Here is a 72089-nt window from a genome sequence, read left to right as displayed (position 1 = left end):
CCCTTTATTAAAATCAATATAACATGTCTCGTAGAGGAGCTCACCGTTCAATTATTATGTAATTTAATAGGCCTATTAATGAAGGTTATCATACCAAAGAATAAGAATGTTCTACCTAGTGTAATGCCAAATATTTAAGTTTTATATATTCGTAATGCCAAATATTTAAGTTTTATATATTCACAATCAATGAGTTTAACTAAGTATATATTCCCCAGTTATATTATTTCTAGCTTAGAAATGCAGTAGTTCTTATGAAACATTTGTTTCCTATTTTCGGTTTTTTTACAAACCATCAATCGTCATGTGTGGACGCTGGTCGCCCCCATGACGGTTGACAGGTTTACAATCAGCGCTCTGCTCGCTCGCCTCAAGGCGTGTTGGCAGGGTCGCCTTTAAATTGGTTTAGATGGAGCCCGATTTTTCTGAGGTCACGTGCCGGAAAAGGGTTAATTCTTCTTAAGAAAACCGTCAATGGGAAAGCTCTCAGTATTCGAATCTAGGGTACGAGTTTAAATTATCTTTGCTACGAGCCAGTCTATGAACTAGCTTCAACAAGGAGGGGAGAGGAAAATCATGCGGTCCGGGCCCAAGCGAGGGCCTTCAACTCACGAGGCCCTGTGCTGCAGCACACCTAGCACATACGTAAATCTGGCACTGATGACGCAGAAATCCACCATCCACTACCACTTGTTCATGAACCATCTCCTTGGTTATTAAAATACTAACTCAAGAGTATGAGATAGGGTTGCTATGTTTGTCTTTCGCAATGAGACCTCATCAAACCGAGGGAGCGACCGGAGAAAGCTCATACGAGTGGCGTCAGTTTTCCAGATAGAGTTACTTATATGTAATTTGTTTTGCCAAAAAAACGGGTAAGTCATGTTTAAAGGAAACGTATGTTTCAAAAACCATTGCATATAGTTCTAAAATTTTAATAGCAAGAAAATTAATTTCCGCCGAACCCTCTTCGAGGTTTTTTATCGTCGACTTACATAACTTCCCATTTTACATATAGTAGACCGTTGCCTACGTTAATCAAGGCCCGTGCACGATTGTCGAACGAGGGGATGTTTTTAATAAACGCGACTTCTTGTTTTTAACGCTTTTATGTCGTGAGATGGCGCTCCGAGCTGTCCCTATTTAAAATACAAAAAGCGGGAAGTTCAGGTGCAGGTTTAAAATTATAAATTTACAGATTGAATAAAACATGGGCACATAAGTAAAAACTGGTTTATTTCGGGTATTAAATACATTTCAGACCTTTAAAACCTTTCTAGACAATGGTTTAGCACTTTAAGTTTTTTTAATTTCTAGTCTATCAGATGCATCACGAGCATGATTATATATTAAAGGTCTTAAAAACTTTTCCAGTAATAATTTCACCAAATCTAAATATTCAGAGCATTGGCATTTCAACGCTTCTCTAAAATGGGGCAAAATTATTTGGCAAAATGTACTAAGTACCATGTACCGTGAAAAAATTGAAATAGTATTTTCTGCAAAGTCAGTTACACTAATCAAGAGGGAAATTAAAAGCCTGCTGGGATATTTCAAACCACCATTGTCCTGATTTTTAATTAATTTAAGCAATGGCGCATTTGAAGCTGGTTGTATTAGCTTCTGCAAGCAGTGGTCGCATTCCGAATGCTCTTCTGCAACCTTTAAGATGTATCCACCGACAAATGCAATGGTACAATTTCTGATAGTGGGATAACAATAGTCTGAAATTGGGAAATTTTTTAAATTTTAGTGAATGATTCTGAATAAACCATATCCAAGATAATACCATTTTCAGTGACTTTTTCCATAGAATCCAAAAGTTTCCAATGGTATGGTGTAAGGAGGGTTTCATTTCTTCTGCTTGCGTGGAAATAGTTAGCTGTTTATTTTCCCTGGTCTCTTCTATTTTTTCCCGAGAAGTCTTTTGAATAGTTTCCGAGATTTCGACATTATTTCCGCGGCTTGCATTAGAATATTTTGAAGCCTTCAGAATTCCAATTTTTAGGGCATGTTCAAGACCTAAGGTGCATGATCTCACATCCATGCAGTCGTTAAATTCTCCGCTGTTCCTAAGACTGCTAAAACTTTCTTCGATGGAATCGCTAGACAACTTTCTCGTTAGAACAAAATGGAAACCATTTCCAAGCAAGTGCTTTGTTAACGCCACGGTAGATTTTGTTGTCATTACAAGCGGTTCATACGTTTCATCGGTGAATCGTTCATGTTTTAATGTGGCATGCATTTGCATGCCTTCAATGAATATCAGAAAATCATTTTCTAGCCATTCCAAACGATCATCATCAATACTCGAGAAGAGAAGTTTATTTGCGTTTCTTGAGCGGTGCCCATAACTTGTATTGCTTACATCATGAAGTTCTTTTTCATCTGTAATTTTTGCATATTCGCAAGCAAGTCTTTCTTTAACCAAGGAGGTGATTCCATCTTCACCAGTTGAATGGCCAATAAATCGCTTTAGCGTTGTCCTGTGAGGTAAGTGAAGAACTTCCAATTCCCTCATATAAGTATATGCTACTGTTGATTTTTTGAATATCAGGCAACAAACTCTCAAAGTGGATTCTTGATACACTATATTTTTTTTTCCGTAAGCACGAATTTGTTCAAACAGAAATTTAGCTTTCACATTTTCAGAATTACTAGCGTCTTCCAAAAGTTTATTAATTTGAACAACTTCTTTACGTTTGCTATCTTCTTTAAGCCTTTTCGCTGTAGTCGTAAGAGTTGAGATTTGTTTACGCATCTTTTCAATTTTCTTTTTTAATTTAAAAACATTTTGACTGAGTTTTCTTGTAGAAAACTTGGGAAGTCTCTTGCGAATTACCACTGATGCTTGAGTTGTAGCATCCCTAGTGTTCTTAATCGTTTTTTTAGTTTGAATTAGATCTTCAGGTGCAAAAACAGGATCGCTTATTTCGGTTTGAATCAGGTCATTTGGTGTAAAAGTAGAAACTTTTTCATTAACTGTAATCAAGTTATCACGTGTAAGTGTAGGAACATTTTTCTTTGTACAAACCAGGTCATCACACGCAACTTCAGGAACATTTTCTTGGGTGAAAATCATGTCATTATAATTAACTTTAGGAACATATTCTTTGGTAGAAATCAGGTCATCATGTGTAAGTATAGGAACATTTTCTTGGCCAGTGAAAATCAGATCAATTGTGTTGGTAGTATCATTATCTCTGATTTCTATAACATTATTTCTAATTTCGCTATCAACATTTGTATTTGAAATTTGATCAAAATTATCATTTTCAAAAAGACGTTTTTTGGGAAAACTGTTTGGCTTTATAGGTAAATCTTCGGGTTTCAATCTGTTTTCTTTAGGTGAGTCTCTCCATTGTTGTTCAATGACATTGAAAAGTCTTTTACATGAATGTGTAGTTCTGTCTTCTAAGGCTACTGGTGTCTCATGACGATAAAGTGCTCTTTTTAATCTATCTCTTGCCAATGTTGATTTCTCCAAACTGTGAAAATTTTTGTTTACTAGAGTTCTTTGTAAATCCTCAGGTACGTCTCTTTTTTTTGATAGTTGAATAGGGCTTGTATAAATACTACAATGGTTAACTGTTGTAGGTCTTTTTCTTTCAATAATACGAATTACTTTAGAGGTTTTCAATTCGTTAATTTTGTTGGTAACAGGAGAAAGAGTAATTCTAGACACTGATTTTGATGGATTTTCATTTTCACTTTCAGTAGGTATCAAAGTAGTATCACAGACTTTATTGGTTTGGTTCAAGCTAATATCACTCAAGTTATTAGGTATCAAAGTAGTATCACAGACTTTATTTGTTTGGTTCAAGCTAATATCACTCAAGTTATTAGGTATCGAAGTAGTATCACAGACTTTATTTGTTTGGTTCAAGCTAATATCACTCAAGTTATTGCCTACGCTGGAACTATTGTATTTAGTTATTACAGTTGGTACTGCATAAGGTTTTAACCTTTTCCTTGAGCAAGATTGGCTAAAATCAGTCTCTTGGAAATGACGGGAACACACCTTTGAATAACCATTGTTTTCAATTTGACTAACGTTCTCACTAATTTCATCACAGTCGGTTCTCTTAAAAATTGCACTTACCCACTGTTTTTTTAAAGTTTCTTCTCTAGGGAAAACATGAAAGCTGATGGGATTTATGTCATTTTCTGTTTTTGTTCTTTTCCTTTTCTTTTCACTTCCATTACAACCAGGTACAATACATACCACCATCTTTAAAACAATACAAATTAGTACTGAAATATCATGCATTACAATTAATTTCCAACAAAATAATAGCATACCTTTATTCACCGACCTGGGATTTTTTAAAAGGAACATTAAGCGTTGGCTCGTTTGAAGAGGGAAAACTGAGAATTTCAAATTAGCGTGACGTCACACGTCCACCTCAGAGCGCTCATGGCGAGATAATACGGAAAGTTAAATTCCCAGAAAAAAATTGAAAATCGGAAGCGCGCATGGGCCTTGATTAACGTAGGCAACGCTCCGGTAATTAGGCTGCGTCCGTGAAACTGTTGGGTATAGAAAACAAAAACGAATCTAGAAATCATCGCGCTTTAAAAATGCGACAACATCCTTCAGAATACTATTATAAGACAGTTGTAAAAGTGGGACAAAGCAAAGCCTTCAACTATCGGAGCCGTCTAAAGTGCAGATACAGTGAATAATTAATATAAATCTATTTAAGCTGTAAGTTAGTCAAAACCTTTTAGATAATATAAAATGTACGAACAGCATGATATTGATATATTAAGAATACTAAAATATAATCTAAGGAACTTAGTAAGCTAGATTTCAGCATAATTCTACATTATTAAATTTTGGGATAAAGCAGGATACGCAACAAGAGAAAAATAGTTTAGACAAAAGTAGACGAAATAATATTTTTACATAAAAGCTTTTCAACCGCAGATACACGTGGTAGGCCAATAATACTTGCCTTCACTGGGGTCCGGGGCCCCAAACTGATCGGGGGCCCTTGCCTGCTAGCCCATGCCCTAAGAAGGCCTTGACTTCCAGATAGAAGCAGGCGAATAATTTCTATTTATTGCAATTTTAGATCAGTCTCTATAATATATGTTGGATATTTGCAATATATTTTACGAATGTATTTACAATAACATAACGTAAATTTTTCTTGTGTTACAAGTATATTTGATAATATTGTATTACACGGTTTACACCGATATCTATCTATATTTTTGGCGTTCCCCCTACTTTTAAATTAGCGTTAAAAATGAGATTGACCCAGGAAAGTTCAAAGTCCACGGTTTTGTCCAGAACTTTCGAAGGCTCTAATTATACGGCGGTTAACAACAGTGACACACTTCTAGATAAGAAATTATATTATTTCTTTGACCAAAGTAGGGTTTTTTTTAGTAAATTGAGTATTAAACTAGGGTTTAAGCTGAATTTTTTTAAACTAAATTCAATCTAACGCCTTAAATCACTAAATGACTTAATAGTAACATAAATTAAATCAGTTGTGTTTTAAATATAAATATTTTACCATGTCTAAAAAAACTCCGAGTGTAATTGATTGGATAAATAAGTCTAAATTAAATTTAAGTCAGAGTTATTCTAAAGAAAATATCGAGACCCGCGATTCCGGCCCATCAAATGAAGCAATTGGAATTGAACTATCACAGGCTCCAGAAGCCATCCAACTATGGACTGACGATTTTGATTAGGGCACTTTGGAAAATACAAGTACAACGCCGGCATTAGATGACACTTTGTCTCAACCTTCGACCAGCTTAGTACATCAAAGTCTCACCGTAAAGTGTATTCCCGATGAAAGATTTTCATTTCCTAAGAATAGTTCTAATAGGTCATGCCATAGTAGTTATTTTAAAACTTTTGAATGGCTTCATTATGACAACAGTCGCGATGCAGTGCTCTGTTTCCTTTGTGCCCAAGACTTAAAAAAAAGAGGTAAACGCGCAAAAGAAAGCGTAGAACTATCTTTACTCGACACCGGGTTTAAAAATTGGAAAAAAGCCACAGCGAAATTAAAAAAGCATGAGAAAAGTTCGTGCCATTTAAATGGCGTGAAAGCGTCTACGACGGTATCTGTGGCTCAACTTATTAGTCAGCACTCGAAAGAAAAACATCACTCAAACAGGAAAATTCTTAAAACCATAGTTGTTAGTTCATAGCGTTACTTAGCTAGAACTGCTCAAGCTTTAAGGGGACACTTAAATGAATCTGGAAACTTGCACGAACTTCTACTTGAAAGAGCTGATGATGTTACCGGTTTTAAACATTCGTTAGAAAAACGAGACAAATAGCTAAGTGCAGACATACAAAACGAAGTGTTGGAATGTATAGCATTACGCACCCAGAGGAGCGTCCTTGCAAAAATCAATTAGAGTCCCTTTTATTCCATAATTGCGGACGGAACAACTGATATTTCTGGAGAGTAACAGTTTACCTTGTGCATTCGTTATACCGATCCGGAAACTCTACAATCGTACGAAGATTTCATTGGAATGTACAATTCCCCCGACTCTACAGCCGCCACTTTGTTTACTGTAGTAAATGATATGTTACTTCGAATTGGTTTAAGTTTTTATAATTTAAGGGGACTCTGTTTTGATGGTGCGGCGAATATGTCTGGTTTTATCAATGGTCTGAAAGTGAAATTGGAACAACGGCAGCCAAAATCTATGTATGTGCACTGTTCTAACCACGCGCTAGATTTGGTCTTACCAGAATGCGGGAGAAAGTGTGAAATGGTTAATGATACGCTAACTGCCGTTAAGGATGTGTCCAATATTATTTTGGAATCTTCAAAACGAAAAACGGTATACGCCAACATAGAAACAGCACCAACAACAACAGAACATGAAAAACAAAGTGCTCAAAGTCTTCTTCCATTGTGCCCGACACGTTGGACCGTACGGTCATCGTCAATGAGAAGGTTTCTTCAAAACTACGAGAGAGTTCGTACAACCGTTTCGGAGATTTTGAGCGAGAAAAGCGCAATAAGTGCTGATAGAAGACCAGTTTTAAAAGGATACGAAAGAAAGCTAAACCAGTTTGAAACTGTTATCACTCCTTACGAAATTTTAGCTAAGACACTGCAAATTGTTGCCATCACCGTTTCTGGTGCTAAACAAGCTTCTTACGTTATAAACAAGACTATCACCGAGTTTCGTTCGCATAAAATTTTTGAAGAAATATGGAAAGAAACTGAAATTACGGCGGAAAAATTGCAGCTCATGAGCCCGAAAGAGCCTAGAAAGAAAAAGATACCGAGGCGTTACGAACAAACAGCCAATCCATCCGCCGATGCGTCTCTGAGTGCAAAAGACAATATGATAAAATAATATTTCGGTATGTTAGATTTCGTCATTTCAGAATTAAAAAGGCGTTTTTCTCAACCCGGAATATTATTGGAAGCTTGTAAAGGAAATCGTCCCTCTAAAGAAAATGTTGATGAGATACTGGGCCTCTGTAATTCAGATTTTCATGAAGATCTTTTACACGCTCAATTGATGATGTTGTCAGCGATAACGAAAGATTTAAATCTTACGAGTGTGGATCAACTAATGTAGTTGAGACGTTGAGAAACTATGATAAAGTGGTTTTCTCCTTACTTGGTGAAGTTGTTAAACTAATGTTTTGTAAAAACCATACCGGCCTCAGCTGCTGGCGGTGAAAGATCTTTTAGCGCTCTTAGGCGTGTTAAAACGTGTCTGCGGTCAACAATGACCCAGAAACGATTAACACATTTAATGATTATCCATGTGCATAAGTTCGTAGAACTAAATCTAGATGAATTTGTCGAAAAAACACCGGAAAGAAAAGGAGTATTTGTAGAAAACGCCTAACGCTGAATGTTTTAATATATATGATATTTGTTTGTATTGTAGATAAGTACCACTCTAAGTAAAAAGTAAAAAAAAAACGCAATAAACTTATGTTTGTATGTTTTTCGCATTTTTTTGCACCCCTCTCAGCTTCGAGATACTTCTGACGCCACTGTGGACCGAGTTGAAATTCATTGGAGGGGTGCTGATGGTGCTCTTTCTAGTTTTCGGAAATTATTGTTGAATTTTGGATTTCGAAATCTTTGCTAAGTTTCGTCAGCCTTGGTTTCGTGATCTTTGGAAAACGTTGGGGCTACTCCTCCCGTCCCCCATGGCGACATATTTCTACGTCCTTCCCTCCCAGCTCCAGAAATGTTCCGACGCCTTTCCCATACTAGTGGCTAGATTATCGATGAAATCGCTGACCGACAGTACGTTTTCTTGTAATTTGGTGTTGCCTTCTTGATGGATCCATTGCTTTAAAGAAATTTTGTCCTCTAGATCAATTTCACTTTCATCAAACGCTGACTCTACAAAAAATTTCAAACTCTCAGAGCCTAGACAGTTTTCACATAAATGGAGCATGCGTTGACAGTTACTATCATCGCAAACAAATTTTGCCATTAGGTCTTTGTAGTCGTCATGTCCAGGAAGTGCTATATCCTGAGATATAGTCTCGCATTTCCTCTTCTCTATTTCAGGTAGAAGTTCCTTTTCTTTTTTAAGAGAACGTGACTTTTTAGCCTAATATCTTGATCCCTTAAATTCAGGGCATATTTTCCTAATTGACCATGTGAAAGGAATTAGCGTAAGAAGTTTACACTTTTCTTCTCTTGTTGATTGGTCTACTTTAAGGAGAACTATAAGATCATCAAAATCGCCTTTCGTCGACGAACTTTCTTCATATTGTTCTTCGGATATGTTTAGGACTTTGACTATTTTTGCTTTCACTCCTTCGGAAACTTCTTTAACTTTTCTTTTCGCATATGCTTATCGTTTTTTAGCTGACAAACTGTGAAATGTAAAGGGCGAAGTGTTGAAGTTCAAGAGGGTCCCACTAATGCTTAATCTATTAAAATCACACTATTATAATAAGTACATGGATTCAGTGATTTCAAACTTTATTATTTTATAAAAAATGGTATTTTTAGAGACGTTAAGCATTAGACTTCGAAGCTTGGAGAAGAAATTCCCCGGTCATTGGTTTTATATCCATACCAAAAATTATCCGAATTAAAGGGTATTTTTTGCATATTAAATCAATTTAAAGTCGCGAATAATATCCATAAATTTACAGTTAACCGAAATTGTTTTGAATAATCGAAATACTTGCGGTTAATTTATCTGTTGTACCGAGCTCTTATAAGCAGTTACTTTTTTCTCGCATTGATTGAAGTTAACAGGCAAAGAAAGACATTTTCAAGGATCTTGCTAAGCAGCGAAAAACAGAGGCAGCAAATGTACGCGACAAAAATTGGTTGAACGCTTTCCAACTTGACAGGGTTCCAATCGCTGACGTCCTGATCATCTCTGTACAGATAAGGAGTGCAGCCTCGATTAAAGAACATCTTTTTATAAGGAACGACGTGGCCTGTTTCAGGAAAAGCCAGAATTCTACAGAAAATAATATTTAGCAAAATTATACACGGTTTTCTGCGTATGCTATTTCTCGAGCGACAAGAAGTCTACCACTAGGATGGAAAACTTGTAGTCCGAGTGTCTGATACTGTTTATTTGATTTAAGATAAGGATGAGCTGTCACATACTGCATCGGTCAAAATACTTTGCTTTAAAAATTGCGAAAGCTTGTTTTTGAAAAAGATCGTTATTTAATTCGCTCGACTTTAAATGTCATTTTTGCGTAGTTCGAGTAAGGCTTATAGATTTAACGCGATACAGTGCGAGAAATGAAGCACGTTGAAAATTTGAACTTAAAAATTATGTAACACAGTGTACAAATAAAGGGAGTTGTGGAATTTCTGATGTGCGGTGGGAAAATGCGCGAACGGAGAGCTCAAAACTCAAGGAAGCCGGCTGAAAACTACTTAATATTTGTGTTCGAGTAATTGAAATAAACTGGGCGTTTACTGATTAATGACGAAAAAATAAAGAACATTCACCGTCGCGCGAAATTAATTTGAATAAAGTGAAGATAGATAGCGTATTAATCCTTTGACGGTTTCAAAGACAATTGACCATTTCTTAAATGTTTCTCGACCGACCAAAATTCATACCATATTGTTTTTTTTTAAACCTACCAACTATAAATTAAAGACGTGAAAAAATAATGAATTGATTTTTATTTCAAATTCATTTCTAAAATTGTCTTATCAATATTTCGTTATATGTCAGATAAAATATACCTATTCAGAATTCATTTATTAAAGCTGTTACTTCTGTAAAATATCAAGAAATTTGGGGCACCAAATTCAGTGTTTCACAAGATCGCGTTCATTATGATACACTATGTACATAGTACACGTTCTTCGTAATGGGTGAATGATTATACGATATTTAACGCAAACAAGTATTTTTAGTAATTTAAATACTAATTATACGAAAAATTAAATTTTTTAAATAAACGTTTTCTCAAAAGTATTGAAAATAGTATAAACTTAATAAGATATTTAGCTACCTAACACCGCCTCTGCTGACAGTGTTTTTCACGGCCATCTCAAAGAAATTAGGATTAAGCTTAACTATACAACGTAAATCAAAAGAGAGATATAAAAGAAAACAACGATCCCATTGCAATGGCCGTACAACCATGGATAACTCTGTTCATACATGGTCAAAATAATAAATTCTGATAATCAGCTAGGCTAATACCCATGGCGCCGACACCGCTTTAGTCCTATATCAGCTAGCGAAATGTATTCCCTTTAAATCAGATGACCGGGCTATGCTGCTTAGGAGGGTCGTCACAAGCACTTTACAGTTATTTTTATTGTAAGGCTTACTCTCTAATTTTTGTGGACGCTTCGTTGGGGATTAAAGAACGTTTCTTAAGAAATAACTTGTTATTCCACAATAGGACTTCGGTTATCATACTTTTTTTTAAAGCATTAATAAACTTTTTACATAATTCAATGAATAAATACTCGCTTCTAAAGGAGACAATTCGGGTTATGGACTTCAATTTGACGGTAATTTGGATGTTAATATCTCAAAACCAAAGCACCCTCTAGGGCCCATTTATTTCGATATTTCAACGTTTATTCAAAGATAGCATCACGGTTCCCTTTTATCTGTACACCGATTTTCGGCAAATTAAAAAGAGGACAGCTTCCCGTTGTGCTTCATTTAAAAAGAGGACAGCTTCCCGTTATGCTTCATTTAAAAAGAGGACAGCTTCCCGTTGTGCTTCATTTAAAAAGAGGACAGCTTCCCGTTGTGCTTCATTTAAAAAGAGGACAGCTTCCCGTTGTGCTTCATTTAAAAAGAGGACAGCTTCCCGTTGTGCTTCATTTAAAAAGAGGACAGCTTCCCGTTGTGCTTCATTTAAAAAGAGGACAGCTTCCCGTTGTGCTTCATTTAAAAAGAGGACAGCTTCCCGTTGTGCTTCATTTAAAAAGAGGACAGCTTCCCGTTGTGCTTCATTTAAAAAGAGGACGGCTTCCCGTTGTGCTTCATTTAAAAAGAGGACGGCTTCCCGTTATGCTTCATTTAAAAAGAGGACGGCTTCCCGTTGTGCTTCATTTAAAAAGAGGACGGCTTCCCGTTATGCTTCATTTAAAAAGAGGACGGCTTCCCGTTGTGCTTCATTTAAAAAGAGGACAGCTTCCCGTTGTGCTTCATTTAAAAAGAGGACAGCTTCCCGTTGTGCTTCATTTAAAAAGAGGACAGCTTCCCGTTGTGCTTCATTTAAAAAGAGGACGGCTTCCCGTTATGCTTCATTTAAAAAGAGGACGGCTTCCCGTTGTGCTTCATTTAAAAAGAGGACAGCTTCCCGTTGTGCTTCATTTAAAAAGAGGACAGCTTCCCGTTGTGCTTCATTTAAAAAGAGGACAGCTTCCCGTTGTGCTTCATTTAAAAAGAGGACAGCTTCCCGTTGTGCTTCATTTAAAAAGAGGACAGCTTCCCGTTGTGCTTCATTTAAAAAGAGGACAGCTTCCCGTTGTGCTTCATTTAAAAAGAGGACGGCTTCCCGTTGTGCTTCATTTAAAAATAGGACGGCTTCCCGTTATGCTTCATTTAAAAAGAGGACGGCTTCCCGTTATGCTTCATTTAAAAAGAGGACGGCTTCCCGTTGTGCTTCATTTAAAAAGAGGACGGCTTCCCGTTATGCTTCATTTAAAAAGAGGACGGCTTCCCGTTATGCTTCATTTAAAAAGAGGACAGCTTCCCGTTATGCTTCATTTAAAAAGAGGACAGCTTCCCGTTATGCTTCATTTAAAAAGAGGACAGCTTCCCGTTGTGCTTCATTTAAAAAGAGGACAGCTTCCCGTTATGCTTCATTTAAAAAGAGGACAGCTCCCCGTTGTGCTTCATTTAAAAGAGGACAGCTTCCCGTTGTGCTTCATTTAAAAAGAGGACAGCTTCCCGTTATGCTTCATTTGAAAAGAGGACAGCTTCCCGTTGTGCTTCATTTAAAAAGAGGACAGCTTCCCGTTATGCTTCATTTAAAAGAGGACAGCTGCCCGTTATGCTTCATTTAAAAGAGGACAGCTGCCCGTTATGCTTCATTTAAAAAGAGGACAGCTTCCCGTTGTGCTTCATTTAAAAAGAGGACAGCTTCCCGTTATGCTTCATTTAAAAAGAGGACAGCTTCCCGTTATGCTTCATTTAAAAAGAGGACAGCTTCCCGTTATGCTTCATTTCAAAAGAGGACAGCTCCCCGTTGTGCTTCATTTAAAAAGAGGACAGCTCCCCGTTGTGCTTCATTTAAAAAGAGGACAGCTTCCCGTTGTGCTTCATTTAAAAAGAGGACAGCTTCCCGTTGTGCTTCATTTAAAAAGAGGACAGCTTCCCGTTGTGCTTCATTTAAAAAGAGGACAGCTTCCCGTTGTGCTTCATTTAAAAAGAGGACGGCTTCCCGAATTCTTGACGTGACTCGTATTTTGGACGTGTATAAAAGTTTCGACTAGTCGAAAACTGTTGTATTGAGACACTTTTGGCGAGCTAAGCGACAGAAATTTACATCACTAGCGAAAAACTTACATCACTCGCGATTGGGTAGTTTGAATTTCCAATATCGTGATTGGTTGAAAGGCGTCGCAGATTTAGTCGCGACATTTCGAGACTAGTCAAAAACGTTTTTAAGCGACACATTTCCGAACTAGTGCCGAATTCTTGACGTGATTCGTATTTTGGACGTGTATAAAAGTTTCGACTAGTCGAAAACTGTTGTATTGAGTCACTTTTGGCGAGCTAAGCGACAGAAATTTACATCACCAGCGAAAAACTTACATCACTCGCGATTGGGTAGTTTGAATTTCCACCATTTTGATTGGTTGAAAGGCATCGCAGATTTAGTCGCGACATTTCGAGACTAGTCAAAAACGTTTTTAAGCGACACATTTCCGAACTAGTGCCGAATTCTTGACGTGATTCGTATTTTGGACGTGTATAAAAGTTTCGACTAGTCGAAAACTGTTGTATTGAGTCACTTTTGGCGAGCTAAGCGACAGAAATTTACATCACCAGCGAAAAACTTACATCACTCGCGATTGGGTAGTTTGAATTTCCACCATTTTGATTGGTTGAAAGGCATCGCAGATTTAGTCGCGACATTTCGAGACTAGTCAAAAACGTTTTTAAGCGACACATTTCCGAACTAGTGCAGAATTCTTGACGTGATTCGTATTTTGGACGTGTATAAAAGTTTCGACTAGTCGAAAACTGTTGTATTGAGACACTTTTGGCGAGCTAAGCGACATAAATTTACATCACTAGCGAAAAACTTACATCACTCGCGATTGGGTAGTTTGAATTTCCAATATCGTGATTGGTTGAAAGGCGTCGCAGATTTAGTCGCGACATTTCGAGACTAGTCAAAAACGTTTTTAAGCGACACATTTCCGAACTAGTGCCGAATTCTTGACGTGACTCGTATTTTGGACGTGTATAAAAGTTTCGACTAGTCGAAAACTGTTGTATTGAGACACTTTTGGCGAGCTAAGCGACAGAAATTTACATCACTAGCGAAAAACTTACATCACTCGCGATTGGGTAGTTTGAATTTCCAATATCGTGATTGGTTGAAAGGCGTCGCAGATTTAGTCGCGACATTTCGAGACTAGTCAAAAACGTTTTTAAGCGACACATTTCCGAACTAGTGCCGAATTCTTGACGTGATTCGTATTTTGGACGTGTATAAAAGTTTCGACTAGTCGAAAACTGTTGTATTGAGTCACTTTTGGCGAGCTAAGCGACAGAAATTTACATCACCAGCGAAAAACATACATCACTCGCGATTGGGTAGTTTGAATTTCCACCATTTTGATTGGTTGAAAGGCATCGCAGATTTAGTCGCGACATTTCGAGACTAGTCAAAAACGTTTTTAAGCGACACATTTCCGAACTAGTGCCGAATTCTTGACGTGATTCGTATTTTGGACGTGTATAAAAGTTTCGACTAGTCGAAAACTGTTGTATTGAGACACTTTTGGCGAGCTAAGCGACATAAATTTACATCACTAGCGAAAAACTTACATCACTCGCGATTGGGTAGTTTGAATTTCCAATATCGTGATTGGTTGAAAGGCGTCGCAGATTTAGTCGCGACATTTCGAGACTAGTCAAAAACGTTTTTAAGCGACACATTTCCGAACTAGTGCCGAATTCTTGACGTGACTCGTATTTTGGACGTGTATAAAAGTTTCGACTAGTCGAAAACTGTTGTATTGAGACACTTTTGGCGAGCTAAGCGACAGAAATTTACATCACTAGCGAAAAACTTACATCACTCGCGATTGGGTAGTTTGAATTTCCAATATCGTGATTGGTTGAAAGGCGTCGCAGATTTAGTCGCGACATTTCGAGACTAGTCAAAAACGTTTTTAAGCGACACATTTCCGAACTAGTGCCGAATTCTTGACGTGACTAGTATTTTGGACGTGTATAAAAGTTTCGACTAGTCGAAAACTGTTGTATTGAGACACTTTTGGCGAGCTAAGCGACAGAAATTTACATCACTAGCAAAAAACTTACATCACTCGCGATTGGGTAGTTTGAATTTCCACCATTGTGATTGGTCGAAGGGCGTCGCAGATTTAGTCGCGACATTTCGAGACTAGTCAAAAACGTTTTTAAGCGACACATTTCCGAACTAGTGCCGAATTCTTGACGTGATTCGTATTTTGGACGTGTATAAAAGTTTCGACTAGTCGAAAACTGTTGTATTGAGACACTTTTGGCGAGCTAAGCGACAGAAATTTACATCACTAGCGAAAAACTTACATCACTCGCGATTGGGTAGTTTGAATTTCCAATATCGTGATTGGTTGAAAGGCGTCGCAGATTTAGTCGCGACATTTCGAGACTAGTCAAAAACGTTTTTAAGCAACACATTTCCGAACTAGTGCCGAATTCTTGACGTGACTCGTATTTTGGACGTGTATAAAAGTTTCGACTAGTCGAAAACTGTTGTATAGTGACACTTTCGGCTCGCGTTAGATTTCTATACGGGAATTGAGACACTTTTGGCGTACTCGACTACAGTTTTTAACTAGTCAGAAAGTTTTTGACATGTTCAATTTGTCGGAGGAGGGGATAAAGGCATGAAATGTTTTAAGGAGGTAACTAAATTATTTCACGTGACACGTATAGGCCAATAAAGGCTTTGTATAAATTTTGATAAACCAATAGAATGTCGTTTTTCAATAATTATGTTAATAATATTTCTGTCCAGTTACCGTTAAAGACCTCTAGTCCAATCACGATGCGTGAAGAAATTGTCTAGTCAAAACGAAAAGCACTAGTCGAAATGAAGTTTTGACATGTCAAAAATTGATTTTGACATGTATAAATTGTGTCGAGTCAAGTAAAACCGTGACTCCTCCCCAGCTACGCCCAAATGAAGCTGTCAATTTCTAATGGTTGAATTAATAATGAGCTTAAATTGTCACTGTTTTATTGGTGGAAACGTTGCAACTTCGATGGGATTCGGTAAATTAAAAGCCAATGCATGGTGAAGGAAAAGCACTAGTCAAAACCTTTTGACATGTCCAAAAGTGTTGCTTGTGACACTTTTGGCGTTCCATAGACGTTGAGAGGTTGCATAACACTCAGCACTCGGTCCGTCCCAAAGTCATTAGGGAGCTGTTGGCTCGCGTGGCATGCAGGGCTTGCCACCACCCTCCTACGCATTGTAACCTTTGACATGTCCAAAAGTGTTGCTTGTGACACTTTTGGCGTTCCATAAACGTCCAATGGCAGGGTTTCCACCAGTTGTACACGGTATTCGTCTTAGTATAAATTTGCGAATTATTGGCGCCGGCCGGGAATCGAACCCGGGTCTGCCTCGTGCAAGAGACGTACTCTAACCACTCAGCTACCAACGCTTGTTAATTTACGGTGTTTTTTTAAAAAACAGCTTTGGCGAATGTCCTTTACAAAGTTATAACGTTAGGTACTATAATTTATTCTACATCATTTTAAATATTTATAAATTAATCTTATATTTAATTAAATATTTATAAATTATATTAATCTTATATTTAATTAAATATTTATAAATTATATTAATCTTATATTTAATTAAATATTTATAGATTATATTAATCTTATATTTAATTAAATATTTTAGTATTTTAATGTAAAATTTGATCGTGATCAGGAATTGAACTCGGGTCGCATTGAAACAATGCGGATAGCCATTGACTTCCTTAGGGAAAATATTAAAGTAAAGGAACAATTATGATAAGTTGGGTTTTTTTACCAAACGGATTAATACAATATCTGTATATATTGTTTATTGAACTTTGTTTGTTTATTCTTTGGTACGGTTTTTTGTTTTGATTTAAATTTTTGTTAAATTCTTAAAAAAATTTCGTTAAAACACAAAATGTAGTACATTGTTACCTTTTAATATCGCTTAGAAAAAAGGATAATTATTCAAAACTCCCGCGGAAACTATATCAAAGTAATAATATAGCGCCACCGTGTGGAGAACTAGCAATCAAACCGGGTAAAAAATATAATCTCTTCAATTTTTCGAACTTTAGTCAAATCTCGACGGGTAAAAAAAAACACAAAATAACAGTATATAAGGCCGTTGCCGTCAATATAGAAGATTTAGTCTCTCTTAGTTCTTGGCTGTCAGACGAACTCCTGGTGTCGGTCAAAAGTTATGAGGTAACTTTGCGGTTTTAATTAGTATGTTTGGTCTTCGGTCAAGAAAAGAGATAGATTGTGTTTCGCGTTTGGAACGTGAGTGAATGGACTTCAGTGTATGAACAGTGCGTGTTTAAGACTGAAAGTGTTAAAGTAATTGTGAACTAACTCAAGTCAGCTGTAAGATAAAATTGATTGTTATTATTTTTTAAATTGGAATAACCTAATTATACCCTTGAAATTATCAACTCAACCTGTGAGGGTAATTAAGTAGATTGGAAGTAATTAGTAGAGAACAGCTCTCAGCTGTTAATTAAGACAGTTTATAGTTAGGTAGATTGAATTTAGTTAAAATTACTCAGTATAATTTAAGATATTTACTTAAGTGTAAGTGTGTTTTGGTTTATTTTTCAATCACGATGAACTAAGAGAAATCTAGTCTTAGACACTTGAGTACCAGTTCTGTACAATTACGTAGAAGGGATATATATTGTTGGGTTATTGATGAAAGTTAAATCTAGGACGTTCCATAGACTGTTTTGAATAAAAATAAACATTTATAATTTTGCATAATTCTGGTTGCCATTTTATTTTCTAATCACTCGCCCACAACATTACAGTTCTGGCAATCCCGAATCAAATAAATTTTCGATATAACGGCGACGGGAAATTATTCTCGTAAATTTATCGCGCGGCCATAGGGAATATTCTTTTAACAAAATTTCGATAACATTACAGTTCTGGCAATCCCGAATCAAATAAATTTTCGATATAACGTCGACGGGAAATTATTCTCGTTAATTTATCGCGCGGCCTTAGGGAATATTCTTTTAACAAAATTTCGATAAACTATCGTTTAATTAAAATCGGCCCTATTCCGTTAAAATTATAAACCAAAAAGCGAACGGTCGTTATAATACCCTCTGTAGATATTTCTTTCATTAAAATTTGCTTCGTATTATATTTAACTGATAAACTTGTTCTGTAAAAAGGGTTTAATTCAATTGTGCATTGTTATAGTACATCTAACTCACTGTTTTAACTACTTAACTTATGATATTCTGAATAAATTAAAATTGGTCGTTTCGTCTCAATTATTTTAAATGAAATAAAATTTTTATACCGGGCGGGATTGAACCGGGATTAAGTTTTTAGTAAATAACTTTGAAATGCGGAAATATCTTTAAGGGTCGTCTCGAGAAATTAATACCACTAGGGACAATTCTTCCGAGGAGAGGTATATTTTGGCTTGCCAACTTGTTAAATTTAATTTCAGATATTGTTTTGGAAACAATCTAGTTTAGGAAATAGTTAACGTCAGTCTAACGGATAACATTAATTTCCGAAGAACAAAGTTGGTACCAAAATACTTCTCGAACAAAATTTGGTATAAAGTTTTTTAAATAATATATGATCAGTCTAACTGACAAAGAAATTTAAACGATATATTATCTGTATAATCATTGATTAACCACAATTAACTGATTTGTCTTTAATTAATGATTAAAAATCACCGGTCCCTATTTTTGGTAGCTACTTATATTATCGAAAATTTTAAAATAATTTGATTAAAGGGTTTCGGCAACGTGTAAAAAGAAATAGAGATAATTACGTTTTTAACTATGAAACGAAATCAGGTAAAGTGCCTAAATTTAGAGCTGTTTAAGGTAACTAATAACGAACTATAGAATAAAATCAATAGAATGTTACTTTTATTACAACCGATGTTTGTAATTTTAATTTTTTTTAAATAGCCGTATAATTTTTAAAATTAAATTTTAATATAATTTTAATACAATTTAATATCAGCTTTTTAAAATAGGTATTACCTGGGATGAATGCCAATTGTGATGATGTTAAACACTGAGATATTAAAGCAAGTAGAAATTAAAGACTTCCACTCATTCAATAACCGTCAAATAAGCTGCTTAAAAAAATTATTTTTATCCAATAATGCGTGAAACCAAATTCTTTATCTAATTAAGAATCTGAAATCAAACGTTGATGAATATTCCAAAAACCTTATGAAAGCACAAGACGACAGATGGAAAGAGCAAAGAGCTATTCTAACACCGACATTCACGAGTCAAAAAATTAAACAGGTCTGAACATTGATCAAACGCTTCTTAAAAAAATTTCGCCCATAAATGTCAATAAAAGCGTAGCCGTTGCTTGCAGTATCGCGTGCTATATTTTTTAGCAAGCTTCCTTTTAAGAAGCGTTTGATTAATGTTCAATGTCCACGCATATAAATATGGATATTAAAAGCTTTATTTGACACTACAAAATGCCTCGACTCAGTGAACAGCAACGCATTGACATAATCGCGAGACGACGTCGCGGACAAGCATTGGCTGATATAGCTTTGGCCGTTGGCTGTTCTGAAAGAAGCGCTTAATATAACTGGGCCAAGTTCCAGAGGAATGGAACAGTTCAGGTAATTTAAGTTGTAATCTACTTTTGATAAAACTATTTTGTGTTTAACAAATTTAAAATTTTAGGACATTCCACGAACTGGAAGACCTCGCGTCATTGGACCGATTGACGATGGGTGACTCGTTAGACGTAGTGTAGGACACCGAAAGTCTTCTCTTCGACAACTATGCACTTGGTGGAACAGCACACAAGCTTCTCGCGTCAGTCAAGTTACTGTTTGGTCATGTCTGAAAAAAGGTGGGATTCGAAGACGACGAACGCCACAAAGTAGCCAGGCGTGAATTTTGTCGGGAACCGCTCACGTGGCCAGAAGAACGTTTGCGACGACTTCTTTTGTTCTCAGATGAAAAGGTATGGTAATTAAGGAACACCTGATTAAAATCAAACTCTATACACGACTATTTACGTAGGTTTTTCAAAGTAGCGCATCGTCGCCGGTTTTGTGGGTTAGCAGACGAAGGAATACGAGGTTAGCAGATGTAAACCTAAGTTAAACTCAAAGAAGTGGACGCTTCTCAGTGAATGTATGGGCATGCATCGGCGATGTAGAGAAGGGGATCCTTAGAGTAATTGAAGGCAGATTGAATGGAGCTCGCTACGCTGAAATCTTAAACGATGACATGCAACCCTCATTGGCCGCTATTTATAACGAAGACGAACTGCCAGAGGATAGAATAATCACTTTATCACGGGCGTTTTTTTTTAAATATTTATTTATCCCACACTTTCTAGAGTTTATTTTATGCAAGACAACTGCAGTGGCCATATAGCTCGAGTAGCCACGGCGTTCTTAAGAGATCAAGACATCCTCGTTCTCGAATGGCCCGCCTACTCTGCTGACCTAAATCTGATAGAAAATCTATGGAGTTTGATGGTTCGCCAAATCGACAACCGAATTCCGTCCAATCGCGAAGAGTTAGTCAACATGGTTCAAGCTGCTTACGACTCCATTCCACTTCAAACCATACGTAATTTAACGAATTCGTTTCAAAATTGATTAAGAGCGTGCTTAGCGAATAATGGTGGCCACACTCGCTATTAAAAATAAATATTTACATAAGTTTCCATAAGTCATAATTTGAGAGGTAAAAAGGGCTGGTAAGGCCCAAATGTTATATTTCAAATAAAACACTATTTTGAGCTAAGTTGAATTTTTTTTTAATTCCTAGGCACAAATTGTGTCTTTCACATTGAAGAGTTCCGATAATAGACTAAAAAACCCAATTTTACACCAATATGATAGCTTCCCCATAAATAAAATATTGGTAAGTACAACTATTCAATCATTTGGTCTCTTCGTGTAACCAGAAGTTTACAATAAATTCCATTAATGGGACTCTATAGACATCAATTAATAAATAAATCACTTTAAATAATTGGACTGAAGAATAAATGCGCCAGTCTATGCGACCTTGAAAAAAGGTCACCACCAGGCCGGGTGCGCAAGTTCCTGGAATTTTAAATCGGAACGCCCATTTTGATTCGCGACATATTTTGAACATTTTCTTGTTAGTAGAATTTGTTCACGTTCACGAACCGAAAATCGTTAGGATGATGACTTGTTTAAACGTGAGTTATTTATTCTCCCCTCAAAGGAGGATGTGATTGTCATAATGGTGCATAGTAGCTTCCTGCTATTCATAAATTATCGTATTTCCTCAGATAAAAACGTATGAGTGAAATCTAATATGCGTTGAGTAAATAAAGTAAGCGCTTTTAATTTCCCCTTTATGGACTATCCCTTAACGAGGTGGATTTTTGAAGCTCCGTAACTTCAGAATGGTTTGGTTTAGAAAGAAACCGTTTGCACTTTACAAAAATAAGTCGAGGCCGATCTTTCCAATGGTGCTGGTCCCATTCCCGTATCTTTTCAAATGTTGGCCCCATTGAAAAATGTTTTTGCCTATTTTCAGCTAGTGCACTTTCGGACTTTTTGCATTGCGATGCAAAAAGTTATGAGTTGCCCAGGAATATAATCGTATTTTACCCACGTCACTTCCTTGAAGAATAAATTTGGAAAAACCGAAACAAATCCCACGGGCAAAAACTTTTTTAACAGACTGTACCGTAAGTGTTATCGAAGCAGGAGAAGGGTTAAACCCGTAACTGCGCACACGAGAAGGTCGTATTACCGTAAGTGTTACCTGATTGGAAAAAAATTGGAGCTGTAACCGATTTTGAGCCGTAACGACAAGAAGAAAGAGGAGAAAAGAAAGAAGGACAGAGAGAGGATCGCGCCTAAAAGAAAAGATCCTCAATACAGAGAAAGAGAAAAGGAAAAGGTCCAAAGAAAGAAAAGGCGTTCTGAAGATGTTGAGCCCGATTTAAACCTTCCCTCTACAAGCGCTGATATATCAGGGCATAGTGTTAGCTCTGAGAATAAGAGCATGCGTGACTTGGGTGTGCAGCACCTTGTACCTAGTCTAGATAGTCGGGCGTATCCGCATTTGTTACCCAATACTGCCTAAAGCCGTTATGAAAAAAATATGGACAGTAGCGAAAGGAAGCGAGCCGCTATGGCCCAGAAGCGGTTCGATTCTCAATTCAGAGAAAGAGAATGGGAAGCTGAAGTGGCTAGACAGCAAGATGTTGCCTGCCTTCAGAGAGATAGAGACTAATAACGGGAGGCGAGGGAAGACAGGTGATTGAATCTCGAGTTTCGAGAAAGAGAACGAGTGGCTGTCGCGATGGGGCGTCTCGCCCCGGAGTTCAGAGAAAGGGAAAGAGAAACTACCGCTTCCTATACAAATGACCCGAAATATCACGAAAAGTTATATTTGAAAATGATTAAGGACATACCCTCCCATGTATGTGAAAGCTGTTACCGTTTATGGTTTAAAACGAGCGTGAAAATCTTTTTCCAACATACGTTTGTATCACTTGCCAAAAAGACATAAGACAAGGTAAAATACCAAAGTGTTCCAAAGCAAACGGGTTTCTGTTCGTGAATCTCCCAGAGTGTCTTAGAAATTGATCCCCTTTGGAAGTGAGATGAGTTTCTCCTAGAATTTCATTTATGCAAATACGACCTGTGGGTGTTGATCGACCGAGTGGAATAGAGGAGCCGTCGTGAACCGTAGCGCCGCCAGCGGTAGGTACAAGTAGGCACGTGCCTACGTTGAAAAATTTTGGGCCTACTTAGGGGGCCTCCATTTGAAGAACTAATATATAGGCCTACTTGCCTACTTGGGGCCTCCAATTTAAGAAAAGGTGCCTACTTTAGGCCTCCAATTTACGAAAAAGGTGCCTTCTTTGGGCCTAAAATTTATTGAAAAGATGACTAGTTGACAACAAGTTTTTTTTTATTACTGAACGGCCGGTTATCTTTGCTTTCCACTTTAGAAAACAAGCACCCCCAGGGGCCCCCTGCAGCCCAAAAAGGGTAGGTTAAGCGGTGTTAACATTCCGAGTTTATATGTAAAGGGTGATCATTGTAATTCGGGGGTAAAACAGCTGCTTCCATAAGCCGCACACGTTATCGTAAAACGTAAAAATGACCTCAGACCTTAGCTCCCCTCCACCTCGTGGCAAGTTCAAAGAGCGAAATGTCTCCCCCCCACAAGATTCAAATCGAGAGAGGGGGCTACCGCAACTGACACCTGTTCGTCCGAGAGCTACCGTGTTGTCAAGAATGTCGTTTGTTGATCAGCGAAATATCGTCCTAGAAGGGGGGGGCTCCACCATGGGGGTAAAACTGGAAAGCTCCAGCTTATTTGAGGGTTTGTGATTCGCCCACTGGGTCACGTGTTCTAAAGGCCAGTACGTAAAGACATTATTTTTACCAGAGTTTCATATCATTTTGTGCGCTTTTTCAAAGCAGTTCTCTACATTTCGAGTCTTTCCCAGTCAGTTAATATAGTGTCCTTTTTGTTTAAATATTTTTGGCAAGTGCCGACTTCTACCTCCTAGGGGTTTAAAGAAGCCGTACTGCACTTGTTTTAAATAAAAACATTTTGAGCTAGTTTATATAGTTAGTTGGCTTTTTTCAAGCATTTAGTAGCTAGATATTTTGAACCAAACTATTGGTGGTGCCGAGGGTGGTACCATTCATAAAACTAGATTTTTTAAGACTATAGTGGTACCATTTTTAAAAGGCGTAATATCTGGAGTTTTTACTTAAAAAACTAAAACCAGAATGAGTTCCCGAAAGTTTATGTCGGGGGCCCAAAAACCCCAAAAATGTGAGAGAGAAGCGAGCATAGTTAGTAGTCAGAAAGACGCAATGGAACGATTTCTTCAACCGTCAGCTAAAATAAATAAACTGAATTCAGGGGAGACTCTAGGTTTTACAGAGACTGAAAACAGTAAACAAATGTTGTTTAAGTTTTACCCAATTTCGATGTCAGTCCGGCTAATGAGATAGTTCTGAATTCTGAGTTATCGGAAATTTTGGTTGAATCCTCTTATAGAGCCCCGAGTGCAAAGATAGACAATTCAAACGTAAGACGATTTATTGCTTTTGATATTAGTTTAGATAAGGATTGTCTGCCCGCTCAACCTAACCTCGCGTCTTTTCCCAAAACCCTAATGGGTGGTAAAAACCAAGGCTTCAATTCTTCTTGGTACACCAAATACCAAATGCTCGTATATTCTGTAGCAAACGATGAAGTTTGTTGTTTTTGTGGTCGAAAATTTTTAGGTGGCAGAAATACGGGATTTATTGAGGGGTTTTCGGACTGGAAAAATATGGCGAAAAAGTTCGAAGAACACTTTACTTCGACTAAATCTTTACACCAACAGTCTTATAAAAAATATTCAGACTATTTGGAATCGAAATCTCGATGCTCAATAGTATGTCAGGTTGATCAGCATCATAAAACAGACGTTGCTAGAAATACAGATGTCTTAGCTGCTCACGTGCATATAATAGTACTGTGCGCCCAACAAGATCTCGCTCTTCGGGGGCATATGTCGGACGATGAAAATGGGAACAGGGGCAATTTCGTAGAAATTTTAGATTTATTAAAGAGAAATTGTTCCAACTTAAAAGCCAAGTGCGAAAGTATGCCAAATAATGCTAAATACATACATAGCACTGTACAAAATGAGCTGATTAACCTTAGTGGAAATTTTGTTAGGTGAATGATGGTAAAGGAGGTTAATGAATCAAATGGTTTCTTTTCCGTAATTGCCGATGATACCAGAGATAATGCGGGAGTAGAATAGCTGAGTGTTTGCATTAGGTATACTAGAAGGAAATTGGCGTAGTAGAGTGATTTTTAACATACACAGATTTGCATAAGTTCGACTCGGAAAGCATCAGCTTGGCTATAATTACCCTTTTGACGGAGAATGGACTGAAAATTGAAAATTGCGTTGCTCAGACTTATGATGGGGCCAGTGTAATGAGTGGGGACGTAAAAGGGGTGAGGGTTCAAATAGAGAAGACAGTAGGTGGAAATTGTCCGTTCGTCCATTGCTATGCCCATCGTTTAAATTTAGTTTTGGTTGAATGCTGCTCCAATATAGTCGCGGTTAGGGAATTACTCGGAGTAGTTCAAGCGATCTATAATTTCCAAAGCAATTCAGTTATTAGGAGTGAATGTTTTGATAATCCTCAAAAAGAGCTGGGCTACGAAATAGTTCTTAAAATGCCGCAAAGCTACGACACTAGGTGGTAGAGCAAAAAAAAAAGGTCTTCATTACTTCAGAAGTAGATTTGATTCTGTTCTATTAGCATTGGAGAACTTGGTAGAAAATGGTAAGCCCGAAGAAGCTGCCGAGTATCGAGGGTACATATTGACATTACAAAACTTCACTAACTTGATTTTAATTACGGCTTTAGATGAAATATTAGGTATTACCAACTCCTTGTCGGAATATTTACAAAGTTCGAGAGTCGTTCTAACTGAAGCTATCGCTATATGCAAAGCTACCATAACTACCTTAGAGGAAGTAAGGAACCCGAAAAATTCAACTTAATTTGGGACGAAGCTTCTAAGTTAGCAGAATCCGTTTTTATCACGGTTCCCGATCGCAACACTACACCTTTAGCTTTAAGATAACGAAAAATAATCCCTAATCAAAGACTAAAGCATAGTATGGTAACGTGTACAACAGGAAAGACCTTAAATCAACTTACTACCAAATAATCGATAAATTTATATCAGAAATGAAAAACCAATTTTTTGAAAATAATAGCCTAATTAAAGGAATAACTGCGTCTGACCCCGCCTCGAAAAACTTTCTCGTAGAAAATGACGTCCGAGCCCACTGCCAAATATACACTTGCTTTAATTTCGATCTAGATTCATTGAAAGGTCAAATTCAAATAGTCAGAAATTTAATAAAATCGAAAAATTTGAAAAGCGTAACAGACTGTTATGACTATCTAATGACGATGGAAGGTGGTTTTCCCGACTTAGTTAAGTACTATAGAGCTGTTCTGTGTATTCCCGTGGCCAATACTATTTCTGAAAGGAGTTTCAGTTCCTTGAATAGAATTGAAACGCGTCTACGGACAACAATGAGAGAGGATAGACTTTCCAACCTGGCCACATTATCCATTAAACGAGATTTATCGAATCATTTAAAAGAACATCCGATGTTAGTGGTTGGTGAATTTGGGAAGAGCTATAATCGCAGAGTGTCATTCATTGAGTAAAACGACTTTAATATTAAAAATAAGCGATTATTGTAATTGGGGATATTGGATATCTAAATGTTTGTTAAACTGGGGACAAGTGAAAAAATTAATTTAATTTTAGCTTCACATAATTTTGCAATAAGAAACACGGTGAACTCTTTCAAAACGGAGAGTTTAGTTAAAAGAAAAAAAACGTGAAATTATCGATTGAAAATATTGCGTAGAGGGGGGCCTCTAAATTCATCGGTGCCTACTTGGGAAAAAATCCTGGCGGTGCTACTGGTCGTGAATGTACCGATAAAAGTTGACACAAGTACGTTATCCACGGTGATTCTGCGTGCCTTTAACGAGACTTACACCATTCAACTCAGGTTAAGCCGCCGGATGGTGTTTGAACACGCTTATATGCCCTAGTCCGTTCTCCCACATGTAATATGGTTAGCGGCACGCCTCTCTACGTGTAAAACGAAATAGATTTATCAGCAGGGGCGGCTTAAGGGCCGGGCAACCCGGGCAACTGCCCGGGGCGCCGTTTTGAGAGGGGCGCCAAAATTGAGTTGTGCGCCTTTTTAGTTTACACCAAGAATTGGATTTGTTTATAAAATTTTTAAAGAAAGCATAACATAATTTGAAAAATCTTGAGCTAATTAGAAATACAAACCGTTTTCCCAACCAAAATGTCCAACATCGTCGATGATCGTTTTTTTGCGACTATTTATTTTAAAATAGTAAATAAACCATAAAATTACGGTCCATAGTTCTGACGGATAAAGCATTTTCCTGGGATTTTCATTATAAACCAGGGTATATAATATGAAGAAGAAAAAGTGGTTGGGCGATACTACAAGAATAGAAGTGTGTCAGAATTTTTAGCCCGGTGTACCTAGCAACAGGGGGCATACCACCGGAGGCCTATCATCATAGTGCCCTACGCCAGCGTCCCCAAGCCCGGACAGGTGACAAATCCAGCATGGGTAGTAGCGTTGGGCTAGCCAGTAAGAATTTGCCTGTACACCGATTACGTAATCATTAATGAGTTCAGATGATTACGATGAGTACAGAATGATTACGACGAGTACAGAATGATTATGATGAGAAGATAATGATTACGATGAGTACACAGGCAACCCAAAACTTTAAAATTGTTACAGATGAGTAATTGAGTACAGGATAATTCCAATGAATAAGCGTGATTGCAGATTATTACGCACTTTACAGATGATTACACGTGATTACAGATGAGTACGCGTTATTTCATAATGATTACGGTGATTACAGATGAGTACGAAGATTACAAATGATAACGGGATTAAAAATAAGTACAAAAGATTACAGAAAAATACGTAATCATTACAGTTAGGGTGTACACCGATTACGGGAAGTCGATAGCCCCTAGGGTAGTAGTACCCTACTACTTATGGTCGGACCCTTGACGCAAGCCACTCAACCCAGCAGAAGGTGCAGCAATGGGTGGACCAACTCTCACTTCGCACACAGCCGTGCGAGTAAGAGTGGATGCTATAGCAACTCCTTCCGACACCCTACCTACGTAGGTAAAAAGTCATACCCTTTGGAGAGAGCTCTTAAAGGGGAACGACGGGACACAGCGGTCCACATAACCCGGCACAGCTTGCCACGGAGATCACGGTGTGGCTCCATAAGGCCGGGAAACAGGACCAACGTGCCCTCACACGGAGGCCCGCCACCCCACAGCAGGCTACCCAATCCGCCGAGGCGGCTAGTTTACACGGACCCTCTCCGTTAGCCTGAGTCGAAGCTCAGTTTCCAGCCAAACCTGGCCGAAGTCGGAGGTGGAGATAGAACCATTTGATCAGAGCTAACATCTCCCAGTGCGCCACCGCCCTTATGGGTTACAAGAGCCGGACCCCGACTCCCCGGTAAACCCACCAGTTATTGCACACTCTAACCAATTTAGGGCCACAAGAATAGAAGGAAGCCCAAAGTAATACAGTACTTCTATGTACTTGCTTGCTATTTCGTTGTCCATTTATCCAGCTTTATGATAAATAAACTAGCAGGCCATTTTCAAAAATTCTATTTGTTTCTTAGACTATTATGAACCTGCATTTAATATTCTAAAATGCATTTAAATCGTTTTCGATGGCTAGTTCTTTAATCTGTCGTGTGTCCGTGGTTACCTTTAGTCTCTTCTCTTTTACGCGCACGCGCAGAAAGCCATTTATTACTTTCAGTTAAATAGTTTTTGTTAGATAGATATTAATTAGAGTCACGTTGAATTGAATTAAGATGTCCGAGAAATAGAAGCATTCTGGTTCTTTTTATAAAAAAAAAGTAAATTAAGAGAAGCCGTTAAAGCAGAAAAGCAAGCGACAGCTTTTAAAAAGTTCATAAGTGTAGGCCTTAAAAAAACCCGTAAAAAGTTTCTTAATTAAGTTGTTAAAGCAATTAATGTAATGAATAAAAGAATTAAGTTTACTAAGAACAACCCGTGAGTTAAAAATAAAAATATCCAGGGATTATTTTTATCTTTAACTCACGGGTTCTTCGTAAACTTAATTCTTTTATTTCACATATTAACCGTGATACTATTCAGTATGGACATTATAATTAAAGTACTTAAGGTATACTAGTCTTGCCACCTTACCTAGTGTTTCAAGCTCCATGTAAAATGACCCTGTACCATAAAGAAGGTATTAAATACGTTTACACAAAGTATTTAGAAAGGGATTAAAGGGATTATTTATTGTTAGGAAAACGGTAAATTTATAATTTATTTAGTCTCAAAATAAGAGGGGCGCCAAAAATCCCCCTTGCCAATTTAGGGAGGGTTGATTTCATCGTAGATGAGAAAGATAGGGTTGCGCCTGAGAAACCTGGTACCCAACCAATAGGAGCTGGTCACCCTGCAACCCACGGGGTTCGGCTTACAACAGAAGTTATTGCGCCCATAGAAATCCCTGTTATTGAATTAGATTCTGATGAAGAATGGAACGTGGTAACTGACAGAGACTTGGTAAACAGCGGTTCAAACGATACTTTATTGTTATCGAGTGAGGATTATCTATCGCCGGCTGATTTGCCACCTCCGGGTGATGTCGCAGTAACGATAGATCCTGGAGAAGGTCGTAGACCAATTGCAGTTTTATTCGATGAGAATGAGAAATGCTTATCTTTTCCTCATATGGTGGCCACTAGATGAAATTTAGCGTGGAAGTTACATACGCTGATAGGGTGAAATGGGAAATGCTAAATGTCGATCGCCGATGTGTCAAAGACAATTCGAAATTGTTTTACTCATTCTTGAAATTAGAATTGCTGAAAATATGTTCAGCTTTAAAATTTGTATGCGCAAAACCAAATCTTCCGATGGACGGGTGATTACTGCTGGGGCTGTTAGGTCAGAGGGTGGCTTAGATTTATTCGTCAAGCAAGACGACGGCTATAGGATCTTAGAGACTATAAGATCCAGCCCTGCATACTGGCAACACCGCCAAAAAGAGTTATTAGCTATGTTTAGGCAATTTGGCATTCCTACTTTTTTTTTACATGCTCTGCGGCTGAATCAAGATGGCTAGAGTTAATTAACGCACTTTTAAAGACAACGGGAAGAAGCATGTTAAGTGCGGAAGAGATAAAACAAATGGATTTTATGGAAAAAGCCAAACTTATACAGAACGACCCAATTACTTGCGCTGGGTATTTTGACTATAGGTTTAGAGCTCTAATGAAGCTATTGAGTAGTAAAATGGCACCTTTAGGCATTTTAGTAGACTTTTACTATAGGGTCGAATTTAAACACAGAGGCAATCCGCATATTCATTCTTTGCTTTGGGTCTCGGGTGCGCCAAAACTAAAATCCGACGGCTCTAACGAGGAAGAAATCGGAAGGTTTATAAATAAATTTATTTCTTGCGCTAAGTTAGAAGGTGAAGAATGGGAAGAGTTGTTAAAACTCCAAACCCACGAACACTCTTGGACTTGCAAAGTAAAAACAAGTGGAGGTCAAAAGCCAACTTGTCGATTCGGGTTTCCTTTCCCATCGTCGATCCCGAAAATCGAGACTGGCCGGAATTATACGGCAAACAAATTCAGGAATTAGTTCCTAAGGTATTGAATGCAATTGCAGATATAAAACCGGAAAATGCACCCGAGACATTTGAAGCCTTTTTGCAGGCTTTAGATTTCGATATCTCGGAAGAAGAATACGTTGACACGGTGTCTTTCTCGTTGAAGAAAAAGGCAGTTTTGCTTAAACGTCAACCAAATGAAATTAGGTTAAATCCCTACAATACAGATATTTTGCGCCTTTGGAGGGCTAACATGGATCTCCAATACGTTATGGATCCTTACGCTTGCGTTGTCTATATTGTCTCCTCTATGGGGAAATCGCAACGCGGTATGTCTTTGCTTCTAGCCGAAGCTTGTAAAGAAGCTAACCGAAAAGGTTCCAATATCAAACACAAATTGATAATTATTGGCAATAAGTTTATGTATGACAAGGGGGTAACCACTAGGTTTTTTAGTGTACACCGGACTTCAGATTACTTGGTACTACAGAAATATTACTTGTACTACAAAAATTTACTGAATATTGATTGTATTACCAATTATAACACCGTACTGCCATATATTACACATTGTATTACACCGTACTGCCATATATTACACATTGTATTACACCGTACTGCCATATATTACACATTGTATTACACCGTACTGCCATATATTACACATTGTATTACACCGTACTGCCATATATTACACATTGTATTACACCGTACTGCCATATATTACACATTGTATTACACCGTACTGCCATATATTACACATTGTATTACACCGTACTGCCATATATTACACATTGTATTACACCGTACTGCCATATATTACACATTGTATTACACCGTACTGCCATATATTACACATTGTATTACACCGTACTGCCATATATTACACATTGTATTACACCGTACTGCCATATATTACACATTGTATTATACCGTACTGCCATATATTACACATTGTATTACACGGTACTACGCGGTATTACAGCTAATACACATTATTACAGCTGCTGCACAAAATTACACTATACTACAATTTTTAATGGTATTACATAATTATACCAAGAATGTATTTAATTAGAATTAGTATATAATTAGCGAAAAATTCCGCGTAAATATAACTAGAAATAGAGCCCGCAAGCGCACGGGGTCATGGATATAGCGAGGGATATAGTGAACTTTTTCGATTCATATGTTACAGGTTATTTAATCCATGTTACACCTAAGGCAAAATAAAATAAATAAATTGTAAAACAAGATGGCACAGCCAAAATAGTAGCCTCTTCCTCTTAAGACCTAATTTTCCCACTAGCGTTATTTAAAATAACATTTAATCGAAATAGCAATGATAGCAAGTCCAACCTATACGCCGGAACTCCCAATGGGGGAGAGAAATCGCCCTTTGCTCAGCACTGGAATAGATAGATAGAGATAACTAATACCTATCGAATGACGCCTGAAAAGGACCCCAGAGCGAATTGACCCGACGAAATAACATGAATTATAACTAACTGAGTTAACCAGTGGCGTAGACAAGGGTGGATTTCCGCGTCCAGACCCCCCCTTGGGCCTGCTTTTAACTGTACTAAATTTCCACCCTTTTCTCGACCCCCTCTTAACATTCACATACTTCGACCCCCCCCCCCCCCTTGAAGAATTTCTGGCTACGCCACTGGAGTTTACAGCTTCCATTGCTGCGATCGGACGATACGACGATACCTTCGCTCGACTTACGCTCTCAGTTTCTTTGAAGGAAAACAACGAGAAAAAGCCTCGGAAGCGCTAACCGAGGAACTAACGCGAGCGAACCGTCGGAGTGAACTATCATCGGGAACTAACCCATTTCTAATTTTTCCATAAAATAGGGGATGATGACCCTTGATGGGTTGTTGTCTCAGTTGTTGTCGGAACTTGTATTACGCATAAACCGAGGCTTAAACAACGTCATACCATCGGTGATTTACCCGCTCGGGCTATGCGAGTAAACGTCATCGTCCCTCCCGCACCGTTCCCTCTTCACTTTCGCCTGGAATGTCACCTTCGCCCTTGCATCAGAGTTCCACTCGTTCCCTCCTATGTTCCCTCTGTCGTTCCTAAATCGAATTTGAAAAGTATTTTAGCCTATATTTCCAATATTACTTAGGTATTACACAAAATCATTTGGTAATACATGAGTTTAAAATATTATGCAATAATGCACTGTACTATATTATACGACATCTTAATAGACAACGTACTTCACTTACTACGCGCAATATTACTTGATATTACGCGAAATTACACGGTATTACACAGTAATTCACCATATTACAAAGTAATTTGTAGTATTTATTCGTAATGCAAATAGAAGTGTACAGCTACTACATGAAGTGGTTACCCCCTCGCGTATAAAAAGCTTTACAAAAGATTACTTTTGAATTGTATTTAAATATTTAATAAAATTGAACACCTCCCACATTATTAAGTGCAAATGAAAATATTTGAATTAAATACATTAGAAGTTATTTATGTTTTCCGCTTTGAGCCACACTCCTTTTTTGGGCTGGATCACTGAAATTTTATCGACCACTGATAGTTTCTCCTGAGATTAAAAAACAAAAGACATGTTTTTAATACATTGCAACAACTTGAAAATTAAATTTTCAATTACGCTATTATGACTAATGGTTCAAATACGAACTCCTCAAAGCGTTTTTGAGAGAAATGCAAAATCGCATTTTTATGGTAAGATCATTTGAATCAGCCTACAGGAAAGATTCTTTGCTTAAAGCAAGTGTCGGCTCTATCGTTGCCCTCTGTATTTTTGATTGGGTCTATGTAACGAAGATGGCTATGATTGCTTAGATCGCCGGGAAGGTGCTTCCATCTATTATCGACTTTCAAAAACTTATTGTCATTTATTTGAAAGTCGAAGATTACGTGATTGAAACACGTGGTTGTGGAAAAGCCAATCCAAGCTAAGTTAACTGCGCACGTGATTACGCAAAGCCAATTAAAGGAAGAGGTACGTCGAGGCACCTACTTTTGAGAGAATAATTTGCTTGCTCAACTTGTTTCAATTTCCACTAAACTCTACGTTAGTGACATCTTTCGCTCGCCAATGATACTAACCTTAAAATAGGAGCCGACACTTGCTTTAAGGTCATAATTTCGAATCTTTTTGTCCGGTCACATGGAACGTTACACAATAGAAAAAATTTAACATTTCTGTTTATAGTGAAAACCAAACTATGGTCGCCCTGAAGAAGCGCACACAAAAGTCTGTCAATGTTTTTGGTCTTAGAAGCAGTACGGATTTCCCGCCAAAGCGACGATTTGCCCTCTATAGGTGGATCAGGGCGAGGTTGGACAATAACTAAGGCCCGAAACGAAATTAAATAATATCGAGGGCTTTGGTTGCATGATGTCAAGGGCCCGTCATGGTGTTACGTGAGCGAAGGTTGGAAATGTCTAAGGCACTAAGCGATGATGCGTGGTTCGAGGGACTTAAAAGATTATAGATGATATACATTTTACAGGACCCGTAGCGAAGGTAAATCATGTCTAGACCCGAGGCACTTTTAGAAAATGATGCCTTATCCTTTTTCTGGAACCCATTAAGCAATTTTAAAAAAACATTTATTCTTACATGTTATATAACATATTTTTCAGTATCAGTAAATTTTTTATGTATGCACCAATTTGTTTCTTACTCGTTTATGACTGATCTAATGATGATTCAAATAAAAGTTCAACAAGCTCCCACCCCTCGCTTCAAATTAACGAAAAGTTTCTACCTTTGATTCTGAAATCAGTTTAAAAAAACCTAAAAAAGTTTGTTTTTCTTACAATTTCAGAGTGCTCGCTCGGCTCCAGACGGTATCGACTGAGAAGGCTGGCCATGGTGAGCTTAATTTGCAATTGGGCAAACCTCATTCCAATGCAGTTTCTGGGGCCGGCGCCAAATGGCTGATAGGCCATTGGAACTATTTTCTTTTTGTTTTCAGGCGAGAACCTCATAAAAAAAACATTATTTGCTATTTCCTTTCACAATTAGAAATATTTGTTATAAATGTAAACTTTAAAAATATAAAATTAATTTACTTAAATATTCATGGAAATTAAACAGCCTTTATAATTAAAGTTTTAAACTGGTTTCATGTAGGTCTTTTGAGTTGAGATTACCTTTGAGGGTCGAATACTTCCGGGCTGTTCCACAGCTCTTCGTCAGAGTGTAAAAGGCAAATCGGGATATGAACTGACAGGTCTTTGGTAATTTTCAAATTTCCGTATTGTTCTTCTTTTGAAACAGCTCTTGTATGTCTTTATTTGAAAAACATTTCAAATGCAATATCAATAATTTACATAAAACAATCATTCTAAGAAAAAATTAAGTTTACGTTGTAGCTTTTGGACCGACAAAGTGGCTTTTTTTATATTTCAGAATAAAATCTAATGGTCTCACGGTAAAATGTTTTAATCAAATTCATAGTTTTGGTAACCCAATATTCGAGCGCCACAGTTTCGTTTAAATTTCACTGGTATCCAAAAATTGGGCAGGAAAACTCCAAATATTGATTGGTCATTAAAGATTTACATTATAATATATAAATTAATAAACAAAATGCTCAAGACGCTGAACTAAAAGTCACGTTTTCAAGTGGACTCTAGAGAAAAAGCAAGAGTGGGGTTGTTCGAATTCCTTTTATTCAAAAACTACTACCTCACATCATGTGACGAATTCACAAATGTTAGATGAATCTTGAGTTAGTTAACCCGCTTGAAAAGTCTAAAAATAAACACTCGCCCGAAAGCTAAATTCCAGTCTTGTAGCAAACATATTTCGCTTTAGCTAAATAACAATAAAAGGAACAGTAGAAATGAAAGTTTATAACTTAAAACTTTTTTCATAATATTTCTTAGTAGTTAAGTTATACGCTTAATCTTTTAGGAGTGTTATCTGTTACTATAGTTAAGGGAATAATCTAACACATTTCATGGATTTACTCAAAAAAAGGAATTTGCGTATGAGATTTTCAACTAGCCGAGATAAACAACTACGCCAAAGGAGAACTAGAAAACCAGGAAAGTGCAGCGGGCTTCCTGGTTACCCCACACGAATCTTATCTGTACATAAACGTTGTATCTAAACTAAACTAAATCGTATTAAGGTCAATGGAATGTCAGTGGGTTTTCTAAACCGTATAATGAAAATTCTACAGAGTTCGCTTTGTGTTTATTATGTGTTTTTTTGGGTTGTCGGTTCTAAAGAGGTTTCTATAGTTATTTATCAAAGATTATGTTGAGTAAATAGTTTGGCGTTTATATCTTTGATTATAGTTTTATTAAACTTCTTAACATGTCTTAAAAGTATTCATCCCGATAGATAAAGATATACTCCTAGCCTATGTTATATCTATACAAACTCTAGTATAATATCGACACAAACCGTAAGGTAATATTTATACACAATCCAGTTTAATTTATAAACCAGCCCCTGTAGAATTACCACATAACCTCCAATTTAGTTTCTACACAAGCACCAAAATAGAGACCCCAAACTTCAATAGTATTCTTACAAACAAATTATGAAGTGTCTTCACAAACAAATTATGAATTTCCCCACAAAATATACCGTTGTCACACAAACATTAAAGAATAAACGCACAAAATTTAATAAAGTTTCATCACAAACATTACAGAGTTTCATTACAAACAATAAAGATTTTCCACACAAACGTTAACAGATCTCCCACCCAAGATTTGATCAAATATCTTCGCAAAATTTGTAGAGGTTCTGCATAAATTGATTTAAAAAATGACCCAAGAAACACCTAAGACAAACACTGCTTTCTACTAAAACTGAGTGGTGCAATTAAGGGTAATTTTTGTAAAACATTTTCTAACGGGATACTGGCAACCAGCCTAATGAAGCCTATTTTTCCAAGTCCTAAAATTTCATAGCGTAAACTCAAAAGCAGTACTCAAGGTTCTATTATGGTATTGCAAATAGCTAGAGTTACGGACTTGTGTCCACTGTCCAATCATATTGACAAGAAAATTGTTACGTCACAATCACAGCTAAACTAATAACGAAATGCTCTTTCAGCGTAAGAGTCCGATAAATCTGGGACATAAGATATGCTTTCACCGTACGAGACAAAGCAAAGTATCATTTGAAGTTAGATATCAAACTTTTCCACGGCTGTTTCAAAATAAAAAGGATCATTGGATGATTGGATAATATATACTTGAATAAGGCTAACTTGAAACAAAATGATACTTGTATAAGGATCATTTGAGATCAAACGCTACGCCAAAGTCTCATTTCGAACAGAATTTCTTCGTCCAATAAATACTTACACATAAACAGTGTTATAGAACCTTAAGGTTTCTTTCATCACTTGTTCAAGGTATTTCAATTTTGCAATACTGGAATAGTTTAGTTCACCCTGAAAAATTAAAGTAAGAATAAGGTTTTCTATAGAACATTTCTGATATCAGGGATATTGGATCGTTTGTTAGTTTATCGTAGTAAACAAATCGTGCATTTTGAGCAGGGCAAATCACTTTTAAACCAAAAACTGCTCAGATAATAATTGAATCGTTTTTACAAACAGCGAACTAACTGTCACCAAAAGTATCATAAGACCCAAAATTGTGTCAGAACGGTATAGTAGCTAATGAAAGTTTGTCGCAAAGTAAAAAAGGGACACGAAAGGGGGTCGGAAATTACGTCAACAAAATCGAGGTACTCCAGCGCCGCCGAGTGAGGCGTTTTAGAACGTATGTCTACGGGCGAGTAAATCGAAGAGAGAAAATCGCGCCAGACTATAGACTAAATATAATGTTGCTAGTACTATTCCAACTAGTAGGTTATGTAGAGTTTGTAGACTATAGTGTGACTAGGTCTCACTAGAAACTTTAATAGGCGCGAAGGTACAGCTGACACACTTTTGGGTCTTATCCTACTTTTGCTGTCACCTAAACAGCTCAAATTGTTTTTCCACTAGCGTAAAAGCACTGAATTTTGTAGTTTACAACTGGCTGTTGTTTTTAAAGAAAACAAGGCTTTAACTGATAAAATTAAAATAGCACTGTTTTTTAAAGCAAAATTAAGAAAATATATTTACTTTTTCACTATAGATGTGCGTAGAGTTTACCTTCCGTTGCTGTTTTATACTAATCAGCATTTTAAGTGTCATTAACAGTGCCAAGAGATTGTAAATAGGAAAATTATTTACAACCATAATATGATGAGATAAAAGTGCCCTTTTCATGGATTTATTAAAGTTTGGAGAGCGTTAATTCCACAGTGCAACGGTTTAATCGCACCTCTCCTGGTACGTCACGCTAACCGCTGTCATTTAATCGACGACCACGAATTATCCAATGTTAAGAGCTAAGGGTATGCTAAATGACTACGAGAAATTACCATGCCAATGGTCATTTATTACACAAATTAAACGCTTAAACAAATACAATATTAAGCACCTACACAATTTCAATCAATATCGACTAATAACGTTGCAATTCCCCGACAATCCCAACCCACATGGATCATCATTCCAAAACCTCATTCAAATAAACCCCGACACTACTACTATACAAAACCATTAAACCGATACTAGTAAAATCTTACAAAAACTAGTTGCCAAGCAAGCCATTTATAACTTATAATTGTACTTATCACAATTGTCGGTACCGACCGCCGATGCGTCACCTTAGGAAACGGAATTTGAAGAGTTGAGTACAGTTGGAAACAGAGAAAGACTAGACGATTGAAGATAGCAGCGACGAACGAAGGCTCCGACAACGAGACAGGTGGTGTTCGCGCATAGCGCGACTTAAGAGCGAATAACTTATTTTTTTACTAATGGTTCAACTAAGAACTCTTTTAAACGCACATTTGACCCTAAGGTCCAAGCCCCATACTAGGGTTTTAATTTTACGGAACACTGTAAGTTGAGCTTGAGGATTAAGTTGAGATTCCGGATTGATAGAAAAGTAAAAATAATAATAATAATAATAATGATACTATTTTCTCCAGAGTTCCCTGGGTTTAATGTCAAGGTTCATCCGGGAATCTTTTGTCTCGTGTAGGTGACCCAATCGCTGACTATGGTTGGAGTTTATACTACCCAATCAAAAAATTACGAGTAGTTTCAATACAGTTCTAGAATTATTTGTGATTTACAACTGATACTAAGAAATTTTAAAAGTTATTCGGAAGATGGCTTTATGGCTTATTCATCCTGGCTTGGCAGTTACCCCAATTACAAACCCACTAAAATACACTAATAAATTATATAAAAAGTAAAATCCCCTGACAAGTAAAAATATTCCCCCAAAACCCAAGCATACACGTTCAAAACAAAGTCATAAATTCGTCACCCGCACGAAAGGTAAAACATTTTTCCCGAGAAACTCGGACGTTTGGCGATTTGACCATCGGCACGGTATTTGTTTGAAAAAAGGATTAAAAAGAAAGGTTGGGAGCTCCCTGACGACCAACAAAGGCGATTCTTATCATCGCCGACCGAGCGGGTTGCAAAAAATGGGCCCCACACAACTTTATCTCAATCGTATGGAGGGGTTATTCTACTACTTTTCCTCCCCGTATACAATTAGCACTCTTATTTCAATAACTCTATTTAATTCAAAAATTTCGTTCCAACAGAGGAAAGAGAGACGAGGGACATTGGATTCTAGGGGCGTTGAGCGCGAGGAACGGGATTCAGCGACTTTGCTTTCCGTCATTGAATCTTGGGTTTCGCCTGTCACGACCATCCTCACTGATTTCTAGAAAGCGTACGATGTTCTAGATCCGGAGAATTTCAGCCATTACATTTTATGGACCCGGACTGTGGCGTCCATACCAATCAGAAAGAAGGCGGCTAGTCCCACGCTAAAGCCGCAAAGCAGAGAGGTGGACCCAAAAATGTGTGGTATTCGGATACTTGGCCATGTAGATGTTCCGGACTCGGGCGTAAAGGGAGGGCAAGAACGTCTTCCTCGAGTTTTTGGATGAACGCGCCGCTCTGTATGTCCCCGCAAACACGGAGTTCCGGAAACGAGGGAGATGGGGTTCAAGCTGTACCAAGTATTGTCTAGTCGCCATTGACTAACCCGCACATTGTAAATTTCATTTCAATAAAAATTTCAAGATACGAATTTCCTAGGTACTATGTCTTCTAGGTGAGGCACTTTTGTTATACGTTTATAAATTGTCGCCACCCAAGGAGCCTGGGTCCCGAATGGATGTTGGGAGACTTTGAAAATGCGTTGAGATTGAAGAATAATGCAAAAAATACTTAATATTTAAGCTGCATCTGAACTACACAAACTAAAATAAAATTACCAGCTGAGAGAGTAGAATATAATTTTTCAATATACTGACCGATTGTACTTACGAAACTGTCGCTGAATTCGTTGACAATTTTTTGTCGTTAGTTCAGCGATAAGAGTAGAATAGAGCTAGTTGTTGAAGATGTAGCTTACACATTTTGATCGCCACGTTTGCATTACTTCACGGGCGTGGTTAAGAGGTACCGGGTGTCGTGCTAAGTCATGTATTTAAATTTTTATTTTTACTTCTTTGGTGTTCGCAATCGGGTTTTTCCATGTTCGATCTATTTGTGCGATGGTATTCGTCTGTCCGAGTTTGGTATCTCGTATGTCTGAGTCTAGCTATTGCTGGATACGCTACGGTTTCTTTTTTTTTGAATAATTATTCTAAACCATATTAAATGTCTTAAATTTATTGTTATATTTTTCCATATCGCTTATCAGTCTATTTAATCGGTTTTTTGCATAGAGGTAAACATTTTAAAAGTTAAAACAGTCACTATAAACGGTCCTCAACCGGTGTTAAACCGTCACTTAAACCAGGCCCCGATGATTTTGTTGACTCGCTTTCCAAATTTCATAACGATTCAATCGTGAGCCTACCTGCCATTTTAATATTATCTCGGTCTGCTGTGCTTCGTATTCGAAATGGTTCCCGAAATTTAGCCGCCAGTTGCCTTTCTAATATCATCAATTCGGTTACCAGTGAGAATTCGGTTTCCTCTTTGGCCATTTTGTTTTGGTTCCCGTTGCTGCCGAAGGGAAGCCCGCCTCCTCGCTACGCGTGTTAAAGAAAACATCAACCCGTTCCGTGATGGGCTCGTAATTCTTCAAAGTCATGTTATCCGACTGCGATATTAGTCTGTTCCTATGTTACAGGAGCGGTTCGTCTGCTCCGATGTTTCTTTCGCTCCCAACGATGCCGCCACCTTCTCGCCCCACAGAAGTAGTCAACCTTCGGGGTTTGTCCACACGGATTTTTCCTTTGAGTCCGAAGACAATCGCTAATGAACCAGGCTACTTGGTTACAATTGTCGTTTCCCGCTTATCAAGGGGGCCTGGGTCTCGGCTTTGCTTCTTAGCATGCCTCTCCTCTTTACTCTCGTCGGTTTCCACTTGGAGACCTTAGTTCTCGATATTTTCCCTGTCTCTATTGACTCTAATGACTTGTATTTTCGCGATGCTTTAACTCAGTAGGAGGCTCCACTAGTCGAAATATCCTTCACATGGATCTCCGTCCATGCATCCAGTGACCGGGACAAAGCCTCTGTCAGCTCTGCAGACTCTGGCTGCAGGCTTAAAGCCCTTCCTTCGCCGTCCCAGGGTATACTTTGGTTTGGCGCCGAAATATGTGTTCCGCACGCCTTCAACTGCGGTAGCAGTCTGTATTACTTTGGTACTAATGGTTTGAATTGCAAAAGAAACTCTGGTAGGCACGGTGCAGTCAATGACGTAATAAAACGCACTCTTACATCTGCTGCTATTCTGGTGAGACGAACAGACGAGATATCTTTGGTACCAGGGGAAAATCTTTGGTCGAGGATTTTACATGCCCCATCTAACTTGGCGGTTCTCTCTTCAGCGCCCTCTGTACGGAAAGCCAGGCTGAACTAAGGAAGGAATCCATAAACGCGGGTTTGGAAAATCAGTTTATTTTCACTGCGGTCGCAATCGAAACTTTCTGGTCTTTCGGCCGGGATGGTCTGGCCTTGATCCATTCCATAGGTCGTCTGATCAGGTAGGCCACTGGCGAGACTCCGTCGGTGGCTTTCTTTCTGAAACAGATTGCCATCGCGGTGCAGAGAGGCCACGTGACCTCTTTGTTAAGCAGGTACCTTCCTGACCCCTCGCTAGGATATTGTTTTTTTTTGTTTTGATTGTATATCATGTCTGTTTATTAATAAATACAGAACTTATCAAAATATAAGAAAACGGTATATATACTGACCAAAGCTCACTTTAAAGGTCCCTACAATATTATTATAAGGTAAATTGATTAGGCTATTGGCTAATTTTGAAGTGAAAGAAATGGAAACAAACAATTGTCCAAAATAATGCGATATGTTTTAACCGAAAATGTATTTCAATTGAAAATACCTTTTTGGAAAGCTTCTTTCAGCAGAAGATCATTTACAAAACATCTATCGTACGCCCAAACGTTTAACAATCCCATAAGTGAATAATAATAATCAACACCACCTTAGAGCGAAGTTATCGACCGTTTTCTAATGCCTTTAAACAGGTGGCCCGGTTACAATGCGTAAGAGGGTGGTGGAAAGCCCTCCATGCCACGTGAGCCTATAGCTCCCTGCATTTACTATTACCGTTAACCTTAACAAGATTTATGAAAAGGGGAAACAGAAGAAGTTGGGTATAAACCCCTTTAACCAGTGGGGGAGATAACTTGCAAATTCAACGTAGAAGAAGATTTTCCGAGTTTTCACCCAGGGCCACATACTAGGATCGAACCCAGCTTCTCTTTTGCGAGGCCAAAGTGCTAACCACACCACCACTCCACCTGGCTCCGTAAAGTCACGGTACTAATAAAATCAGGCCATCCAGAAATGTGTTCGAAGAATGCCTAATGTAATCACTTACAAATTCAGCTTCAACCTCTCGAATTTCGTCTCTAACTTTCTCTTGAACCTCAGGATTAGATATTAGAGCATGCGACATATATCCAAGAGTCGAACTGGTCGTTTCATAACTAAACCCAAAATAAAATATATAACATTTTATAAAACAAGTCTTCATTTTAGCCACAGAAATTGCTTTTAAAAACCTTTTATTAAAAGTAACCCCTTAAACGTGTCTTAAAATTTCAAGCAAACTGTATTGTCTTGTATTTCATGACTTTTTAACATGTATCTGTTTTATGAATAACTTTGCTGAGTAAAGTATATCTTTACCAATTTCCGCTAAATATTTAAAAAATGTTGGGTCAAGTGTATCTCAGTAAATAGTCCTATTCTTGGATCCGAAGAAACTTAACCAAATTGGTTTATTAGTTAGTGCCAAACTTAAATAAAAAAGATAAGGAATCATAAATGTAATGAAGCAACACCAGAAATATTAGCTTAACTCATAAAATTGATGGTCGCGTTAAGATAATAAACTGGCTTATTTTGCAGTAAAGTTAGATGAAACATTAAATGTTTACTTACCCAGCAATTAGAAACATAATTGTATTAGAGACAACTTCATAGTCACTCATGGAGTACTTGGATTTCTTATTAGCATCTGTTACATCGTTCACCACTAGAGATAAATGAAAGAATAAAATATCACTGATAATAAGAAACACAATGTCTTCAATATAATTTGAATATTAAATTTAAAATGGAACAAATTTTCAATCATATTGTACGTTAACTAAATAAACATACTAAAAGCATATGAAAAAGCTCAGTTTCCCCGGGGAAAATATAATATAGCTTACGGTGTATCAATTTATGACGCCTAAGAAGCGATGGAAATTGATTAGGACTGTAAAGAGAGTTTTTAGTGAAAAACATTTTGGACATTTTGGAGATTTTATTTTGGCCCATAATCGTATACTTTAGGGATATTGTATAAAATTTTTGGTCACCCTTACAATAACTCTCAAAGTGGTCCGGTTTTGTTATACAGTTTTTATTTTCAGGATATTCTTCATAACAGCAGTTTTATTCAATGTATGAAATCTGTTTAAAAACAAAATTTTAACGTTTCCTTTAGACGCTAAACTGAAATCGTATTTTGACGTTACCATCTAGGTCTTCCCAACGTTGCCTTTAATTTGTACTTTGTTATACAAATAAACCAATGATGACTGATTTCAGTATAGAAAAATAATAAAAATATTCGAAAAGTTGTATAGAATTATACTTTTGATCACCTAACGCTATCTTAAGGACTAGAGTGGCGTTTCTTAGAATGACGTTCCTTGCGAGTTAAATTCCTTACGACTGACGTTAATTACAATTTACATTACTTGCGAATGACGTTCCTTGCAAATGACGTTCCTAACGAGTGACTTTCCTTACGAGTGACGTTGCTAACGAATGACGTTCCTTACGAGATCCTATGCTTACGAATGACGTTCCTTATGAATGACGTTCCTTACGAATGACGCTCCTTACGAGTGACTTTCCTTACGAATGACGTTCCCTACGAATGATGTTCCTTACGAATGACGTTCCTTACGAATGACTTTCCTTACGAGTGACGTTCCTTACGAGTTACGTTCCTTACGAATGACGTTTCTTTCGAATGACGTTCCTTACGAATGACGCTCCTTACGAGTGACTTTCCTTACGAATGACGTTCCCTACGAATGATGTTCCTTACGAATGACGTTCCCTACGAATGATGTTCCTTATGAATGACGTTCCTTAAGAGTGACTTTCCTTACGAGTGACGTTCCTTACGAGTTACGTTCCTTACGAATGACGTTTCTTTCGAATGACGTTCTTTACGTATGACGTTCATTACGAATGGCGTTCCTTACGAATGACGTTCTTAACGAATGACCCGTACAAAAATATGTCTATAGAAAACCCACGTTTTATCTCCATAGCTTTTCCTTGGTTTTTCAATGGGTTTTCTTTAGAAAATTGGGTCAATTTTCTATAAAAAAAACCCTTTTAAAGTTTTCTCTATAGAATTATCTGATTGGTTTTTGAGGAAACAAACCCTTTTGCACTGGTAAATATAGTTAAATTTCTATAGAATTTACCGAATGTTTTTTGTTTGAAAATAGAAAATTTTCAATTTTAAATAGTGGCATTTCTATAGAATGGGCTGATTTGTGTTTTAGAAAACACCAATTTTTTACTGTTAATTATAGTAGAAAATCTATAGAATTTACCGAATGTTATTTCAGAAAACATTATAACCCATCGAAAGATGTTCTTAACAATATCTTAGAACACTAAAGGTTTATATTGGTTGTTTTTATAGAAAAACTGTATAGAATATCTATAGTATAACTTTCGAATTTTATTAGAGTTCTTATAGCTTTATTATAGAATTAAATTGGATAATTGGAGTGTGTTAGAGAATTCTTTGAATATTATAATATCCTTTTACGAAAACTCTTAACAGCTTGCAGAGGGGCTCAGATTGACTTGGGCTACATGCCACAACAAATAACATCCAAGTGAACCTCATTAGGAGTATTTAGAACACTGATACTACACTTTTGCCTTAACCAAAAGGCCGAGAAGCTAACGTTGAGTTCGAGATATAAATATTCATAACAAATGATTCAATTTATGCAAACGGTAAAATGCAAAAGAAATAAAAAATTACGACAGATGTGGCGAACCGTAGCATCCACATTTCATACGAAATGCTAGGCCTGAACAATCTCCTTCGCTGGCTTGATTTTTAAGAAGATCCAAAGTCTATTAGTAATCGAAACGGTTTCAAATATTAAATTAAATTTCACTTAGAAAAACAATTATTGAAAAACCGGAAACCAAGACTTTCAGTTAAGACGAAAGACCGGAGACTTGTTACCAAAACAAAGTGGAAATTATATATCAGAAACCGTCAGAGGATGATCTTCCTGGCGACCAGATTTTCCGGTAGAGACCTGCAGAACAGAAATTCCATCGGAGACCTGGAGACGAGACCTACCGACGTAGACCTAGTGGCCAGACCTTCCGACGGAGATCTGAATACCCGGAGATAAGATCTTTCGGCAAAGACCTGGAGAGTAGTTCTTCCAGCGGCGATTTGGAGACCCAAGTGACCCAATCTTCCGACGGAGACCTTGAGACCATATATTCCGAATGAGACCTTGAGACTTGGATATCATATCTTTCGGTAGAGACCGAAAACTTGTATTCAAAGACTATTTATACGCTATGACCGGTAACACTGTGCATAGTCAATTAAATGCACCTTATTTCTGATACACGACAAGCTGCTTAATTACGTAAAGTTGAGGGTATTTTCTTAAAAAGCATCACACTGTCTGCAACATAATAAGTCCCCGGTCTTTGCTATTAATTATCGTTTCTTCCGTTTGTTGTGATACATGTAAATAGGCGAATAATGTGTTTAAAGGATGATGCTCATACAGTTTATGCGATGTATATTTCAACAAGCCAAATCTGTAACCCGCTACCCGGTTACTTATGCTGTTTCTAAAAAAAACAATTGGTAAATCGTGTAGAAATTCCACTAAATTTACAAATGAATAATTGCTGTTTAAAAAAACGGCCAATTCTACGGAAATTCTACTATATACCAGTGAAAAACTGGTGTTTTAACAACAAAAAACACAATAAATTATATAGAAAATGACTAAAATTACCAGTGAAGTGTTTTCAAAACATTTGGTAAATCTATATAAATAATCTATTTAATAAAAGGTTCAGAAATTAACTCAAGTATCGAAATAAAATCTACTAAAAAGCCAAAGATAAACCATTAAAATAACCTAGGAAAAGTATTAAAAACCAAGGAAAACTATAAAGATAAAACTCGGGTTTTCAATAGACATATTTTTGTAAGGGCTTGATGGGATAGCTCGAAAACCTATAGAGTACTTTGGGAATATCTATAGACATTTGAAGTTTTTAAACCATAAACATTTCCCAAAAAAAAGTTAGTGGTATTTTCTTCGAAAAGTGTATTGAAAAAGATATTCCTATGGTGTCCCATAGCCTTTCTATAAACCTCTATATATTTCTATAGATATTATATACACGATTTTTGAACGGGGACAATCCCCACGAATGACTTTCCTTACGAATGACTTTCCTTACGAATGAAGTTTCTTACGAATGACGTTTCTTACGAATGACGTTTCTTACGAATAACGTTCCTTTCGAATGACGTTACTTACGAATGACGTTCCTTACGAATGAGGTTCCTTACGATTGACGTTTCTTATGAATGACGTTCCTTCCGAGAGACGTTCCTTACGGGTGACGTTCCTTACGAGTGGCGTTCCGTGCCAATGACGTTTTTTTCGAATGACGTTCGGTAAGAATGTTGTTCCTTACGAATGTCTTTCCTTACGAATGACGTTCCTTACATGTGACGTTCCTTTTGATAGACATTTCTTACAAATGATGTTCCTTACGAGTCACGTTTTTTATGAGTGGCGTTCCTTACGAGTGACGTTCCTTACGAGTGGCGTTTCTTACAAGTGACGTTCCTACAGAGTGAAGTTCCTTACGAGTGACGTTCTTTGCAAATGACATTCCTTGCGAGTGGTGTTCATTACAAATGACGTTCCTGGCGAATGACGTTCCTTACGAGTGACGTTCCTTGCAAATGACGTTCATTGCGAGTGGCGTTCATTACAAATGACGTTCCTGGCGTATGACGTTCCTTACGAGTGACGTTCCTTACGAGTGGCGTTTCTTACAAATGACGTTCCTGGCGAATGACGTTCCTTACGAGTGACGTTCCTGGCAAATGACGTTCATTGCGAGTGGCGTTCATTACAAATGACGTTCCTGGCGAATGACGTTCCTTACGAGTGACGTTCCTTGGAAATGACGTTCCTTACAAGTGACGTTCCTTACGAATGACGTTCCTAACGAGTGACGTTTCTAACGAGTGACATTCCTAAAGAGTGACGTTTCAAACGAGTGACGTTACTTACGAATGACGTTTCTTACGAATGACGTTCCTTACGAGTGGCGTTCCTTACGAGAGGCGTTCCTTGCGAATGACATTCCTAGCAAGTGACGTTCCTTACGACTGACGTGCCTCATGACTGACGATCCTTACGAATGACGTTTCTTTCGAATGATGTTCGTTAAAAATGTCGTTCCTTGTGAATACGTTCCTTACGAGTGACGTTCCTTGCAAATGACGTTTCTTATGAGTGACGTTCCTTACAAGTGACTTTAGTTAGAAGTAAAGTTCCTTGCGAGCAACGCTCCTTACGAGTAACGTTCCTTACTAATGACGTTCCTTACGAGCGACGTTCCTTACGATTGACGTTTCTTCCGAGTGACGTTCCTTGCGAATGACATTACTTACGAGTGACGTTCCTTGAAAATGACGTTCATAACGAGTGGCATTCATTGCAAATGACTTGCCATACAAGTGACATTGCTTGCAATGATGTTGCTTACGAGTGGCGTTCTTTGTAAATGAAGTTCCTTACGAGTGAAATACCTTGCGAATGACGTTCCTTGCGAATGACGTTCCTAACGAGTGACATTCCTTACAAATGACGTTCATTACGAGTGGCGTTCATTGCTAATGACTTGCCATACAAGTGACATTCCTTGCAATGACGTTGCTTACGAGGGGTGTTCAATGCGACGCTCCTTACGAGTAACTTTCCTTATGAATGACGTTCCTTGCAAATGACGTTCCTAACGAGTGACTTTCCTTACGAGTGACGTTGCTAACGAATGACGTTCCTTACGAGATCCTATGCTTACGAATGACGTTCCTTATGAATGACGTTCCTTACGTATGACGCTCCTTACGAGTGACTTTCCTTACGAATGACGTTCCCTACGAATGACGTTCCTTAAGAGTGACTTTCCTTACGAGTGACGTTCCTTACGAGTTACGTTCCTTACGAATGACGTTTCTTTTGAATGACGTTCTTTACGTATGACGTTCATTACGAATGACGTTCATTACGAATGACGTTCCTTACGAATGACGTTCTTTACGAATGACAATCCCCACGAATGACTTTCCTTACGAATGAAGTTTCTTACGAATGACGTTTCTTACGAATGACGTTCCTTTCGAATGACGTTCCTTACGAATGACGTTCCTTACGAATGACGTTCCTTACGAATGACGTACCTTACGATTGACGTTCCTTACGGGTGACGTTCCTTACGAGTGGCGTTCCGTGCGAATGACGTTTTTTTCGAATGACGTTCGTTAAGAATGTTGTTCCTTACGAATGTCTTTCCTTACGAATGACGTTCCTTACATGTGGCGTTCCTTACGAGTGACGTTCCTTACGAGTGACGTTCCTTGCAAATGACGTTCATTGCGAGTGGCGTTCATTACAAATGACGTTCCTGGCGAATGACGTTCCTTACGAGTGACGTTCCTTACGAGTGGCGTTTCTTACAAGTGACGTTCCTACAGAGTGAAGTTCCTTACGAGTGACGTTCTTTGCAAATGACATTCCTTGCGAGTGGCGTTCATTACAAATGCGTTCCTGGCGAATGACGTTCCTTACGAGTGACGTTCCTTGCAAATGACGTTCATTGCGAGTGGCGTTCATTACAAATGACGTTCCTGGCGAATGACGTTCCTTACGAGTGACGTTCCTTGCAAATGACGTTCCTTACGAGTGACGTTCCTAACAAATGGATTTCCTTAGAAGAAATGTTCCTTACGAGCGACGCTCCTTACGAGTAACGTTCCTTACGAATGACGTGCCTTACCAGAAAAGTTCCTTACAAGTGACGTTCCTTACGAATGACGTTCCTAACGAGTGACGTTTCTAACGAGTGACATTCCTAAAGAGTGACGTTTCAAACGAGTGACGTTACTTACGAATGACGTTTCTTACGAATGACGTTCCTTACGAGTGGCGTTCCTTACGAGAGGCGTTCCTTGCGAATGACATTCCTAGCAAGTGACGTTCCTTACGACTGACGTGCCTTACGACTGACGTTCCTTACGAATGACGTTTCTTTCGAATGATGTTCGTTAAAAATGTCGTTCCTTGTGAATACGTTCCTTACGAGTGACGCTCCTTGCAAATGACGTTCCTTATGAGTGACGTTCCTTACAAGTGACTTTCCTTAGAAGTAAAGTTCCTTGCGAGCAACGCTCCTTACGAGTAACATTCCTTACTAATGACGTTCCTTACGAGCGACGTTCCTTACGAGTGACTTTCCTTACGAATGACGTTCCCTACGAATGACGTTCCTTAAGAGTGACTTTCCTTACGAGTGACGTTCCTTACGAGTTACGTTCCTTACGAATGACGTTTCTTTCGAATGACGTTCTTTACGTATGACGTTCATTACGAATGACGTTCATTACGAATGACGTTCCTTACGAATGACGTTCCTTACGAATGACGTTCTTTACGAATGACAATCCCCACGAATGACTTTCCTTACGAATGAAGTTTCTTACGAATGACGTTTCTTACGAATGACGTTCCTTTCGAATGACGTTCCTTACGAATGACGTTCCTTACGAATGACGTTCCTTACGAATGACGTACCTTACGATTGACGTTCCTTACGGGTGACGTTCCTTACGAGTGGCGTTCCGTGCGAATGACGTTTTTTTCGAATGACGTTCGTTAAGAATGTTGTTCCTTACGAATGTCTTTCCTTACGAATGACGTTCCTTACATGTGGCGTTCCTTACGAGTGACGTTCCTTACGAGTGACGTTCCTTGCAAATGACGTTCATTGCGAGTGGCGTTCATTACAAATGACGTTCCTGGCGAATGACGTTCCTTACGAGTGACGTTCCTTACGAGTGGCGTTTCTTACAAGTGACGTTTCTACAGAGTGAAGTTCCTTACGAGTGACGTTCTTTGCAAATGACATTCCTTGCGAGTGGCGTTCATTACAAATGACGTTCCTGGCGAATGACGTTCCTTACGAGTGACGTTCCTTGCAAATGACGTTCATTGCGAGTGGCGTTCATTACAAATGACGTTCCTGGCGAATGACGTTCCTTACGAGTGACGTTCCTTGCAAATGACGTTCCTTACGAGTGACGTTCCTAACAAATGGATTTCCTTAGAAGAAATGTTCCTTACGAGCGACGCTCCTTACGAGTAACGTTCCTTACGAATGACGTGCCTTACCAGAAAAGTTCCTTACAAGTGACGTTCCTTACGAATGACGTTCCTAACGAGTGACGTTTCTAACGAGTGACATTCCTAAAGAGTGACGTTTCAAACGAGTGACGTTACTTACGAATGACGTTTCTTACGAATGACGTTCCTTACGAGTGGCGTTCCTTACGAGAGGCGTTCCTTGCGAATGACATTCCTAGCAAGTGACGTTCCTTACGACTGACGTGCCTTACGACTGACGTTCCTTACGAATGACGTTTCTTTCGAATGATGTTCGTTAAAAATGTCGTTCCTTGTGAATACGTTCCTTACGAGTGACGCTCCTTGCAAATGACGTTCCTTATAAGTGACGTTCCTTACAAGTGACTTTCCTTAGAAGTAAAGTTCCTTGCGAGCAACGCTCCTTACGAGTAACATTCCTTACTAATGACGTTCCTTACGAGCGACGTTCCTTACGAGTGACTTTCCTTACGAATGACGTTCCCTACGAATGATGTTCCTTATGAATGACGTTCCTTAAGAGTGACTTTCCTTACGAGTGACGTTCCTTACGAGTTACGTTCCTTACGAATGACGTTTCTTTCGAATGACGTTCTTTACGTATGACGTTCATTACGAATGACGTTCCTTACGAATGACGTTCTTTACGAATGACAATCCCCACGAATGACTTTCCTTACGAATGAAGTTTCTTACGAATGACGTTTCTTACAAATGACGTTCCTGGCGAATGACGTTCCTTACGAGTGACGTTCCTGGCAAATGACGTTCATTGCGAGTGGCGTTCATTACAAATGACGTTCCTGGCGTATGACGTTCCTTACGAGTGACGTTCCTTGGAAATGACGTTCCTTACAAGTGACGTTCCTTACGAATGACGTTCCTAACGAGTGACGTTTCTAACGAGTGACATTCCTAAAGAGTGACGTTTCAAACGAGTGACGTTACTTACGAATGACGTTCCTTACGAGTGGCGTTCCTTACGAGAGGCGTTCCTTGCGAATGACATTCCTAGCAAGTGACGTTCCTTACGACTGACGTGCCTCATGACTGACGATCCTTACGAATGACGTTTCTTTCGAATGATGTTCGTTAAAAATGTCGTTCCTTGTGAATACGTTCCTTACGAGTGACGTTCCTTGCAAATGACGTTCCTTACAAATGACGTTTCTTATGAGTGACGTTCCTTACAAGTGACTTTAGTTAGAAGTAAAGTTCCTTGCGAGCAACGCTCCTTACGAGTAACGTTCCTTACTAATGACGTTCCTTACGAGCGAAGTTCCTTACGATTGACGTTTCTTCCGAGTGACGTTCCTTGCGAATGACATTACTTACGAGTGACGTTCCTTGAAAATGACGTTCATAACGAGTGGCATTCATTGCAAATGACTTGCCATACAAGTGACATTGCTTGCAATGATGTTGCTTACGAGTGGCGTTCTTTGCAAATGAAGTTCCTTACGAGTGAAATACCTTGCGAATGACGTTCCTTGCGAATGACGTTCCTAACGAGTGACATTCCTTACAAATGACGTTCATTACGAGTGGCGTTCATTGCTAATGACTTGCCATACAAGTGACATTCCTTGCAATGACGTTGCTTACGAGGGGTGTTCAATGCGACGCTCCTTACGAGTAACTTTCCTTATGAATGACGTTCCTTGCAAATGACGTTCCTAACGAGTGACTTTCCTTACGAGTGACGTTGCTAACGAATGACGTTCCTTACGAGATCCTATGCTTACGAATGACGTTCCTTATGAATGACGTTCCTTACGTATGACGCTCCTTACGAGTGACTTTCCTTACGAGTGACGTTCCTTACGAGTTACGTTCCTTACGAATGACGTTTCTTTCGAATGACGTTCTTTACGTATGACGTTCATTACGAATGACGTTCCTTACGAATGACGTTCTTTACGAATGACAATCCCCACGAATGACTTTCCTTACGAATGAAGTTTCTTACGAATGACGTTTCTTACGAATGACGTTCCTTTCGAATGACGTTCCTTACGAATGACGTTCCTTACGAATGACGTTCCTTACGAATGACGTACCTTACGATTGACGTTCCTTACGGGTGACGTTCCTTACGAGTGGCGTTCCGTGCGAATGACGTTTTTTTCGAATGACGTTCGTTAAGAATGTTGTTCCTTACGAATGTCTTTCCTTACGAGTGGCGTTTCTTACAAGTGACGTTCCTACAGAGTGAAGTTCCTTACGAGTGACGTTCTTTGCAAATGACATTCCTTGCGAGTGGCGTTCATTACAAATGACGTTCCTGGCGAATGACGTTCCTTACGAGTGACGTTCCTTGCAAATGACGTTCATTGCGAGTGGCGTTCATTACAAATGACGTTCCTGGCGAGTGACGTTTCTAACGAGTGACATTCCTAAAGAGTGACGTTTCAAACGAGTGACGTTACTTACGAATGACGTTTCTTACGAATGATGTTCCTTACGAGTGGCGTTCCTTACGAGAGGCGTTCCTTGCGAATGACATTCCTAACAAGTGACGTTCCTTACGACTGACGTGCCTCAAGACTGACGTTCCTTACGAATGACGTTTCTTTCGAATGATGTTTGTTAAAAATGTCGTTCCTTGTGAATACGTTCCTTACGAGTGACGCTCCTTGCAAATGACGTTCCTTACGAGTGACTTTCCTTACGAATGACGTTCCTTAAGAGTGACTTTCCTTACGAGTGACGTTCCTTACGAGTTACGTTCCTTACGAATGACTTTTCTTTCGAATGACGTTCTTTACGTATGACGTTCATTACGAATGACGTTCCTTACGAATGACGTTCTTTACGAATGACAATCCCCACGAATGACTTTCCTTACGAATGAAGTTTCTTACGAATGACGTTTCTTACGAATGACGTTCCTTTCGAATGACGTTCCTTACGAATGACGTTCCTTACGAATGACGTTCCTTACGAATGACGTTCCTTACGGTTGACGTTCCTTACGGGTGACGTTCCTTACGAGTGGCGTTCCGTGCGAATGACGTTTTTTTCGAATGACGTTCGTTAAAAATGTTGTTCCTTACGAATGTCTTTCCTTACGAATGACGTTCCTTACATGTGGCGTTCCTTACGAGTGACGTTCCTTACGAGTGACGTTCCTTGCAAATGACGTTCATTGCGAGTGGCGTTCATTACAAATGACGTTCCTGGCGAATGACGTTCCTTACGAGTGACGTTCCTTACGAGTGGCGTTTCTTACAAGTGACGTTCCTACAGAGTGAAGTTCCTTACGAGTGACGTTCTTTGCAAATGACATTCCTTGCGAGTGGCGTTCATTACAAATGACGTTCCTGGCGAATGACGTTCCTTACGAGTGACGTTCCTTGCAAATGACGTTCATTGCGAGTGGCGTTCATTACAAATGACGTTCCTGGCGAATGACGTTCCTTACGAGTGACGTTCCTTACGAGTGACGTTCCTTGCAAATGACGTTCCTTACGAGTGACGTTCCTAACAAATGGATTTCCTTAGAAGAAATATTCCTTACGAGCGACGCTCCTTACGAGTAACGTTCCTTACGAATGACGTGCCTTACCAGAAAAGTTCCTTACAAGTGACGTTCCTTACGAGTGACGTTTCTAACGAGTGACATTCCTAAAGAGTGACGTTTCAAACGAGTGACGTTACTTACGAATGACGTTTCTTACGAATGACGTTCCTTACGAGTGGCGTTCCTTACGAGAGGCGTTCCTTGCGAATGACATTCCTAGCAAGTGACGTTCCTTACGACTGACGTGCCTCACGACTGACGTTCCTTACGAATGACGTTTCTTTCGAGTGATGTTCGTTAAAAATGTCGTTCCTTGTGAATACGTTCCTTGCAAATGACGTTCCTTACAAATGACGTTCCTTAAGAGTGACGTTCCTTACAAGTGACTTTCCTTAGAAGTAAAGTTCCTTGCGAGCAACGCTCCTTACGAGTAACGTTCCTTACTAATGACGTTCCTTACGAGCGACGTTCCTTACGATTGACGTTTCTTCCGAGTGACGTTCCTTGTGAATGACATTCCATACAAGTGACATTCCTTGCAATGACGTTGCTTATGAGTGGCGTTCTTTGCAAATGACGTTCCTTACGAGTGAAATACTTTGCGAATGACGTTCCTTGCGAATGACGTTCCTTACGAGTGAAATACTTGGCGAATGACGTTCCTTGCGAATGACGTTCCTTACGAGTGACATTCCTTGCAAATGACGTTCATTACGAGTGGCGTTCATTGTAAATGACTTGCCATACAAGTGACATTCCTTGCAATGACGTTGCTTACGAGTGGTGTTCAATGCGACGCTCCTTACGAGTAACTTTCCTTACGAATGACGTTCCTTACCAGAAACGTTACTTACAAGTGACGTTCCTTACGAATGACGTTCCTAACGAGTGCCGTTTATAACGAGTGACATTCCTAACGAGTGACATACCTTCAAGTGACGTTCCGAACGAGTGATATTCCTTACGATTGACATTCCTTACTAGTGACGCCCCTTCATAGTGAAGTTTCTTATGATAGACGTGCTTTACAAATTACATCTCTTACTAGTGATGTCAATCGCAACCTCCCCTACTAGGGACTTTCAGTCCAATGACCTCCATCTTTCGAGACCTTCGTTACTTCAAACATCGATTACTCGCGACCTCTTTTACTAGGTGGCATTTTTACATAGGACCTACATTTTTGGGACCTTTTTCATTATCCTTTTAAGCAATAATAATTTTTAAAAATTCCTTTCTAACCCTAAATTTGTGTTAAAATGGAAATAAAAATACTTTTTTTCTTAAAAACGTTCCTGTTAATGATTTACATTTAAATTATTATATAATTGACTAAGGTTTAGGTTAAACGAGTTTTTGCATTTAGTATTTAATGACGGAGCTATGGAATACTCTAACAGGGCTAAATCAATTATTATTATTTTTGGACATGACAGCGGTATTGCCATCAGGGTTAAATTTTTAACAAAATTAATTTAAAAAATAATTTTAACTTTCATTTAAAATCATAAACGATTTCCTTAGATAACTTTCTTATGAACGTTACCGCTCAGTTGGAAGATTACCCAACAATCCATTTTTAATTTACAGTCCCGCCAAAAACGCCACATACATTTCACATTGCATTAACCCCATATTAAATCCATATTCGTCAACCAAATTGAAAATTATATTCCAAAGCGTTATTTATTCTTTATAATGTTCATTTTGACCACTATATAGTATTACGACAAAGGTCACAACACTTAAAAACCCAAGAGGAATTTCATTGAAAATGGGTGTTGACTTATTCATGTACAAAACTCACCCACTACTTATTACAAACAAAGAGCAATTTTAACTAATCACCTTTCCAATTTTTTAAAGTAATATTTCAATCACCCTGTATTTAAAACTAATAATCATACCTAAACCACCAATGTTTTAATATCAATGTAATGCTAACCAGTCAATCACTCTGTCTTTAAAATAATACTGGCACTTGGTAGTTTTAGATAACTGGTGAGTAACTTTACCACGCTTAATCAATCACCCAGTTATTTAGGAACAATATTTAATTCACTTAGAAGGAATTTGTACTAAAAGCAGCAGTTTCTAAACAACGAAGTGCATTAGAAACGATCCTTATCACCACCTTTTTCTTCCAATCAATGAATTGGTTTAATAACAAACGACCTGTATAAGAAAGTTGGCACCATTAAAAATAAGTTCCAAAAGCCACCAATATAGAATCGCCAAAACCATAAGGCAATACCCAATATAGTTAAAACTAGCATAACCAACACTGTATCTAACATTAGTCAAGATAGCTTAGCGTAGCATCAATAACACCGTATGTGAGATACGTGCGGTGCGCTAAAAATTACTCTGAAGGTATCGGACCTCCTGTAGAAGACAATGGACACTAGTCATTGTGTTAATATGGAGATTCATGGCGCTTGTATTTGAAATTTTGAATGGTACGAAACTGACATATTATTTAAAATTTAAAATTATTATTAGAATCGTAATCGTAGTTCAAATATAATCTGCAATAGCTTAAAATAACATTTCAACCAAGATGGTCTTAATTTAAAATGTTTGTAGATTTGAAGTCAGAAAACGCCAAAGGTCATTCAATTGACCAACTTATTAGCCTTCAATTTCCAAATTATTAATAGTGGCAGAGAGGGGATGATATTAACGGTCGAAAGATGTAACATTTACCATTTTACTACAAACGGCGAACGCCGGGGGAGGTTGCGTACTAAGTAAAAATAGTGTACACAAATTCCCATATTGAATTGTGTAAAAAGAAAATTTGCATTTAAACTAATCATGGTCCTCATAATGGTTATACAAGTATCTAAAAGTATTTATTGATATGTACTCACCAACTTTGTTTCCTGCTTGTTGTTCCGATTCATTGCCAGCGGTCAAATTTTCGCCAGAAGCGTTTTTAATAGCAGACCAAGAAATTTCCGCATCCAACATTAGTTGCAAAAGGTCAGATCTTTTATTCTAAAATGTCATACCAGGTCAAATAATAATGTACAATTATGATAACTTGAAATAAATATCAAAGATGTACCTTTTGATCAGCTCTTCGCTCTTTGACAATACCAAGGCAGCTCAAGATAACATGCCGTGTCTTGCAAGGCGAAAATACATTTTTCAGTTTTGATGTTATTTTTTGCAAAAATGGAAATATAGGACAATCCGGAAAGCATGCTTTAATAAATTAAAGAATTAAAATTGGAAAACACTTCACGTAGGCTAAATCTTCGAAATTAGTATGGCTGTTATATATTTACGGTCTAAGCAGTTTACCAAAACATTGCTATATATTAATTCGGTAAGGCATCACGTGATTTTTTAACACTTTAGCTAAGCTATGAACTTGAAAGTTATTGCCTTGGTTTCTTAGTTCTTTTACTTGTAAGAAAGGCGAGCCCTGAGATTGGATTTTCCTTCATGAAGTCTTTACAGCCTTCCAGAAAAGGATCCTCAGGGTTGATCTGCACGTTGGTCTGTGTTCCAAAAGCGGTTCTCGAGATGACGTCTAGTGTCAGTCTTTTAAACATTTCGTACAAATCAAATTCGTTTCCTTGAATACTTTCTTCGTTTACTTTGTCGAGAAAAATGTCCAGAGCGGATTGAAAGTGAGGAAACATCTGGAAAATAAATGAACATCAAAATGTCTGAAAATTGTTTCAATTAAATATAGAATTTCACAGCAAATACACTATGATATTGACTACATTTAAAATAAATTAATAAAATATGTGAAACGTTAGGTTCAAAACCGTGTTTTAAATAATTATCATTAAATACAAACGGTCTTTTTGAGCTGCAATTTACAATTGAAGTTTTTACCAGATTCGGTCTCAGTGTAAAAAACGAATTAACATTATCTTTGCAAATTGAATTATTAATTGAACTGGAGTGTTCAGACCTGTTTAATTTTTTGACTGGTGAATGTCGGTGTTAGGATGGCTCTTTGCTCTTTCCATCTGTCGTCTTGTGATTCCATAAGGTTTTTGGAATATTCATCAACGTTTGATTTCAGATTCTTAATTAGATAAAGAATTTGGTTTCACGCATTATTGGATAAAAAATAATTTTCTTAAGCAGCTTACTTGACGGTTATTGAATGAGTGGAAGTCTCTAATTTCTACTTGCTTTAATATCTCAGTGTCTGAAATCATCACAATTGGCATTCCTCCCAGGTAATACCTATTTTAAAAAGCTGATATTAAATTGTATTAAAAGTATATTAAAATTTCATTTTAAAAATTATTCGGCTATTTTAAAAAAAATTAAAATTACAAACATCGGTTGTAATAAAAGTAAAATTCTATTGGTTTTATTCTATAGTTCGTTATTAGTTACCTTAAACACCTCTAAATTTAGGCACTTTACCTGATTTCGTTTCATAGTTAAAAACGTAATTATCTCTATTTCTTTTTACACGTTGCCGTGTTGTTAAATAATTAAAGTATGAATTCAATGTTTTAAGTTACCCAAAGCATTTTCCATATTGTTTCCTCCAATCAGAATATGCCTTTATCACGCCCTGAAAATACAGTTTAATACTTGTTCAAAGTTCTTTAAAGCTGTGAAAACATTTGACGATAGCTTTTAAAGCTCCGATGAATACTGAAATATTCAAACTTAACCTAACTATTTCACGTGGTTACCTAATACCTAAAAAGTAGAGGTCAAGCTATATCAAACAGTTAAAGTGGAGATTACACGCGTTAAAATAAATAAAATTGCGATAAGAACGTTTGTTTTAAAGAGTTATTACGAAACCCTTTAATCAAATTATTTTAACATTTTCGATAATATAAGTAGCTACCAAAACTTGCTTTCGTGACAAGGCGTGTGAAAACGTACACAAAACTCTGCTTTTCGTACTTTTTATTTTCAATTGTATCTGCAAATGAACTATACGCGGCGCCAGAAAAGCTGAATTGGAAATTTTTTATTGGTTCCCGTACGAGTATGAAACACTCCAGAAGGCCCTGCATTTATATCTTATTGATATTGAAAAAGCTGATATTGCTTTAAACGAATTTAATTATTAATTATACTGGTTTAAATACAACAGAACCTTTAAGGAATTTAAATTAAAAAAATTTAAGTTGTAGGAAAACTCTTTATGGTGATATAATCTCACAAAAGCGCCAAATAATCATTTATGGACAATTCTCCATCCACGAAAATATGTCAGCGAACTCTGCCAATTTCTGAAAAAATTGACTGAAGCCCGTCTAAGAAGCGCTTTTACATGTCCAAAAAAGAAGGCGGTGACGGGACCCTTTCAGCAAGACGTTTAATAGCGTCACTTTTGAAAAAACATCTGCTATATCTAAAATACTTCTTTACCTCTTTTAGTTCCTAGAAAAATCACCTCTGTTTACTTCTTAATCATTGGAGATTAAGGTTAAAAGAAATTTAAACTACTTTAAAAACCCTCGTTTCGTCGCTAAATAGAATATTTTTATTTCAAATTCATTGGTTAGAAAACCTGTTTTAAAAACATGTTTTAGTGGTAGACTTACAGTTCAAATGATTTATATTCAAATAAATATATTTTTATGTATAATTTATTTCGTGATATTTCTATATTTGAAAAATACTAGTCAATATTGGAAGAGAGATTTCGGTTTATTTATAATATGTAACCAAAAATGTGGTGGCCTTTATTAATTCCAATTAGGTTAAAAAAAGTAATAACCTTTCTTTTCAATTCGAGGAAATTTCCAGTGATAAAATTTGGGCTCGGGCCTGGTATTCCCAGATCTTTCAAAACTGACATTTTCCTCCATCTTTTACTGTAATTGTAGAAAGAACGAATTAAGATAAAACTCATAAATTAAATTTAAATCAGCGTTGGTGTACAGTCAGTAGCGTAAATAGCGCCCCCGCAGACTCCACGGCGCGGGGGGCCCCGAGAACTAGGGGCCCTCAAACGTTTATGATTAAAATCGGTGCTATTTAAAAGGGCACCGAGTTGTTTTTCGCGGGGGGGGGGGGTTCCTAGTAACGCCACTGTGTACAGTACAGAGATATCCATCCGGATTTGTTGCTACTGTCCATTTCAGCGAGAAACGTATTAGAATCCCGTCATTTAACGAAAGTTAGTCGACTGTAGATAAGAAGCTTCGTACAGTAATGAGTAAATGTACCATTTTTGACATGGAAGGCCAACTCATCAGCTGGTAGCCAGTTTCCCGGGAAAATGTAAAAATCACATTTTGTACGTCTTCGAGGTAACATTGTTTTTCGCACTTTACTCAAGAAATAATAAACCATTTCTTATGGACCTTTATTTAAATCACATTATTTATACGTAGTTAAGTATTTTTTAAGTAAAAATTATCATTATCGTAAATAATTTAATTGCAGTTTAATAATAATTAACTTTTAACCGTTAAGCCTGGTTTTCACTTGGAGGAAAATCACCGACAGAAAGTTCGACGTCGGCGATATGGTTTTCGACGTTTCGCTCACTGTCGGCGTTTTAGCATTTTCACTTGGCGTTTTTTTTGGGTGGAAGTAAAGCGATTTTGTTTCTGCCAGCGAGTTCGTCGGTTTTCGTCTGATAGTGAAGATTTAAGCCTAGGCCTAAAAATGGATGATTTATCTGATCATAATAGTGAACTATTGATTAAACCTCATGTAAGCATTTTAAATTTAATGTTATTTTACATGATCTAGCGTGTTCAAAGCAATATGAGTTGTGAAAGATCAGTTTGTGTGAAAGAAACATACTGGAAAAGAAGGCAACAAGGGTATCAAGAAAAAAAACACGTTCCAAAATTCACAGAAAAGCACGTGGCCGAGTTCCGGATGCAAGAAGCAGGAAATTAACCATCCCCCCTGACGTCACAGTCACCTTTCGAAAATGGTTTTTGATTGGTTGAAAAAGAGCGAAATCGCCCAACTGAGCGAAAAAAATATAAATGAAAATCGCCACACAGAACCGAAAACCGACGGAATTTCCGCCCGGCGTCGACGGAAATTTTCGCCCATTTTCCGTCGAAGCCGGGCTTTTTCGCCCAAAAACCGCCAAGTGAAAATCAGGCTTAAAGCCATGCTTCGTAGGGAAAATTAGCCCGTAGAACCCGATCATATGTTCAAGGTTAAAAATAACGTATTTAGTAATACCAGAAACTTTTTTGTGGAAAGTGAAATTTAGTTTAAAGTTAATTTTGTTTTATCTCTTCCATAAGTTTTCTTACTCAGCTGATTTTTTACCGAGTAAAAAAATGAATAATTAAATATTGATTTAGGTGTATCCATCTAGCATTGTGTAAATAATTTCGGGAATTTTAATTACAGTAACGAAGTATGGTAAATATTTGAATAATTTTTCATAACAATAAACGTTTTGGGCATTCAAACTTAATCTTCTATGTAAAGACGTCTTAATTATTCAAAAGCTTAAAGAGTGAGTAGATTAACATTATTGTTATTTGGGGATCAGTAGTGTACGAGCCATACCGTTGTAAGGTAGTACAGCCAGAACAGGACTGGAGACCCGCCATTCAAGTACTGTTGATAAATGTGCTTACTTACACTAAGCGCGTTAGATTTTTTTTTAGTTTTTTAATATGACATATATTCATATTAATTGTCGTTGTGGGTATTTTCATTTATAATGTCTGTGTACTGTACCCCATTCTATTTATATTGCCTTGTGGCTATAAATTACACGTTGCCGCAGTAAATATAAATAACACTTGGTTGGTTTTTTATTAGAAAGCTCAGCAGATTTGGAAAACTCTTGATACATGATTGAGATAAAAGTAAACGAATAAAAGCTCTTCACAAATCATGCTATGCTACCCATAAACACAATCTCATCACGTTTTTGATTGAAAGTATTATCAAAACAAGTTGGCAAGCCAAAATATACCTCTCCTCGGAAGAATTGTCCCTAGTGGTATTAATTTATCGAGATAACCCTTAAAGATATATCTCCGCAATTTAGAGTTATTTGTTAAAAATGTTATACCAGTTCTATCCCGCCCGGTATAAAATTTTAATTATAATTAAAGTAATTGAGACGAAATGACCAATTTTAATTTATTCAGAATATCATAAGTAAAGTAGTTACAACAGTGAGTTAGACGTACTATAACAATGCACAATTGAATTAAACCCTTTTTACAGTACCAGTTTGTCAGTTGAATATAATACAAAGCAAATTTTAATGAAAAAATATCTACAGAGGGTATTATAACGACCATTCGCTTTTTAGTTTATAATTTTAACGGAATCGGGCCGATTTTAATTAAACGATAGTTGTCGAAATTTTGTTAAAATAATATTCCCTAAGGCCGCGCGATAAATTTACGAGAATAATTTCCCGTCGCCGTTTAGGGGAAAATTTATTTGATTCGGGATTGCCAGAACTGTAATGTTTTGGGCGAGTGATTAGAAAATAAAATGGCAACCAGAATTATGCAAAATTATAAATGTTTATTTTTATTCAGAACAGTCTATGGAACGTTCTAGATTTAACTTTCATCAATAACCCAAAAATATATATCCCTCCTACGTAATTGTACAGAACTGGTACTCAAGTGTCTAAGACTAGATTTGTCTTAGTTCATCGTGATTGAAAAATAAACCAAAACACACACTTAAGTAAATATCATAAATTATACCGAGTAATTTTAACTAAATTCAAACTACCTTACTATAAACTCTTGTCTTAATTAACAGCTGAGAGCTGTTCGCTACTAATATCTTCCAATCTACTTAATTAGCCTCACAGGTTGAGTTGATAATTTCAAGGGTATAATTACCCCTGTAGCAAATGAAGCCGTTTTAGGGTCGGGGTACGGTCGAAAAGTCGCTTTATAGTCGACGACCAAATACAGACCTAATAACGTCCGAACGTTTTTCGACACTAAAACCGTAAATCCTTTTTTGGTACTATTTATGGTCGGTATGCCGACCATTATCCGACTTAAAATAGACCTTAAATTTAAAAGACAAAGAGTCGATTTAAGGTCGGGCTTTGGTCGAAAAGTCGCCTTTCGGTCCTGGTCCAAATACGGACTCTAATAGTCCTAAACGTTTTTGAGAATTCCCCGTGAGTACGTTTTAGGTCGCTTTTAAAGTTGGTATAGCGACCTAGCATTTTGAACCACTAGCCGAATCTAAGAGTCTTATCATTGGAACTATTTAGAGTCCAAACGCCGACCTTGAATTGTAATAGCTATCATGACTTGCAAAAGACATGACACATTTATAGCCCGAGCAACGGCCGACTTATATCCAACATTTATTTGCCAATTAATCGCTCAAAACTGTGAAACTTTGGCGAATTAATAAAACAAATTGAAATATTTTTAAAATAACTTCCTTTCTGTATTAGGTTTTTTTGAAAAAGATTATATATTCAATCTGAGAATGTTTCCGTATTAAAAATCTCTCAGCTCAAGTAGGTTACATTCGTTTACCTAAATATTATGGGCTAAGATATTATTAATGAATTTTCATTCGTTATTGTTACTAAACCCCAAGAAACTATAGAACTCTGTACTCCAGATTCAAGAGCTATCCGATTGACGGAAATAAACTCATTGTTTCACTCCCGTTCATGGGACTATCTATATAGCTGTATTTACGGTTTTATTTGGTTATTTTCAGTGACATAAAATATCAAAAAGTAAGTCGTTTCGACGTAATTATACAGTACATTCTAAGTCGGGATAACGTCGTTTCGGGGTCGGTTCTTAGGTCTACCTTTTGCCGAAGTCGGCCCGACTCTAATTTGCTACAGGGGATATTTACAGTCGGCTTTCTGGTTAGAGGGTCGGCAATTCGGGCGTGTGAAGTCGGGCCAACGTTGTTTCTAAGTCGATTTTGAAGCCAGTTTCAGTTTGTTTACAGTCGTATGGGATGAAACCCTTAGGGTCGGCCGACCCCTAGGACATTTGGACCTTCAAAAGTCTATCTCGCCGACGGTCGGCCGACTTTTCCAATTAAGTACAAAAGCCTACGTCGGCCCGACTCTGATTTGCTACAGGGGTAGGTTATTCCAATACAAAAAATAATAACAATCAATTTTATCTTACAGCTGACTTGAGTTAGTTCACAATTACTTTAACAGTTTCAGTCTTAAACATGCACTGTTCATACACTGAAGTCCATTCACTCACGTTCCAAACGCGAAACACAATTTAACTCTTTTCTCGACCGAAGACCGAACATACTAATTAAAACCGCAAAGTTACCTCATAACTTTTGACCGACACCTGGACCCCGTCCTGTAGTAGTTCGTCAGACAGCCAAGAACTAAGTAAGACTAAATCGTGTAAATTGGCCGCAACGGCCTTATATACGTTTATTTCATGTTTTTTAACCCGCCGAGATTTCACTAAAGTTCGACAAATTGAAGAGGTTATATTTTTTACCCGGTTTGATTGATAATTCTCCACACGGTGGCGCTATATTATTACTTTGATATAGTTTCCGCGGAAGTTTTGAATAATCATCCTTTTTCTAAGCGTTATTAAAAGGTAAAAAACCCGCCTTATCAAAATGGTTTCTTTACTTTTAAGTTTCCTAAAGAAAGTCAATGGCTCGGCGGTAAAATATCTGCATTGTAACTATGCGACCCGAGTTCAATTCCTGAACACGGTCAAATAAATTAAAATACTCCGATATTTAATTAAATATAATATTAATATAATTTGTAAATATTTAATTAAATATAAGATTAATACAATTTATAAATATTTAATTAAATATAAGCTTAATATAATTTATAAATATTTCATTAAATATAAGATTAATATAATTTATAAATATTTAAAATGATGTAGAATAAATTATAGTACCTAACGTTATAACTTTGTAAATGACATTCGCCAAAGCTGTTTTTTAGAAAAACACCGTAACTTAACAAGCGTTGGTTGCTGATTGGTTAGAGTAAATCTCTAGCTCGAGGCAGACCCGGGTTCGATTCCCGGCCGCCGTCAATAATTCGCAAATTTATACTAAGACGAATACCGTGAACAATTGGTGGAAACCCTGCCATTGGACGTTGAGAGGTAGCATTACACTCAGCACTCGGTCCGTCCCAAAGTCAGCTAGAAGAAGTTGGAGAGAAAACGCCCATACAAACACAACAGACTCAACATCCATAACCATCATAACACGAATTCAACATGCACAACCATCAAAACACAAACACGACAAACTCAACACTCACAACCGTCTGAACACGAACTCTACATTCACAACCTACGCATAAACATTACAAAAACGTAATACACCAAACCGTCACGACGGTAAGCGAAAAAACACCAACCAAACCGCAAATGTATCCGTTAACGCTCACCGTCACACGGTGGTTTCGCCAACCCTTCGAGAAACTGAAAACGCAGAAATTTCGAGAAATTGCGTACGCAATGATTAACCTTTGCACGAATAATGCAAACGCGCTCGCAGGACAGACAGACACGGTGATTGTATAACCCCTCCTAGGGGACTTTGTCCCCTCGGAGAGGTAAAAATAAAAACAATCAATTTTATCTTACAGTTTTTCTTGACAGCTGACTTGAGTTAGTTCACAATTACTTTAACACTTTCAGTCTTAAACACGCACTGTTCATACACTTAAGTCCATTCACTCACGTTCCAAACGCGAAACACAATTTAACTCTTTTCTTGACCGAAGATCGAACATACTAATTAAAACCGCAGAGTTATTTCATAACTTTTGACCGACACCAGGACCCCGTCCTGTAGTAGTTCGTCTGACAGCCAAGAACTAAGAAAGACTAAAGCTAGTTTCACAAACGACGGAAAATATGCCGGAAAGACGATAATAAACGCCGAGCTGAAAATTGATTCCCATTCGATATACCGCTAACGTTCAACTTTACGCTGCTAATTTTCCGTCGAGTGTGAAACCAGCTTTAATCTTCTTTATTGACGGCAACGGCTTTATATAGGTTTATTTGGCGTTTTTTAGACCCGTCAAGATTTGACTAAAGTTCGAAAAATTGAAGATATTATATTTTTTACCCGGTTTGATTGATAGTTCTCCATACGGTGGCGCTATATTATTATTTTGATATAGTTTCCGCGGGAGTTTTGAATAATTATCATTCAATAAACAATATATACAAATATTGTATTAATCCGTTTAGTTCATAATCATAATTGTTCCTTTACTTGAATATTTCCCTAAGGAAGTCAATGGCTCGGCGGTGAGCTATCCGCATTGTAACAATGCGACCCGAGTTCAATTCCTGATCGCGATCAAATTTTACCTTAAAATACTAAAATATTTAATTAAATATAAGATTAGTATAATTTATAAATATTTAATTAAATATAAGATTAATATAATTTATAAATATTTAATTAAATATAAGATTAATTTAAATTATAAATATTTAAAATGATGTAGAATAAATTATAGTACCTAACGTTATAACTTTGTAAAGGACATTCGCCAAACCTGTTTTTTTAGAAAAACACCGTAATTTAACAAGCGTTGGTGGCTGAGTGGTTAAAGTACATCTCTTGCACGAGGCAGACCCGGGTTCGATTCCCGACCGGCGCCAAAAAATCGCAAATCGCAAATTGATACTAAGACGAATACCGTGTACAACTGGTGGAAACCCTGCCATTGGACGTTGAGAGGTAGCACTACACTCAGCACTCGGTCCGTCCCAAAGTCATTAAGAAGAAGTTGGAGAGGAAATGCCCATACAAACTCAAAAGACTCAATATCCACAACACGAATTCAACATTCATAACACGAACTCAACATTCACAACTAATTCCACACCCACAACTTTCACAACACGAATTCAACATTCACAACCTACACATAAAAATTACAATAACGAAATATCCAATCAAACTGAAATGAAACTGTCGCGACGGTGAGCGTTGACGAAAAAGACCAACCAAACCCAACCGCATATCAATCCGTTAACGGTTACCGTCACACGGTGGTTTTGCCAACCTTTAAACTGCTAAAACGGTTGTTCCACTGCGTACGCAGTGATTACCCTTTGCCCCGAAAATGTGAACGCGTTCGCCGGTCTGACAGACAGACCCACAGACAGACAGACAGACACGGTGGTTGTATAACCCCTCCTAGGGTACAAAGTCCCCTCGGAGAGGTAATTAGCATATTTCAGTTGCCTACTAGAACCAGTTATACACCTATTATCTTGTTATCTAAGTCTTAATGGGAAATTAAAACTCAATTTGACATAACCAATTATCATCATTATTTCCCAATGTTAAGGAAAATATTTAAAATAATATTCAACATATTAAATTACATTCAATAATATTAAAATGTCTGTTCAAAATACATTTAAAAATAAAACCTATTTATTTTCTAGCTTATGGCTTTTATTTTCAATTATAAACTTTAGGCAAAATATGCCCTGGGGGGGCAGAGCAAAGGGACAGCTATTAAATAAAAGAAGCTTGGAAGGTTGTTTTAAGGCACATATATTGGAAATGTTTTAGAATTAAAGAGCTCGTTTTTGGAATTATTTTAAAAAGCAAAATATATTTCTTAAATAATTTCCATCAAATTTTTCTCACCTTTTATATATTTTAAAACCCTTTTCTTAAATTTGAGCTTTGAAACTGTAACAGTAAACTGAAAAAAATTTAAATTGTAAAGGATTACGTGTAAATTTACAGCATTTAAATTGCTGAAACTCGTTATATAAACTAAACTAGTAAAAAAGTCATCAATAAAAGAGATTTGCAATCAATTTAATCAAGAAAGTTCTTTAAGTTAACAGAAAATTTTGGTGCAGCTATAGCCTCAATTTTCACAATCAACAGATGATATTCTCTACCTATAGAAAGAGCCTGCAAGTGCCAGGAGAGCCATGTGTCTTGTCCTTTAGTTTAGAAAAGATAAGTAATGAATTTTCTTTTATTAAAGAGACTTTCAAGAGACCCTCTAGTCAATTTAAAATACGTAATTCCGTTGCCGTACATTGTGAACCCAAAGTTACGACTGAATGACTTATTTCAATTCGACTAGGTCTTTCTTGAAAGTCCCTTTAACTATTCAAACCGGCTACTGCAGTGTAACTGCAAACATTTCATCAGGCCTTTCTAGAAAGAAATGTGGTCATTTTAATGTAACTCTAATGTCATTCTCTTTTATTACCATCGGGTACTTGACTTGTGAGGATCTTCCGTTTTTCAGTTTGCATGCCAAATTTAAATACTGATTTTCAGGGCCGGACTGGCTAGTAGTTGGCCAATCATAAGGTCCAGCAAAGGTCCAGGCCAAATATTTGACGGTATTCAAAATCTGCACCTCCTAGTGGTTTTATTATCAACTAGGCATTTCCCCAAATTAATTTCGCTCGTTGCATTATGAATGCGCATAAGGCGTGCGCGAACGTTTTTAAAATTAGAACCTTGCGGGAAAAATCTCCGCCGCGAGCCCTTAGCAAAATGATTCAACCGAAACGAAAACTGGCTTTTAGAAATAAGAGTTGTGCTTCTAAAGGCATTTTTTTTTCGAATTCGAGATTTAGACGCGTTTTGTGTGTCATTTATCAACCCGAGCGTAACTGCTCTAGCAAGTAAGATAATATTTTAGATGTAGAAATTTTGAAAACGAAGATTGTGCTACTGCCCTATCGTCGTACGTTAATTTTCTTATCTCCGGGACAATTCCGTGAACACGGGCCCCTATGGTAGACCTTTCCTTATGGGGACCTTATGATAGGCTTATGATATTATTAGGTTTTAACTTTGGTTTGGAGTGTCACTTCACGAATTCGGAAGTCGGCCGGAGTTAGAAATCAGGAGTCTTAACTTCCTACTACATTCAGCATTTAAAAAATATATATGGTTTTGTTATTTTACTATTTATTACTATAATTAGGCTAGTAGCCTAGTTTACTAGTCTTTTTAAATCCCACTAGTCACTATAATATTACTAAAGTTCTGGAAACTGTGGTTCATTTATATTTAATCGGAAGTAAGTGGTTTTGCGTTTCTGGGGGAAAATAAGTGATGGCGCTGAAACACGTTTCTTGTTGTTGTTGTTGTTGTTGTTAGAAAAATATTTTTATTTCAATTTCACGTTATTTAGTTTAACTCATTGGAATGTTAAAGTTGAGAGCAGCGCGCGCGCATTTAAAAAACTTATGCGGGCTGATATATTAGCTCGCGGAATAAAAGATACTTTAGCGCCATACATTTGAATTTTGATATATTTTTAAGAAAGTCGCTCACCAAGACCGTAGCGACTTCGCGCGTCAGTTAGGCGAACTACTCAAAAATACGGTTTTAATTGAATATGATATGAGTTCCTTGGGCTAGCGGTGCCATTTTGAATTGAAAACTAGATTTATGTCAAACCTATGGAGAGCTGTTTTAATTTTAAAAATCGGGTCACTAATTAAGATTTTTTCAAGGGCGCCAGTTTCCAAACCTATAATTTGTAAAATATTTAAAATAAAATATTAAATAGAAAATTCGAATATAAATCTTCAAACATTGACTAGTTAAGGTTTCTAAAAAAATTACGGAAAAAACCGAGGTTTAATATCTTAATTATTGTAGAAATAGGGCGTGTCGTAAGAACGTATTATTTCTAGAGTTATTGCTAACTTCCCCCTTAAAGGGATACTTGTCAGCATTGAAAGCTAGTTTATTTGTTTATACTAATTTTAAATTTAATTTTCTAATTACTCTCGAATAAGTGAAAATTTCCCCTTAATTCAGTGGGGTGGCGGGTGGTTAGCACTTTCGCCTCGTAGCAAGAGAAGCCGGGTTCGATCCTAGCTTGTGGCACTGGGTGAAACTTCGGAACAACTCCTTCTGCGTTGAGTTTGCGAGTTCTCTGCCCACTGGTTAAAGGAGTTTTCCACCGAGTTCTTCGGTTTCCCCTTCCAATAAAACTTGTTGAGTTTAAGGGTAATAGTTAGTGTAGGGAACTGTTGGCTCGGGTGTCCTAAAGTGATTGCCACCACCCTCCTACGCATTGTAATGCAGCCACCAGAATTAATAACTTCAAAAGTCGCTTGATGTCTTAGGCCTAAGGTGGTGCCTTGGGTAATTAGCCTAACTGATTATTATTACTCGACTCGAATACTCGATGAAAATATTTTATTACTCGATACCCGACTCAATTGCCTAAAACCACTACTCGCACAGCCCTAGTGAATTCGAACTGGAGTGTACAAACATGCCACAGCGGCCGTTACACAGACCTTCAAATCCAAAGACTAATAATATAACATTTGGACCTACCAATTGCAAAATATTCAAGCAGAATCACTTAAAAAAAATAAAACACCTCGAATTGCATTATTCCCTTTTAGCGTTTTTAAAGGTTGAAAAATTCCGGAATAAGGAAAAATTCCCCGCATATGGAAGCAATGCATCTATAGCATTGAAAATCAATGCCAGAAATTAGCGTTTTAAAAATATGGTGCCTTAATTATCAAGCAAATAACTCAATTCGTAGTATGTCTTTTTCTTTCGAATTTTTTATCCCGCAGCCCTATTTCATATCCATGGCGGTCGATTTTAAAATTAATTATAAATATTTCTATTAGAATATACATATTTCTGATCTAAACACGCGTACTCCTTTACAATTTAAAATTTTCCTCAGTTTACTTTTACAATTTCAAGGCTCAAATTGAAGGAAAGGGTTTTAAAATTTATAACAGGTGAGGAAAAATTGATAGAAATTATTTAAGAAATATATTTTGCTTTTTAAAATAATAACAAAAAATTCTAAAACATTTCCAATATTTTTGCCTTCATAGATCCCAACTACCCCTTAAATCAACCTTCCAACTGCTTTGATAAAAGCATTTTTTTATTTAATCTATAAAAGCTTGGAGAGTATTATAATATATTTTACTACGTCTTTCTGTTAGGCGTTGCTGTTTTTATTTTGAAATTTCTTTACATTGATCAACCAATTAAAAGTAGCAAGAAAGAGTTAGTTTTTATTTAAATTAAATAGTGAAAAAGAGGTCGAAGATAAAAGATAAAATTTTTCGTGAATTCGTTGTCTATCTTTTGAATTCTGTTGAACCTTTCTCTTGAATATCTACTAAATTATTTGATAGGATATTACAGAAAAGTGGTGTACGACGTTCATTTTTGAGCAGGATAAAACATTGGAATCAGAATAAAGGGAGAAAGGTAAAGCTGTTTCAATATTCAGCTATTTTTAAAAGAGAAAATTCACATTCGAAATGTTAGATTGTCTAAATGAGAAAAGCAGAGAAGTGTTGCTCTCGGTTAGGAGGATGAATCTTTGAGATTAGCGCTTTACTAACCAATAGATTGAGCAGTCTTAAAATTTGACAAACGGAGCCGAGCTTAAAAAACGGATTTTATGGGCAAAACAATTTTCGCTTTGTAAATCTTTACCAAAAGACGCGCACTTAACCACTTTCTTAGAAATTATCTTTTGCCGAACCTTGAAGCTACTTTCTGAATTGTCCCGACCACCCAAAGAAGAGGTAAACGATATTTGCAGGCGATGAAAACGCCATAATTATATTACTAATCAGCTGGGCTAATACCCAAGGTACCACCTTAGGCCCAAGTCTTCAAGCGACTTAAAATGCCTTTAAACAGGAGACCGGGTTACAATGCGTAGGATGGTGGTGGCAAGCCCTTCATGCCACGAGAGCCAACAGCACCCTACGCATACTAATGTTTCCCGTTATAATATAATCCAAAAATATAAAACAATTTACACGAATGTCTACCCATTTTGACCACATTTACTCTTGAGGCTATTTATGCAATACTCTGGATTCTTTGTCTTTCCCAGGGTTCCACATCTGCTTAGAATTCTGAATGATTATCCGGTTCTCAAGCCTCAATTTAGAGAACAGCTGGGAAATAACTAAAGCATAATTTGGTTACACGTAATAAAGCTTCGAATGAGGTACATTCCCTTTTCTAGTGTTGTAAATTTTCCGGAAAAATAAAATGCGGAAAAATTTCTAAATTTTTTTCACTAATCGGAAAAATAAAAAATTGAAACATTAATTACTTTTTAAGGGTTTTTAATGTCTTTAACTTTTTATCGATATAAAACGGGTTTAGACTAGTCTAGAGGTTTATTTTCACTTTTAGATTCGAAAAAATGAGGCGAAAATAAAGTTTTATTTCAATTTTGCAAACAATTATATTAGACTAGTCATGGATTGAAAACTTTTTTATTTTTATTTCGGAAAATGACGGAAAATATTCCGGAAACTTTTGCGACTGAAAACACTTATCTTTGCTCATCGAAAATGAGACGAATGAAATGCA

The 72089-nt window shown here is 37.4% G+C and overlaps 1 protein-coding gene across 1 annotated transcript; it reads right to left on the bottom strand.

Moving 5' to 3' along the window:
• Positions 1-32671: 32671 nt before the first annotated feature.
• Positions 32672-56756, bottom strand: LOC149944369 (cytochrome P450 3A19-like). The gene is made up of 7 exons (XM_090176328.1): positions 56657-56756; positions 42669-42762; positions 42103-42211; positions 36520-36608; positions 34342-34479; positions 34006-34171; positions 32672-32758 (listed from the first exon to the last, which is right to left on the bottom strand). The coding sequence occupies exons 1-7, from the start codon at positions 56754-56756 to the stop codon at positions 32672-32674; spliced, it is 783 nt and encodes a 260-aa protein (XP_090032454.1).
• Positions 56757-72089: the final 15333 nt, after the last annotated feature.

Source organism: Leiobunum rupestre, chromosome 5 (genome assembly GCF_980474605.1).
Source record: "Leiobunum rupestre chromosome 5, qqLeiRupe1.1.hap1, whole genome shotgun sequence".
NCBI lineage: Eukaryota > Metazoa > Arthropoda > Arachnida > Opiliones > Sclerosomatidae > Leiobunum > Leiobunum rupestre.
Note: the sequence above shows the minus strand (reverse complement) of the source record. Positions and strands in the feature narration are given on the sequence as shown.

What these genes read in the sequence shown, in the direction of transcription:
- LOC149944369 (XM_090176328.1), bottom strand. Translation starts at nt 56,756, where the DNA reads ATGTTGGATGCGGAAATTTCTTGGTCTGCTATTAAAAACGCTTCTGGC. An exon ending in GAGAGGTTGAAGCTGAATTT is followed by an intron (nt 36,609 to 42,102) that starts GTAAGTGATTAC and finishes TTAATTTTTCAG; the next exon opens with GGTGAACTAAACTATTCCAG. An exon ending in CGAGCGAGCACTCTGAAATT is followed by an intron (nt 32,759 to 34,005) that starts GTAAGAAAAACA and finishes TTTTAATCTCAG; the next exon opens with GAGAAACTATCAGTGGTCGA.